At 43.2% G+C, this 68,650-nt stretch overlaps 1 protein-coding gene across 1 annotated transcript; it reads left to right on the top strand.

The window, feature by feature from the left end:
- Nucleotides 1-19,929: 19,929 nt before the first annotated feature.
- RILP (Rab interacting lysosomal protein) lies at nt 19,930-65,591 on the top strand. The gene is made up of 8 exons (XM_056558688.1): nt 19,930-20,254; nt 40,987-41,110; nt 46,466-46,587; nt 53,777-53,971; nt 57,527-57,687; nt 60,128-60,250; nt 60,640-60,720; nt 64,191-65,591. The coding sequence occupies exons 1-8, from the start codon at nt 19,955-19,957 to the stop codon at nt 64,300-64,302; spliced, it is 1,218 nt and encodes a 405-aa protein (XP_056414663.1). The 5' UTR covers nt 19,930-19,954; the 3' UTR covers nt 64,303-65,591.
- Nucleotides 65,592-68,650: the final 3,059 nt, after the last annotated feature.

The raw sequence follows: 68,650 nt of genomic DNA, 5'->3' as shown, positions 1-68,650 counted from the left end.
TTAGCTCCTCCCCATCCCAGTTACATGGAGCACTTTCCCAGTCATCATCTTCAAGGACCACAGCGCCAACCTGAGGTTACACCATCAAGGAGTAGGGAGATGGTCTTTTTCCTGCTTGTTCATAGGTAAACCTGTTCAATTAATACAAACAGCTAATCAGCCAATCACATGGCAGCATTGCATTTTGGCATGTAGACGTGATCAAGACAACTTACTTAAGGGATTGGCCACCTTTTCTACAGATATTTGATCATTCCTCCAGAGTGTAATAGGCGACTTACATTCAGCTTCCTTTTCTCTTTATGATGCAACTCTGCCTCCTGCTGGTCCCCCGGCCTTGTTGACAGCTCACAGTCCATACATTGCTCTCTGTGAAGAAGCATGTGACGATACGTGTTACTCTTCCTCTTCTGAAGCATCTGCGGTTGTGTGCACTGTATTGCTACAGTGCATTGCTACCCAAAAAAATATTATTTGTGTGGAAAAATTGAAAACAAAACCAAAGTTTTGCCCTTTTTGTGGTGGTTTGTTTTTTCGCTGTACACGTTACATTAAAACTGACATGTCGTCTTTATTCTGTGGTTCAATATGAATAAAATGATACTCATGGTTACATGCTTTTCTATTATTGTACTGTTTAAAAAAAATAAAAACTAACAAAGTTTGTTTTTCTGGATCGGCTCAATTTGGGGACACAGACCATGGATATATCCTGCTGCCACTAGGAGGCTTGACACTAGGCAACAAGAAAAGTTGGCTTATCTCAGCAGAATACACCCCGCCCACTGGAAGTGAGCTAATCAGTTTTAGCTTAGTGTCAGTAGGAGGCAGACACAGGTCTGGAACTCTCCAGACCTGGTTGCTTATTTTTGAGTTTGTATAGTTAGAATTTTCTTTCCCTTTTATTTCTCACTTTTTAGGTGGGGTCTCAGGAACATAGCGTTCACTGTTTCCCCATTCGGAAGAAGGGGCACAGGCATAGAGGTATGCACTGTCAACCCCTTCTCGCCACCAGTCAGCACCTGGGGTTGTACCTCTGGGTCCGGGTCCCTCTACCATCCCTGCTCATCTCGCTGTTTCAGCCCGGCATGATGTAAGTGTTTACTAGCTGACTGAAGACTTCATTAGGTAAGTTTTTATTTCACTCCCTTTCATTTCAGGTTTCTAGCTCTTCTCAGGATTCTTAACCTCTGTAGCCCCCCTATTTGGAGCCCACTCCTTTTTATTCACTCTGGGGACAGTCTCCTGCTTGGCCATTCTGAACATTGGGGACAGAAACAGGACAGGAGCAGGACATTTCTATATGTTTTTACATTATTAAGGGCATTTTCACAGCCCTGCCCAGCCCCCCCCCCCCCTCTCTACCTCTCCGCCCCCACCTGAAAATTCTTCTTGGGTGGGAGAGCGTTTGTCCCTTTTCCGGGACGTTTGGTCTGCCCACGTGCAAGACTCTTGGGTCAGAGATGTCGTTTCCAACAGCTATGGGATCAAGTTAATTTCTTTTCCAATGGATCGCTTTTTTCCTTCCCGTTCCACATGGCAGCGGCCTTTCAAGTCGCGCTTCGGACCCTTCTCGCTCAGGGAGTGATCGTCCCAGTTACTCCCCAAGGAGCGTTTTTCGGGCTTCTATTCAAACCTGTTTGTGGTTCCCAAGAAAGGGGGTTCCATCCGCCCGATCCTGGATCTGAAGCTCCTCAAGTCACCACCTCCTACGTCATTTCCGTATGGAGTCTCTCTGTTCTGTAGTGGAATCCATGGATCAAGGGGAGTTTCTATCCTCGGTGGATATTCGAGACGCCTACCTCCACATCCTCATTTTTCCAGCACATTAGCGATATCTTTGCCGGTTCCAGAGGGCCATTTTCAGTTTGTGGCCCTTCCCTTTGGACTGGCCATGGCTCCAAGGGTCTTCACCAAGGTCCTGGCGGCAGTGATCGCCATCCTGCGAGCACTGGGTGTGTCCGTAATTCCCTACTTGGACGACCTCCTGGTCAAGGCTCCAACCAGGGCCCAGAATCAAGAGTCTCCGTCTCACTCTCTAGACCTTGTCCCGTTTCGGCTGGGTGATCAATCAGGACAAGTCCAACCTGACTCCCACCCAGTCTCTAATCTTCCTGGGACTCCAGTTCGACACAGCGACCGCCCGGATTCTGCTTCAGCCGGACAAGTGCCTTTTATCAGGAGTTCGGATTCTCTGGCATCATGTTCAGTTTCCATTCTGTTCTGCATGGAAGTCCTGGGTCGGATGGTGGCGGCAATGAAAGCCGTTCCGGTCGCCCAGTTTCATTATCTCCCTCTTCACATTTCTCTTCTGTCCTGGTGGGACAAGTCTCCGCTATCCTTCGATCACAGGATCATTCTTCCTTCCAGGACTCTCCAGTCCCTTCTATGGTGGCTTCGGTCCCCTCTTCTTCATCAGGGGCGATCCTTTCTGCCCCTCCACTGGCAGGTCATCACGACAGATGCCAGTCTCTGCGGTTGAAGAGGAGTCTTCAGGGACCGGACAGTCCAGGGCCTTTTGGTCCTCACGGGAAGCTTTTCTCCCCATCAACATCCTGGAACTCAGGGCCATCTACCTTTGCCATTGGGAGCACCTTCTCCAGGACCGTCCTGTTCGTGTTCAGTCGGACAACTCCACAGCTGTGGAGTGGCACACGCAGCTCAGTGGCGATTGCCGAGGTCTCCAAGATCCTTCTTTGGGGGAGCTCGGAGTTCCCTCCATCTCGGTGATTCACATACCAGGGGTGAAAAATTGGGAGGCGGACATTCTCAGCCGCTCCTCAGCCGACCCCGGCAAGTGGTCTCTTCATCCAGAGGTGTTTACTGAAATCTGCAACCTCTGGGGCACCCCGGATGTGAACCTGTTTGCGTCCTGCCACAATCAGAAAGTTCCTCGCTTTGTGGCGAAGTCCCGGGATTCCTTGGTTGTAGCCGTGGACGCCTTGGTGATTCCCTGGTCGCACTTTGCCCTCCCCTATCTCTTCCCAGGGTCCTGAGGAAGCTCAAAGCGCAGGGCGTTCTTCCCCCCCCCCCCCCCCCCACATTCTCGTGGTTTCGGACTGGCCCAGGTGGGCATGCCACTGCGCCTCACAGTTCGTCCTTACCTGCTCTCTCAGGGTCCCTTCTGCCACCCCAATTTACAGTTGCGGCATTTGACTGCGTGGCAGTTGACACCACGGTTCTGAGGGCCAGGGGGTTCTCTCCCCATGTAGTTTGCAGTATGAGCAAAGCGCGCAGACCCTCCTCTGCAAAGATTTACCACCGTACTTGGCAGTCTTATTTTCGTTTGTGTGAATTCTCTAGTTATGGTCTCTCTCTCACGACTTTTCCTTTTTACAGTCGGGGCTGGAACAACGCTTGGCTCTCAGTTCCCTTAAGGGACAAGTTTAGTCTCTCTCCATTCTCTTTCAGCGTCCCCTGGTGTCTGATCCGCACATCCGGACTTTTCTACAAGGTGTGGCTCATGCGGCCCCGCCTTACAGATCCCCTACTGCCCCTTGGGATCTAAATCTGGTTCTCAGTGCCCTGCAGGCTACTCACTTTGAACCTCTCAGGGATATTTCTCTTCGTCTCCTTTCCTGTAAAGTGGCCTTCCTCATTGCGGTCACTTCTATTAGGAGGGTTTTGGAGCCGGCAGCACTCTCCTGCCGCTCTCCCTACCTGCTCTTACACCAGGACAAGGTTGTTTTTCGTCCGGCTCCATCATTTTTACCTAAGGTGCCTTTCACCTGAATAAGGACCTCGTCCTTCCATCTTTTTGTCCTGCTCCGTCTCATCCCAGGGAACGTTTGCGCCATGGGCTTGATGTGGTACAGGCTGTTCGGATTTCCTTTGTGTTTACGGAGGGTCATTGTGAGGGGGCTTCCTGCTTCTAAGGCAACCATTTCACGATGGATCCGTTCTGGTGTCTGTGAGCGGGTATTCTTGTTGCCTAGTGTCAAGCCTCCTTGTGGCAGCAGCCCACGGTCTAGGTCTCCCAATGAATCCTTCAAGAGAGATTTTACGGTAAGCATAAAAAAATCTACTTATAACTGCACTATTTTGAACCCTATAACTTTATTTTTCATTAAACAGGCCTGTTTGATTGCTCAGTTCAGGATCAATAACATTTTATTATAGAAATTCCACCATGCGACAAAAACATTTTTTTTTTACTTGTTTTTTTTCTCCTTAAAACCTTGGGGACCGAGCCCATTTTGACCCTAAGAACCAGAGCATTTTTTGCAATTCTGACCACTGTCACTTTAACCCCTTAAGGACCGGGGTTTTTTCCGTTTTTGCATTTTCGTTTTTTGCTCCTTGCCTTTAAAAAATCATAACTCTTTCAATTTTGCACCTAAAAATCCATATGATGGCTTATTTTTTGCGCCACCTTGTAATGACATCAGTCATTTTGCCCAAAAATCTACGGTGAAACGTAAAAAAAAAATCATTGTGCGACAAAATTGAAAAAAAAAAGCCATTTTGTAACTTTTGGGGGCTTCCGTTTCTACGTAGTACATTTTTCGGTAAAAATGACACCTTTATTTTGTAGGTCCATACGATTAAAATGATACCCTACTTATATAGGTTTGATTTTGTCGTACTTCTGGAAAAAATCATAACTACATGCAGGAAAATTAATACGTTTAAAATTGTCATCTTCTGACCCCTATAACTTTTTTTATTTTTCCGTGTATGGGGCGGTATGAGGGCTCATTTTTTGTGCCGTGATCTGAAGTTTTTAACGGTACCATTTTTGCATTGATAGGACTTATTGACTTTGATGCACTATTTTGGACTTTGGAATTTTTTTGCGCGCACGTCATTGACCGAACGGTTTAATTAATGATATATTTTTATAATTCAGACATTTCCGCACGCGGTGATACCATATGTTTGTTTTTATTTTTATTTACAGTTTTTTTTTTTTTTTTTATTGGAAAAGGGGGTGATTCAAACTTTTAATAGGGGAGGAGTTAAATGATCTTTATTCACTTTTTTTTTTTTTTTCACTTTTTTTTTTGCAGTGTTATAGGGACCTATAACACTGCACACACTGATCTTCATCATTGATCACTGGTTTCTCATAAGAAACCAGTGATCAACGATTCTGCTGCATGACTGCTCATGCCTGGATCTCAGGCACTGAGCAGTCATTCGGCAATTGGACAGCGAGGAGGCAGGTAGGGGCCCTCCCGCTGTCCTGTCAGCTGTTCGGGATGCCGCGATTAGCCGCGGCTATCCCGAACAGCCCGACTGAGCTAGCCGCCGGCCACTTTCGGTTTCGCTTTTAGCCGCGCGGCTCAGCTCTGAGCGCTCGGCTAAAGGGTTAATAGCTATTAGAGGCGGCTCCCGGCTTCACTATGACGCCGGGCCCGCCGTGATATGACGCGGGGTTACTGTGTAACCCCGCGTTATATCAGGAGAGCAGGACCAAGGGCGTACCTGTACGCCCTTGGTCCTTAATCGGTTAAACATTAATAGCTCTGGGATGCTTTGAATTTGATTCAGAGTTTTTTCGTGACATATTCTACTTGGTTAGTGGTAAATTTTTGTAGAAACTTGCATCATTTCTTGGTGAAAAATTCAAAAATGTCATGAAAAATTAGAAAATTTTGCATTTTTATAACTTTGAAGTTCTCTGCTTTTAAGGAAAATAGACGTACCAAATGATATATTGATTCACATATACAATATGTCTACTTTATGTGTTGGCATCATAAAGTCGACATGTTTTTACTTTTTGAAGACCTCAGAGGACTTCAAAGCTCAGCAGCAATTTTTCAAGTAAATTTCAAAATCCGAATTTTTCAGGGACCAGTTCAGTTTTGAAGTGAATTTGAAGGTCTTTGTTAGAAATACCCTATAATGGACCCCATTATGAAAACTGCACCCCTCAATGTATTCAAAATGACATTCAGAAAGTTTAACCCTTTAGGTGTTTCACAGGAATAGCAGCAAAGTGGAGGCGAAAATATTTTTTTATACTAACATGTTCTTGTAGACCCATATTTTTTATTTTTACAAGGGGTAAAAGGAGGGGAAAAAAACTCAAAATGTGTAACCCAATTTCTCTCGAGTAAGGAAATACCTCATATGTGGATGTAAAGTGCTTTGTGCGTCCACTAGAGGGCTCAGAAGAGAAGGAGTGAAAATGGGATTTTGGAGAGCGAATTTTGCTGAAATGGTTTTTGGGGGGCATGTCACATTTAGGAAGCCCCTACGGTGTCAGAACAGCAAAAAACACCCCACATGGCATACTATTTGGGAAACGACACCCCTCAAGGCACGTAACAAGGGGTCCAGTGAGCCTTAACACCTCTCAGTTGTTTGACGAATTTTCATTAAAGTTGGACTTGAAAATGAAAAATTTTATTTTTTTCACTAAAATGCTGTTACCCCTAATTTTTCATTTTCACAAGGCGTAATAGGTGAAAATGTCCCCCAAAATTTGAAACCCCATTTTTCTCGAGTAAGGAAATAACTCATATGTAGATGTAAAGTGATCTGCGGGAGCACTAGAGGGCTCAGAAGAGAAGGAAAGCGAATTTTGGTGAAATGGTTTTTGGAGGACATGTCACATTTAGGAAGCCCCCATGGTGCCAGAACAGCAAAAAAACACCCCACATGGCATACTATTTGGGAAACTACCCCCTCAAGGAACGTAACAAGGGGTGCAGTGAGCATTTACACCCCACTGGAATTTGACAGATCTTTGTAACAGTGGGCTGTGCAAATGAAAAATTATATTCTTTATTTTCACGGACCACTGTTTCAAAAATCTCAGTCACCTGTGGGATGTAAATGCTCACTGTATCCCTTATGTTCCGTGAGGGGTGTAGTTTCCAAAATGGGGTCACATGTGGGTATTTATTTTGTGTTTATGTCAGAACCGCTGTAACCAGCAGCCACCCCTGTGCAAATCGCCAGTTTAGGCCTCAAATGTACATGGAGCGCTCTCACTCCTGAGCCTTGTTGTGCTCCCGCAGAGCATTTTACGTCCACATATGGGGTATTTCCCTACTTGGGAGAAATTGTTACAAATTTTGGGAGTCTGTTTCTTCTTTTATGAAAATGAAAAGAATGGGAAAACACCAGCATGTTAGTGTAAAAAAAAAAAAATTTTTTTTACTCTAACATGCTCATGTAGACCCCAACTTTACCTTTTCATAAGGGGTAAAAGGAGAAAAAGCCCCCTAAAATTCGTAGCACAATTTCTCCCGAGTACGGAGATACCCCATATGTGGTCCTAAACTGTTGCCTTGAAATATGACAGGGCTCTAAAGTGAGAGAGCGCCATGCACATTTGAGGCCTAAATTAGGGATTTTCACACCCCCTCCCATAGACTTGCATTGAGGGGATGGGGCGTGATGTCACGAACTTCCGTTCCTGTGGATGGGACCCAGACCCTCCAGCGCTTCCGGACAAGAAACAGGTGGGTGCTGCATGCTATATTGGGGGGGGGGGGTCCCCAGCGATCAGACATCTTATCCCCTATCCTTTGGATAGGGGATAAGATGTCTAGGGGTGGAGTACTCCTTTAAAGGAGGAAGGTCTGAGATGTGGCACCTTAGACAAAAGTCTATCAAACACGATACCAATGGCAAGTTTGGTTGACTAAGGTGTATGGTGGCCTTCTGACCATCCATCTACAGATGATGTCAGAGGAGAAAAGGATCGGGCATGTTGGATTATTTCCACAAGAGTTGTTTAGCTCCTGTTTACCCCTCTGCTCACCATAGACAACACAAACATTTAGCTGTGCTGTGTAAATTTACTTAACCCCTAGATGGCATGCAACGTACATGCAGGGGCGTAACTAGACACCACAGGAACCTGGTGTGAAAAATTGCCCTCGGCCCCCCTACCCCAATCATGGAGGACCCCTTACTCGGCCGCACAAAGATATCAGTGACTACAGCACTGATGAGACACAGTCAGGAGAATACACAACGATATAAGTGACTAACAGGCAGGGCCCGACAGACAAAACATAGGCCCAGGCATTTAAGAATAAGCAGCCCATTTTTCTAGTGGGGGTCCAACTGTTGGGACCCCCACCAATCACCTTGGTTCCAGTTGCTCTCCAGCTGTTGTAAAGATATAACTCCCCTTATGTCTGGAAAGCCTCAGGCATTATGGGAGTTGTAGTTTTGCAACAGCTGGAGAGCCACAGATTAGGGTACGGCATCACTGCAGAACTTACAAGTGACTACATCTGTGATTGGACAGTAAAGAGAATACACAATGATATCAGTGACATCATCTCGGTTGTCTTTTCTTTTTTTTTTTTTTTCTCCATCTGGTTCAGACACCAGGACGTCTTCCAGCTCCATCTTCTCTGCAGTCTGACACCTGGACATCATAGGCTCCTCACTTTGTCAGTAGATCCTCATCCTCTGTATAAAGACAATAATCATTATAAACATGCCAAATACAGTACCCCCTGAATATAATACTGCCACCCACTGTACCCCCTGAATATAATACTACCATTTACTGTACCCCCTGAATATAATACTGCCACCCACTGTACCCCTGAATATAATACTGCCATGTACTGTACCCCCTGAATATAAAACTGCCACACACTGTACCCTGGAATATAATACTGCCACACTGTGCCCATGAACGTAATATTGCCACCCACTATACCCCTGAATATAATACTACTACATAATGTGCTCTTCAATATAAAGGTATATAGAAAAGCAAGGAGTCAGCTCACCATGTGTTGCAATCAATTCGTAGGAATGGGCCGGGTCCCAAGCAATGAATCTTAGCAGAAAAAATGGTGCATTCCCTTATGTCCTAACCAGCAGCACAAGTGGGGTGTTCTGCCCCTGTGAAGCTGGCAGGACGGTGGAATTTTTAATTCCGCCCAAGTAATTAAAGACTTAATTAGACCCCCATATAAGGCCTCCTCCCTTAGTCTACATTGCTTTTTTTCTGTCCTGTGCAGGACAGCAGGACGGTGCAGGCTCTGTTTTTTTTAGCAGAGCCTGCATGGAGTTTTCCCTTCCCCCTCTTTTATGTGGAGAAGGGTTTGTTTTTTTCTCAGGGTTGCAGCTTGCTGCCCCTTCTTTTCTGTCAGCCTGGGCGGCGTTTTTTTGGCGCTGCCCCAGCTGAGTTTTTTCAGACTCTGTATCTATGACCCGGGACTTCGGTCCGGGTTCGTAGATACAGTTTCTTTTCTTCTTGAAGATGTCTTCGTTCAGGGACCATTCCCCTTGGACCGGAAGCCCGCGACTTAGACGATCTGCCACTATGTTGAGATCCCCCTTGATGTGGACTGCAGAAAGGTGGGTTAGATTGAGCTCTGCTCAAGAGAGAATTAGTCCGGTCTCCTTGAGGAGCACTTGGGACTTTGTGCCACCCTGTCTGTTGATGTAAGCCACCACAGTGGTGTTGTCTGACCGAACTCATCGCTTTCCCTAGAATAAGGGGTGCGAAATGGAGAAGAGCTAGATGAACTGCTCTCAGTTCTCTCATGTTGGAGGAGAGAAGTCTCTCCTGAGGGTTCCAAGTACCCTGTACTGGATTCTCGTCCAGATGGGCTCCCCAGCCCAGAAGGGAGGCGTCCGTGGTTAAAGAGATCCACTGAGGTTGAATCAAGGACTTCCCATCTGTCAGATTCGTCCACCATCTGAGAGATGCACGGACTTCGGTCGACAGGTTGCACTTTTTGTCCAACCCTCTGGGGTTGCGATTCCAGACCTTCAAGACTTGATCTTGGAGAGGCTGGAGGTGCCATAGGGCCCAGGGGACTGCCTCTGCAGACGCTGACATATGACCCAACATCTTCATTAGAGTTCTGATGGGAACCTTGCGAGGGACCATCAAAAACTCGGCAGCTCTTATAACTCGATCTTTTCTTTCTGGAGTGAGGGATAGAGTCATCTGAGAGGAGTTCAGGACTAACCCCAGAAACTTCCTTGAGGTGGACGGGTTGATCTCTGATTTCTCCCAATTTATAAGCCAGCCCAAGCGCTGGAGAAAATCTAGAGCCAGATGAAGATGAGACTGTAGAACGTCTAGAGTAGCGGCTTTTAGAAGCCAGTTGTCTAGATAAGGAATGATCTCTAGACCTTTTAGTCTGAGAGCAGAGACCACTGGAGCCTTTGTAAAGGTGTGGGGGGGTGAAGTGATGCCGAAAGGCAGAACAGCGAACTGGAAATGCTTTACCATACCGTTTATGGTGACAGCAACCCTCAAATATTTCCTGTGAGCAGGAAAAATAGGAACATGCAGGTAAGCATCCTTCAAGTCGATGGTAACCATGAGATCTTGAGGGTCCAGGATACTGACTACTGAGCGAATGGTTTCCATCCTGAACCGCCTTTTCCTTATAAAACGGTTCAAAAAGCGAAGATCTATGATCATACGCCAGTCGCCCGATGGTTTCGGCACCAGAAATATTGGGGAATACACCCCTGACCCTCTTTGGTTGGGGGGAACTTCTTCTAGTGCATGTTTCCCCACGTACTGTAGGACAGAGTCCTCTAGAACAGCCTGTTTTGGCTGAGGAAGTAGCTTTGTTAAAAAAATTTCATTGGAGGATGGGAGATGAAATCTATTTTGTACCCCGACTGAATGACATCCAGAACCCAAGGATCCTGGATTTCTTGCATCCAGGTTGACAGAAACAAACTTAAACGTCCTCCGACCGGAGGGGGATTGGTAGATAGCTTCTCTACCTGAACTTCCCGAGGGAAAGGGAGAGGGGAAACGTTGGTGGACCTTAGGGTAGAGTCATAGCTCGGCCTTACGGTCTTTACCGCGGCCGCATCCTCCACCACGCTTTTAAGTAGACTGGCGTCTCTGGGATCTGGAAGGGCCCTGGAACTTCCCCCCCCCTGGATCTACCCTTGCCCCGAAAGGACTGTATAGGTAGACATTTAGCTTTTTTATCCGTAAAACCCTCCATGATTCGGTCTAACTCAGACCCAAAGAGCCAATTAGGCTCAAAGGGCATCCCACAGAGGTTGAACTTTGAGGTATTATCAGCTACCCAGGGATGCAACCACAGGGGGCGCCTGCTTGCGGATGAGAGCGCCTAAGGTGGGGTATGCCAGAGATAGATCTCATGGCAACTCGTCTGAACGCCAAGGTGAACAATTTTTGCTCTCTTTACAAAGAGGACAATCCAGTGGCGATAGACGTTCTGTCCATTCCATGGAGGTTCAGGCTGGCCTACATATTCCCTCCACTTTCCATGATACCAAGGGTATTGATGAAAGTCAGGCAAGACCAGACCTCAGTGATTGCCATCATACCATTCTGGCCCAAGAGGTCCTGGTTCACCCAACTCATGAGGATGAGTCAGGGGTGTTATTGGAGGCTTCCCACGTGCAGAACCTTGTGTCTCACAACACAGGCTCCTGCCTAGATCTGAGGAGACTCAATCTGACAGCCTGGAGATTGACAGGACCCTACTAAATAGTGGGCTTCCTGCGGAGGTCTTGAGAACTATTGCACACTCTAGAGCAGAGTCTACAAACAAGGTCTATTCTAGGATAAAGAAGATTTTCCTTCGATGGTGTGCTACGAAAGAGGTAGTAACCTCAGATCCTCCTCTTTCTGCAATTTTACGTTTCCTTCAGGATGGCCTTGACAAGGGTCTTAGCCCATCCACTTTGAGGGTTCAAGTTTCAGCGCTCTCTGCCTTTTTAGGCAGATCTTTATCACAAGAATCCCTAATCAGAAGATTCCTTAAGGGAGCTGAAAGACTTAAACTCAGACCCATTCCCAAATGGGATTTGACTATTGTTCTTAAGGGGTTATGCTCACACCCCTTTGAACCTCTGGAAGAAGTCGACTTTAGGTATTTGTCCCTTAAAGTCACCTTCTTATTGGCCATAACCTCAGCCAAAAGGATTGGCGAGCTTCAGGCCCTTTCGGCTTTCGAGCCTTATACACTTTTTCTCCAGGATAGAGTCCTGTTGAGATTTTTGCCCACCTTTGTTCCTAAGGTCCCGACGTTCTCCAACATCAATCAAGCTATATCCCTTCCAGTTCTGTGTCCTAATCCATCCTCTCCCGAGGAAGCTGCTGACCATACTCTGGACATTTCAAGAATCCTCAGAATTTACATCTTAATAACTGGAGAATTTAGAAGATCGGAGCACCTTCTTGTTTCCTTTTCTGGGAAGAACAAAGGTCTTAAAGCCTCTAAACCCTCTCTGAGTAGATGGATTAAAGAGGCAATCCGGGAGGCTTTTGTGGCCCAGGAATTAGCTCCTCCTGCCTTTGTCACTGCCCATTCCACTAGGGCAGTCTCCACTTCCTTTGCAGAAAGAAAAGCTGTTCCTCTAGAACAAATCTGCGCTGCTGCCTCCTGGAGCACGCATAATACATTTATTAGTCATTACAGGGTTAATGCCAAACGATCGGAAGAGTTGGCCTTCGGGCAATCAATCCTAAGTGCCACTCTGCCGTAGTCCGTCCCTATTTGTGTTGTTACTTGCTAAGTCCCCACTTGTGCTGCTGGTTAGGACGTAAGGGAAGCGTAAATTTTTAACGTAAATTTGTTTTCCCTTAGTCCTAACAGCAGCACACAAATTTTCCCGCCCAAATTGTTTTGTTTTACTTGTTATTAAGCAATGTGGCCTAAGGGAGGAGGCCTAATTAAGTCTTTAATTACTTGGGCGGAATTAAAAATTCCACCGTCCTGCCAGCTTCACAGGGGCAGAACACCCCACTTGTGCTGCTGTTAGGACTAAGGAAAAACAAATTTACGTTAAAAATTAATGCATCCAGCTTCCTAAAACTTCAATGTTTTATTAATCCATTAAAAATAGAACAAAAAAGTGAGGTGCAAGTTAAAAGCCAAATGAAACGCCGATGCGTTTCGGTTTAAAGAAAAACCTTATTCATAGCGATGTTAAGGAGAACGGGATGCGTTTTGGATCCTCCGTCTGGACACCAGATTTCCACAAGGATTGAACTATAAAAACGATCTTGCTTATATCTATTAGATCATTTGTTAAATGAATAGATATGTATTATGATTATGGGCAAGTCAAATTTATAAATTACTGCTTATCACTATGGTTGTATAACAGCTATATGAGCCGTACATGACACCTGTCCACTTTTGTATTAACGAATAGCAGGTAAGAGGTCTAACCACGCCCTCTGATAGGCGGACCTCACTCACTCTCATTCCCTGCTAGGATAAGGTATTAATAGCAGCATTTTATCTGTCCTCCTTAACATCGCTATGAATAAGGTTTTTCTTTAAACTGAAACGCGTCGGCGTTTCATTTGGCTTTTAACTTGCACCTCACTTTTTTGTTCTATTTTTAATGGATTAATAAAACATTGAAGTTTTAGGAAGCTGGATTGCACCATTTTTTCTCCTGAATATAAACCCTCAAAAATAACCATGCTATATGCTGTACCCTCCGAATATAACCCTGCCACACACTGTACCTTTTAAATATAATAATGCTAATACTGTTACACACTGTTTCTTCTCAGTTTAGCTGAATCACACCTGTCCTCCTCCAGACGCCTCTGTCCTCCAGACGCCTCTGTCCTCTAGACCCCTCTATCCTTCTTCTGGCTCCTCTGTTCCAACCCCCCTTTCCTGCCCAGACCCATAAGTCCTCCTAAATGCTCCTCTTCCCCCCCCTCCCTAGACCACTAAATCCTCTCCAGGCTCCTCTGCCCCCTCCCCAGACTCCCAAATTCCGCTCTAGGCTCCCCTGCCCAACTCTCCAGCCCCCAAAGTCCGACCCATACCCAATAACCTCCTGCCCCCCCACATTGATGAACAATATATGTATTTATGTATGATGTGTATGAGACTGGTGTATGTATTATATTTGTGTGTATGATGTATGTATGATACATTTTCACATCTATCATACATATACACATCTATCATACACACATCCATCATACATATACATCGTACATCCACCCATCATAGATACATCCATCTAGCATACATACAGTACAGACCAAAAGTTTGGACACCTTCTCATTCAGAGTTTTCTTTATTTTCATGACTATGAAAATTTTAGATTCACACTGAAGGCATCAAAACTATGAATAAACACATGTGGAATTATAGACATAACAAAAAAGTGTGAAACAACTGAAAATATGTCATATTCTAGGTTCTTCAAAGTAGCCACCTTTTGCTTTGATTACTGCTTTGCACACTCTTGACATTCTCTTGATGAGCTTCAAGAGGTAGTCACCTGAAATGGTCTTCCAACAGTCTTGAAGGAGTTCCCAGAGATGCTTAGCACTTGTTGGCCCTTTTGCCTTCATTGGGTTCAGGTCCGGTGACGGTGGAGTCCAGGTCATCTGGCGCAGCACCCCATCACTCTCCTTCTTAGTCAAATAGCCCTTACACAGCCTGGAGGTGTGTTTGGCGTCATTGTCCTGTTGAAAAATAAATGATGGTCCAACTAAACGCAAACCGGATGGAATAGCATGCTGCTGCAAGATGCTGTGGTAGACATGCTGGTTCAGTATGCCTTCAATTGTGAATAAATCCCCAACAGCGTCACCAGCAAAGCACCCCCGCTCCACTACACCTCCTCCTCCACACCAGCACACCTGTGAAGTGAAAACCATTTCAGGTGACTACCTCTTAAAGCTCAACAAGAGAATGCCAAGAGTGAGCAAAGCAGTAAGCAAAGCAAAAGGTGGCTACTTTGAAGAACCTAGAATATGACATATTTTCAGTTGTTTCACACTTTTTTGTTATGTCTATAATTCCATATGTTAATTCATAGTTTTGATGCCTTCAGTGTGAATCTACAATTTTCATAGTCATGAAATTAAAGAAAACTCTGAATGAGAAGGTGTGTCCAAACTTTTGGTCTGTACTGTACATAACATACACACATACACGTACACATCTATCTTATACACATCTATCAAACATACACACATTATACATACACACCTGGCGCCTCCGGTCCCCCCCCCCACACACACACACATACATGCATAATCCATACATACACACGCACATCATATATAAATCATACATAAACACATATCATACATCCACCCGCAGCCTCCAGATCCCCCCCGCATAATACATCTCCACACATCATACATACATCCTTTTAGCTTACACACATCTCCACACATCATACATACATCCTTTTAGCTTACACACATCTCCACACATCATACATACATCTTGCTTACACACATCTATCATTCATACACACACCATTGATACATACAGTACATACACACATCATTCTTACATCATACATACAGTACATACACACATCATACATAACACACGCCGCCTCCGCCCCCCTCCCACACATGCATGCATAATACATACATACATATACATCATACATAAACACATCATACATACATCATATATATACCTGCCGCCTCCATTTCCCTCCCGCATAATACATCTCCACACATCATACAGTGGGGATCAAAAGTTTGGGCACCCCAGGTAAAAATGTTTATTAATGTGCATAAAGAAGCCAAGGAAAGATGGAAAAATCTCCAAAAGGCATCAAATTACAGATGCGATATTTTTATAATATGTCAACAAAAGTTAATTTTATTTCCATCATTTACACTTTCAAAATAACAGAAAACAAAAAAATGGTGTCTGTAAAAGTTTGGGCACCCTGCAGAGTTAATATCTTGTACTGCCCCTTTGGCAAGTATCACAGCTTGTAAACGCTTTTTGTAGCCAGCCAAGAGTCTTTCAATTCTTGTTTGAGGTATCTTTGCCCATTCTTCCTTACAAAAGTCTTCCAGTTCTTTAAGATTTCTGGGCTGTCTGTCACGCACTGCTCTTTTAAGGTCTGTCCATAGATTTTCAATTATGTTGAGGTCAGGAGATTGTGAAGGCCATGGCAAAACCTTGGCAAAAACTTGATGTAATCCCCTGTGGATTTCGAGGTGTGTTTAGGATCATTATCCATTTGTAGAAGCCATCCTCTCTTTAACTTCAGCTTTTTCACAGATGGCATCAAGTTAGCATCCAAAATTTGCTGAAATTTTATTGAATCCATTTTTCCTTCTACTCGTGAGATGTTCCCTGTGCCACTGGCTGCAATACAACCCCAAAGCATTGATCCACCCCCATGCTTAACAGTTGGACAGAGGTTCTTTTCATTAAATTCTGTTCCCCTTCTTCTCCAAAGGTACCTTTGCTCATTCTGGCCAAAAAGTTCAATTTTAACCTCATCGGTCCACATAACTTGTTTCCAAAATGCATCAGGCTTATCTATATGTTCGTTTGCAAAGTTCAAACGCTGATTTTTGTGGTGAGGACATAAAAGAGGTTTTCTTCTGATGAATCTTCCATGAAGACCATATTTGTACAAGTATCTCTTTATAGTGGAATAGTGTACCACAACTCCAGTGTCTGCCAGATCTTTCTGGAGGGATTGTGCAGTCAAACATGGGTTTTGAGTTGTTTTTCTCACAATCCTGCGAGCTGTTCTGTCTGATATTTTTCTTGGTCTTCCAGATCCTTGCTTTAACTTCCACTGTTCCTGATGACTGCCATTTCTTAATTACATTCCGAACAGAGGATATTGACATCTGAAGATGTTTTGCTATCTTCTTGTAGACTTCTCCAGCTTTGTGAGCATCAACTATTTTCAGTTTCAGATTTCTAGACAACTGCTTAGAAGAACCCATGGTGCTGATTGTTGGGGCATGGTCAGATGAGTCTGGGCATTTAAAACCTTTGAGATTGACATCACCTGGTCTTCCCAAATGATGATTGAGAACAATCCATGACACTGGCAGGTCTCAGCTTTGCAAAGGGGGCAGTGCATGCTATAAATTCTGCAGGGTGCCCAAACTTTTGCAGACGCCATATTTTTTTTTTAGTTTTCTGTTATTTTGAAAGTGTAAATGATGGAAATAAAATCTAACTTTTGTTGACATATTATAAGAATGTCTAATCTGTAATTTGATGCCTTTTGGAGATTTTTCCATCTTTCCTTGGCTTCTTTATGCACATTAATACACATTTTTACCTGGGGTGCCCAAACTTTTGATCCCCACTGTACATCCTTCTAGCTTACACACATCTCTACAGATCATATATACATGTTGCTTACACACATCTATCATTCATACATACACACATCATTCATACACCATACATACAGTACATACACACATTATACATACACATGCCGCCCTCTGCCTCCCCCACATGCATAATACATACACATCATACATACACCGCCACCTCCAGATCCCCCACGTAATACATCTCCACACATCATACATACATCCTTCTAGCTTATACACATCTCCACACATCATACATACATACATGTTGCTTACACACATATCTATCATTTATACACACAAACATCATTCATATATCATACATACACACATCATACATACATACGTCTCCGCCCCCTCCACACAAGCATAATACATACATACACACACATACGTACACATCATACATATACATACATAAACACATCATACATACACCCCCCACCTCCAGATCCCGCATAATACATCTCCACACATCATACATACATCCTCGTAGCTTACACACATATCCACACATTATACATACATGTTGATTACACACATCATTCATACACACACACATCATTCATACATCATACATACAGTACATACACACATCATACATACACCATACGTACAGTACATACACACATCATACATACATCATACATACAGTACATACACACATCATACATACATCATACACACACATTAAACATACACCATACATACAGTACATACACACATCACACATTATACATACAGTACATACACACACATCATTCATACATCATACATACAGTACTTACACACATCACACACACATTATACATACAGTGCATACACACATCATACATACACCATACATACAGTACATACACACACATCATTCATACATCGTACATACACACATCATACATACACCATACATACAGTACATACACACATTATACATACAGTACATACACACACATCATACATACACCATACATACAGTACACACATCATACATACACCATACATACAGTACATACACACATTATACATACAGTACATACACACATCATACATACAGTACATACACACACCTCATACATACACACATCATACATACACCATACATATAGTACATACGCACACATCATACACACATCATACATACAGTACACACCATACATACAGTACATACACACACATCATTCATACATCGTACATACACACATCATACATACACCATACATACAGTACATACACACACATTATACATACAGTACATACACACACATCATACATACACCATACATACAGTACACACACACACATTATACATACAGTACATACACACACATCATACATACACCATACATACAGTACACACATCATACATACACCATAAATACAGTACATACACACATTATACATACACACATCATACATACCGTACATACACACACCTCATACATACACACATCATACATACACCATACATATAGTACATACACACATCATACATACACCATACATACAGTACATACACACACATCATACACACATCATACATACATACAGTACATACAGTACATACACACATACACCATGCATACAGTACATACACACATCAAACACACCATACAGTCAGTACATACACACATCATTCATACATCGTACATACACACATATCATAAATACACCATACATACAGTACATACACACCTCATACATACACCATACATACACACATTATACATACAGTACATACACACACATCATACATACACCATACATACAGTACATACACACATTATACATACAGTACATACACACACATCATACATACAGTACATACACACATCATACATACACCATACATACAGTGCATACACACACATTATTCATACATCCTACATACAGTACATACACACACATCATACATTAAAAAAACTGTAAATAAAAATAAACATATGTGGTATCGCCGCGTGAGAAAATGTATGAATTATAAAAATATATAATTAATTAAACCGCAAGGTCAATGGTGTACGCGCCAAAAAATTCCAAAGTCCAAAATAGCGTATTTTTGGCCACTTTTTATATTATATAAAAATGAATAATAAGCGATCAATAGGTCCGATCAATACAAAAATTATATCGCTAAAAACTTCAGATCACGGCGCAAAAAATTAGCCCTCATACCACCACAAACGCGGAAAAACAAAAAAGTTATAGGAGTCAGAAGATGACATTTTTAAACATATACATTTTCCTGCATGTAGTTATGATTTTTTCCAGAAGTATGACAAAATCAAACCTATATAAGTAGGGGATCATTTTAACCGTATGGACCTACAGAATAAAGACAAGGTGTCATTTTTACCAAAAAATACACTACGTAGAAATGGAAGCGCCTAAAAGTTACAAAATGGAATTTTTTATTCAATTATGTCGCACAGTGATTTTTTTTTTCCGTTTCGCCGTAGATTTTTGGGTAAAATGACTGACGTCATTACAAAATAGAATTGGTGGCGCAAAAAATAAGCCATAATATGGATTTTTAGGTGCAAAATTGAAAGGGTTATGATTTTTTTAAAGGTAAGGAGGAAACAACTAAAGTGAAAACACGGAAAACCCCTAAATCCTTAAGGGGTTAAAAAGGTTAATGTTTTTCCATATAAACAGATTTTGATTCCAAGGGGTTAAACAGTAATGATCTCTTGCTGTTTGCCTATACATATTTTACCATTGCGAACTGTATATGGGGGTATATTAGCGATGCTCGGTTCCCGGGAGTAGTAAATAGGTTACATTGGGGACGTGCAGCGCGCGCGGGGAGCTCTGGCGGAACGCGCCGAAGGTCAAGCAGTGGGCGGTGCCGAGAATGTGGGCGGGACCAGGAGCCGAACAGTGAGTGGGTGTCTTGTTGTTTGTGGGCGGGGCTACAGAGTCTGCCTTTTAAGTGGCATGACAGCTCCGGTGGCGGCGGACAGCGGCGATATGGAGCGAGTGTGGCTGAGGGCCCCGGACGCGCTGTCCCTGGAGGATGTGTACAGTATGGCCAAGAGCCTGGGCTCCGAGCTGCAGAAGCTGACCGAGCACTACGGCCCGGAGTCGGTGGCCGGGGTGGTCCCGCAGGTGGTGCGCGTATTGGAACTGCTGGAGGGCTTCGCGGCCACCGGGAGAGAACGGGGCCCGCCGGAACATGAACTGCTCATCCGGGCGGTACAGAACATGCATATGGGCAGAGAAGAGCGACCCGCCCCGGTAGGTGCTATCTTTATGTAATGCGTGATACTACAAGTACCAGCAGGCAAGAGTGCGAGCTGTTCTCAGGTGTCAGCTGACAGACTCTGGGGTCTTATAAGCCTCATGATCGTTGTACATTAGAGCAATGTTTCCCAACCAGTGTGCCTCCTGCTGTTGCAAAACTACAACTCCCAGCATGCCCAGACAGCCTTTGGCTGTCTGGGCATGCTGGGAGTTGTAGTTTTGCAACAGCTGAAGGCACCCTGGTTGGGAAACACTGGTGCATGAAGGAGGCAACTGCTACTAAATGTAGACAGCATCACATTGAGCTAGGACAACTCTGTGATCAACTTAGATTTTAAAGGGGTACTCCAGGGAACTGAACTTATGACACAATATATGGGATGTGACCTATTGTGGGGTTAAAGGGGTACTCCAATGGAAACTTTTTTTTTTTTTTTTTTTTTTTTTTTTTTTTTAAATCAAATACTGCCAGAAAGTTAAACAGATTTGTAAATTGTTTCTATAAAACAAATCTTAATCCTTCCAGTATTTATTAGCTGCTGAATACTACAGAGGAAATTCTTTTCTTTTTGGACCACAGAGCTCTCTGTTGACTTCATGACCACAGTGCTCTCTGCTGACATCTCTGTACATTTTAAGAACTGTCCAAAGTAGGAGAAAATCCCCATAGAAAACATATGCTGCTCTGGAGAGTTCCTAAAATTTGCAGAGATGTCAGCAGAGAGCACTGTGCTTGTGATGTTAGCCGAGAGCTCTGTGTTCCAAAAAGAAAAGAATTTCCTCTGTAGTATTCAGCAGCTAATAAGTACTGGATTAAGATTTTTTTAATAGAAGTAATTTACCAATCTGTTTAACTTTCTCGCACCAGTTGATTTAAAATAAAAAATAAATAAATAAAAAAAGTTTTCCACTGGAGTACCCCTTTAACATCTTTGCTTCTCGGTGACTGGCTGAGTGTGCGGTCACTTGCCCTTGCCCAGGAAGGTGTGGATGGGTAAGGCCCCTTTAACACTATAAAATTCATCCGATTTATATATCCCATAAGGCCGTTTAGAAAATCCCATTATAGTCTATGGGATTTTTACATTATCCATTTTAACCCGTTATAGCCCGTTATTAATAACGGACATTATTTTGTGACGGAAGATAGTAACAGGAGAGAGTGTGCATGCACTGTTTCTTCCGTTCATTCTCCCGTCATAAAATAACATCCTCCCACGATCTGCTGAACGCGGCCTGGCATTCTGCTGGAAGCAGTCGTTCTGACCCCCGCACAGAGCGCCGGCTGACACGCCCCCTCAATGTATCCCATAGAGATACATGGGGGGGTTGTCCTGCGGGGGTCGGAACGGCTACTTCCGGCAGAATGCAGGGGCCCATTCAGGAGATCACAGGGGGGGGGGGGGGGGTCCCAGCCGTCGGACCCCCTGCAATCTATAACTTATCCCCTTTGTTTTGGATAGGGGATAGGTTATTTTTTCACTGCACTACTCCTTTAAGACAGTCTTTAAATTTTGTGAAATGCAGAGTGTCCGTGGAGGATTTGCTGCCACAGAGATTCAACTGTGGGAATGGGACAGCGGAATCCAACTCAAGTAAATTTCAACAGAATTTCTGGTAGAATTCTTCCACAGAATTATTCCAATGTGTGAACATGTCCTTATAGGGCCCTTACTGTCCCTTTCACATGGGCAGATTACAGTGGTCCCTCAACATACGATGGTAATCCGTTCCAAATGGACCATGGTTTGTTGAGGGATCCGTGCAATGTAAAGTATAGGACGTTATACTCGCGTGTCCCCACCGCTCCGGACAGTCACCGCTGCCCTGGATGTCGCCCTCCATCGCTGTCACAGCGTCCCTGGGGTGTCCCTGACGCTCCGGAATGTCTCTGCTTCCCCGGGATCCTCGCTCTCAGTCACCGCCGTCACGTCTACGCACGCTGCTCCAATTGGATGACGGGACGGCGTGTGCAGTGACGTGATGACTACGATGGAGAGCGCCAGCGATGCAGGGGATCCCGAAAAGGACGATCCTGAGCTCCGAGGACAGGTAAGTGATCGTCAGCGGACCACACGGGGCACCGTAAATGACTATCCGGTGGCAGCTGAAGCAGTCTGCGCTGCCGGATAGCCGTTTATGCGATGGCCCCGACATACAAAAGCATCGTATGTTGATTCTGCCTCTGAGAGGCCATCGCATCTTGAAATTATCGTATGTCGGGGCCATCGTAGGTCGAGGGGGGGGGGGGGGGGGGGGGGTCACTGTATAGTCTTATTTCTCATTGACTATATACAAGTTGATTAAAACTCACTGAAAGACCCGTTTCCGGAGTTTGCTCTGTCAGGAATAAATAGCCACAAACCATCCCGTGTGATCCTCCTGTCTGCCGCACATTCCTAGATTTATATTCCTGTATAACAGTCACATGACTAGTAAACTCTTATATGGAGCGATGAGCGGGAACATATGGTCCTACGAGAATTCTATTAGCCGATAATCGCCCTGTGTAAAAGACAGGTAACCTGTCATAGCTTTCATGCTGCCTGATATACGAGTCATTGGGCAGCATTTACCGGCCCCTTTGGCCTTGATTTATCGCTAACTGTTTGGGCATAGGGCAAAATCTCAGTCAAGGCTGGCAGGGGGTACTTGCCAGGGACCAGTGATGACCAGTTCCCTTTAAAGTAGTGTTTTCCAAACAGTGTGTTTCCTGCAGCTGCAACAACAACAAATCCCATCATGTCCGGGCATGCTGGGAATTGTAGTTTTGCAACAGCTGGAGACACACTGTTTGGAAAACACTACTTTAAAGATAAAACTCTTTATGATATTTGTCTCTACATCCCGCCCAGGCCACACAAACAATCTGGTATTTATTGATCACATGTCATATTCTGCTGCGTATTTGCTGCTGTGTATTTTCTGACCCAAGTCAATAGGTAACAAAATTGGCTGCATATTCTGCTGCGCATTGACTTCATTGGATAGGAAAATACGCAGCAGCAAGATACGGCACATGTGATCCTACTCTAAAGGGGATCAGTTGCTGGATACAGACAGTTGATTCGTTGATCTTGTGCAGTTGAGCCCAGGAAATCGCTATTTTTAAAGTAGTATGCAAAGTAGGTGCAAGTACCCACAGGGGGGTTCTGAGTGCTGCGTGCACCAGGATTCCCATCCCCTCTTGCCACCTCCTTCTGCCTGTGCCTGGCAGCCTCTGCGCTGTCATTTCTGTGCCATCCTATTGTGAGGCGTCAATCACAGGCAGTAGGCAGCTGTGATGGGACACATGGGAATCCTGGGCACTTGTGGCATTTGAGACCACCCTGTAGGCACCCTTACCTAATTTTTATATTAAAGTATCAATGGTAAGACTGTGACGCTCCTTGTAAGCCCGGAGTCTGGATAATAAGCTCTGACAGATTTTCAAGGATATTTTGAGGCAGATTCCTGCATATTAAATGCCAATCATAGCAAAATTGTTAGTCATTTCATGGACCTAATAGAGATTACAATGCCCATACACACTAGATCAGTGGTCCCCAAACTGTGGCCCTCCAGATGATGCTAAACTACAATTCCCAGCATGCCTGGACAGCCGTTGGCTGTCCAGGCATGCTGGAAGTTGTAGTTTTGCAACATCTGGAGGGCCACAGTTTGGGGACCACTGCACTAGATGAATGCCATCTGAACCCACCTATTCAAGTAGAACCGGCTCCCATGTTTGTGTGAGGGCTTCCTGATCCTCTACTTGGCTATTGAGGGATTTGAGCTTAATGTTTTGACTTTATGCTGTGAATGAATGCGGATTTCATAGATTGCAGCGTCTATACGGAGCCTTTACATGAGCACGATTTCTGGATCGCTTAGTTCATGTGGCCCTTTGTTGCCATCAATTGTTGGCCCTGTGCCTTCCAATTACATTGATAAAGGTGCAGCTGATAATTAATAAAAAAAATGTTTCACCTGTTAAAATGACATGACCAACTAACAAGTGTTTGCTTGATCATTGATCGCTGGCAATATTGTCCCGTTTGGCTGATAATTGTCCTGTGTATTAGGACCCTTTAGTTCCTGTGGGAGATAAGATGCTGTCCCTCTCCCTATTAAAAAATGCATGCACGCTCAGCCACACCGCTATCTAGTCTTCGGGCACCTATAGTGATGAAAAGTTTATACGGGTCCACCAAATAAAGACAGGTATAAGATAATATCATCCTTTGACTTTTTTTCCCCACTAAACCGCTCTGCTAGTACATTATTATTTTATTTATTTATTTATTTTTATTTTTTTTCTCTCTCCAAAATGACTGGATTGAAAATTATATTCTAATAGTATATGGCTTAACATTTGAAAGGGGTACTCTGCCCCTAGACATGCTTTTCTTTTTCAAAGGATAGGAGATAACATGTCTGATCATGAGGGTCTGATCGCTGGAACCCCCCGAGATCTCTGGGCCAGCGCTGCGTTGTAACAGTCACAGAAGCCTGGTTCACGCCATGGATGGAGGGGGCCTGGCGACTGTGATCGCTAGTGGTCTGGCATGGAGCAGTGTTCACTCCGTGCACCAGATGACTGGGTGGGGTGCCCAGCAGAATGACCCCCCACTTCCCTGGCAATCAGACATGTTATCCCCTAACCTTTGGATAGGGAATAACATGTCTAGTGGTGGACTACGGCTTTAAGGGGGGCACCCGAAATGTATGGCTCTGCACTAGCTTAATAGCGGTTAAATTTCAGCAGGTGAGTTCTGGCTTTTATCAGCAGATGATCATTAACTCTATAGATGCCATGTTAAATGCAGATCACATCATCTATACTGAAAATGGATTTTGAGTGGGCTTGTTGGATCCCTGCAGTGCAATAGCAGGGGTCTGATGAGCACAAAAGGCTGCCAGAGGTCTCTTAGCAGCTTCTGGCATGCAGGATGGCAAATCATCTTGTGCAGCCTGCAGAGACAGGCTGTACCAGAAGATGGCCAATAGTACTGATCAATACTATGTAACAACATAGTATTGAACAGTATAAAGCAGCTAATGATTGCTATTAGAAGGCTGCTATGGGGACTTAAAAGTATAAAATTAATATTAAAAAATATTTCAAAATGGTACTGATTAAAAACTACAAATCATGGCGCAAAAAATGAGCCCTTATATGACTCGGCATAAAAATAAATAAATAAACAAGTTATAGGGGGTCTGAGTAGCACAATTTTTAACATGCTTATTTGGTACTACAGCTTTACCATAAAGTGCACTACGTAAAAACAAAAGTTGTAAAATTTGTGTTGCCATACATTTTATGGTGAAATTAAAGATGCCATTGCATCGCAGTACACTTGGCCCTGCAAAAAACAAGCCCTCATATTTGTTTGTGGATAAAACATTTTTAAGGGTTATGGCTCTTAAAAGGCGAGGATGGAAAAAACAAAAATGAAACCTGGTTGTGTCCTCAAGGCCAAAATGGTCTGTGTCCTTAATAGAAGAATAACCTCATACTGTATTACACACTGCAGTTAATTAGATTCTACAGCTTTATTAGGAAATTGTTTCCGTGATTTCCTAATATAAATTTCTCTTAATGGAATTGTTCTCTTCATGTGCAGAAATGATCTGATGATAAAGCCAAGCGACCTTATACACTATGCAATAGGCAGAATACTGGCCGCTTATTGACTAATAAATGTGAACCTGCATATTGAATAGAATATATATATATATATATATATATATATATATATATATATATATACACACACAAAAGAATGCAGCAGCATGGAGAGCTATACAGCTATGGTGTAATAGATGCAAATGTGAAACTATGAGATAGTGAGGCACTTAGCTCCAAATAGCTTGGACCGTCCCACCGCGATAAGGTGGCCTCATATTATATACACATATATGTGTGTATGTGTGTGTGTGTGTGTTTAGTCTAAGTAAATAAATCAGTCGGCGATCAGTATCTGCTCACATGACATTCCCGTCTAGTGGCCAGTAAGGAGGTCACAGATAAAAATAAACTGTGTGACGGAAATACGAGGAAGTGAACATAGTGCTGAACCAAACGTCTTGTGCGCTGTTATCCCATCAGGCCATATATCTGGCAGGACCATGTGCTCTTACTAATACTTAAGAAATGACCTATAAATATTTCATGCCAGTTTCCCACTGGAAGAGATTTGAGCAGGTGCCAGGCCTTTTAATCGGATGCCATCTGGAATACAGTAAGCTATGCATTCAGTAATGTAGTGTACACAGGACTTGCTCCAACAGGTGGGAAATGAGGCTGTAGTGTCCTTTGTCTCCATTTCTGTAGATGAGATCTGCTTCATTTACCTCAGACTTCGCTTCACCAAATCAGGGTATCACTTTTCCCTCCTACAGAGTACTGATTCTCTGGTCTAAGAATTGCATGAAGGGGTTGACTGGTTTATATTAAAGGTAAGCAGCTGACAGGGCTGTAAAATAACTATACAATACTCTGCCGGTCCGGTGTCCGTGCCTTGTTCTGCCTTTTGTTTACTTATCCGCTACAGCAGGATCAGAACGTCATCAGAAGAGGCAGGACAGTCATCAAAGTACGTAAACAAAAGCTTTGGGGCAGAATGGAGCGCAGACACTGGACCAGGATAGGTGAGTATGCCATAGTTATTCTATAGCCCTACTGCCAGCCACTTACGTTTAAAAAAAATTGGGCAACCCCTGTTTTAATTTATAAGTTCTCCTTTTGAGTGTGAGGGAATTGATAATAACCTGCAAGCATGGATATAAATGTGTAGGGAGATGGCACCTTACCTAGTCCTTGCAGTGGTTAGGGGTTGCATTGCTTCGCTGGCAGTATGTACCACTGCTAGTATGTATATGTGTTTATGACCGAAAGCCTAGGATAGGGAATAAGATGTTTGATTGCGGTGGGGGGGGGGGATCCGGCCACTGGGACCCTCCGCGATCTCCAGCCCAGCATCTTTATGTTGACGTCGTGCCTTGCTCCCTACATTCATGTGAATGCTCCCTTATGATTATTATTATTATTATTGTTAAAAGGAAAATATATATACTTTTTTTTATTTTTTTTTGTATGTACACTGTAGCAAAGTATTAGTACCTAGTAACTGCAACTGTTGACTACGATGTCATTCTTGTTATGTGTCACTATTTAGTCATGTAAATAAAGATTAACCACTGTAGAATAAACAGTTGCGTAACTTTGTTTCAATGAGTAACCATTTTCAAGATCTTCACCTTACAGTGGTCAAGCAGATCTACTACTATGGCTCTGTTCACATGAGCGATAAAAGCTTCCATGCAGATTTTGTTAAATTTAGAACAATAGAACAATAGCACTGCATGCGGTTATATATTTTATTTTTACATTTTTTTTTTACATTTTTTGTTTTTTTTACAATGGTCACGATATTGGCACAATCAAGTGATTCATGGATTGTAATTTAAAAAAAAGAAGAAAATTTTTATTTTTTTTTTTTTTTTTTACTTCACAGTCCATTATCCACAAATTATAGTTCACACAATCTTAAAGGGGTACTCCGCTGCTCAGCGGTTGGAACAAAATGTTCCGAATGCTTAGAGCCAGCACCGGGAGCTCGTGACGTCATAGCCCTGCCGCGTCATGCCCCCTCCCATAGACTTGCATTAAGGGGGCGGGGTGTGACATCATGAGGGGCGGGGCTGACATCACGAGCTCCCGGCTCTAAGCATTCGGAACATTTTGTTCCAAATGCTGAGCAGCGGAGTACCCCTTTAAGTCATATCACCCAAACTCTATATCTGTCACAATTTTTTTTGGCTGAAAACTCCCTCTTACGTATGGACGTCAGGGTTGGACCCTTTTTATAAGTCATTTGGGTCCTTTTGGACTCCATGTTGCAGTGTTGTGAATGTGATGTGGATTCTATTATAAACATAAGCCATAGGGCTGATGAAAACAGTCTTGATACTACTTCTATCTGATGGCTCTTACCTACACTGATTCATGGCAACATACTAAGACTTGAGTTCAGGACGAGAGAGATTTGTGCTCTCGGGGATAACTTACACCGATACCAAACTATGTGTGGGCAGCACTAGGTCACGGTATGTTCAGCATCTGAATGGAAGTACTACCCAAGACCAAGAAGCAGAGATCACTATGAGGAATTGAAACCCCAAATATTGACTTTAATACAAGTATCTTAAAGGGATTAAGTTCTATTTAAAGAAGTAAAGACAACTTTAAGCTAAAATCCTTATACCTACAATGAGATATATTGGGGAGATTTATCAAAATGTCACTGCAAATTCACAGATATACAGATGTATGCGGAGCCAATGGACAAAAATTCACAGAAGAGTAAGATTAGCTCACTAAAACTTAGCATTTAATAATAACAGCATAAAATAGTAGTCCTCAAGAAAAAATTTATCAACACCAAAAATACACATTGGGTGTAATGCCAGGGCCATTAGCCAATGGCCCCAGTCAAATAGCGCGTTTCCTATAATGACAATAAGTGTCACCAGATAAGACACAAATAATGCAGTAATCAATCCCGACGCGTTTCCCCCCCCTCCTATATGGATTTTTAGGAGCAATGCGGGGTTCATCAGGAGAATGGATAGGAAACCAAAGAAATACTTGATACTCTGGCAATAAGTCTGTAAGTGCCAGCTATATAAATGATAAACCGGTCCGATAGGGACCACTCACTCAGACCCACGGAAAGTAGTCCTCCTAGCCAAGACCCGGTATGGAGGTCCCAATTAGCGATGCACGGTATAGGTAGCCAGTGACCAGATGCAGATCCCTCCTGGTCGGTGAATACATGTGATTCCCTCTGGACAGTAACAGCCAGGAGGACTACTTTCCTTTGGGTCTGAGTGGTCACTATCGGACCGGTTTATCATTTATATAGCTGGCACATACAGACTTATTGCCAGAGTATAAAGTATTTCTTTGGTTTCCTATCCATTCCCCTGATGAACCCCGCATTGCTCCTAAATATCCATATAGGAGGGGGGGAAACGCGTCGGGATTGATTACTGCATTATTTGTGTCTTATCTGGTGACACTTATTATTATTATAGGAAACGCGCTATTTGACTGGGTCCATTGGCTAATGGCCCTGGCATTACACCCAATGTGTATTTTTGGTGTTGATTGATATTTTCTTGAGGACTACTATTTTATGCTGTTATTATTAAATGCTAAGTTTTAGTGAGCTAATCTTACTCTTTTGGAGATTTATCAAAACCTGTCTAGAGAAGTTGCCCATAGCAACCAATCATAAATTCTTTCATTTTTAACAAGGCCTCTGCAAAATGAAAGAAGCAATGTGATTGGTTGCTATGGGCAACTCAGCAACTCTTCCTCTGGCCAGGTTTTGATAAATCTCCCCAACAATGACCACATTATGGTGATGTGTAGTGCCAAAGTTCAGAAAGCTACATCACCTTCTATATCTCCATTCTAGTGAATGGGTGACTACCTAATGGTGTTCTAAGGCAGGCCAAACTGTTGCAAAAATACAACTCCCAGCATGCCCAGACAGGCTGTCTGGGCATGCTAAGATTTGCAAAGCATGTCGGGATTTGTATTTTTGCCACAGCTTGGACATCACTGTGCTAAGGCCAGAAGCCACACTTTTTAGGAGATCTCTGTTATAATTGAAGGGGACATCCTACTTTGGCAACCATAAGGGTACGTTCAGACAAGCAGATCCACAGCATATTTTACGCTGTGGATCCACCACCAAAGGATGTGCCTGCTCGGTGCGGCAATACGTGAGCAGACACACTGTGGGAGAACACTTGGGACGACTGACGTGGAAAAGGACTTGGGAGTCTTAGTTAAAGGGTACCTCTCATCAATAAAACTTTTGATATATTATAGATTAATGTATGCAGAATAACTTTACAATTGCATGTTATTAAAAAAAATATGCTTCTTTCTATTTAATTTTTCACTTTGAAGAAATGACCACTAGGGGTCATTTTCTTCCCCATGTGCAATACCTTACATTTATCAGTGTTGAACCTCATCTGCCACTTCCCAGCCGAAACATCCAACCTATCCAGATCCATTTATAACAGTGCACTGTCCTCTATTATGTTTACCACTTTACAGAGTTTAGTATCATCTGCAAAGATTGATACTTTACTATTCAACCCCTCTACAAGGTCATTAATGAATATATTAAATAGAAAAGGACCCAAGACTGACCCCTGTGGTACCCCACTAGTAACAGTCACCCAATCAGAATAAGTACCATTAATAACCACCCTCTGAGCCAGTTATCCACTTGCACACATTCTCCCCCAGCCCAATTCTTCTCATTGTATGCACCAACCTTTTATGTGGCACCGTATCAAATTATTTGGAAAAATCCAGATATACGACATCCAGCGATTGCCCCATGTCTGGAGCTCACCTCCTCATAAAAGCTGATCAGGTTAGTTTGACAGGATCGATCCCTCATAAATCCATGATATGGGGTCATATATTTATTTTTATCAAGATACTCCAAAATAGCATCTCTTAGAAAATCCTTAAACAATTTACATACAACAGGTTAAACTAACAGGTCTATAATTCCCAGGGTTGATTTTTCACCCCTTTTTAAATATTGGCACAACATTTGCCATGTGCCAGTCCTGGGGAACAGTCCCTGTCACTATAGAGTCCTTGAATATTAAGAAATAGGGGTCTGTCTATTACATTACTTAATTCCTTTAGAACACGGGAGTGAATGCCATCTGGGCCTGGTGATTTGTCTATTTTTATTTTATTTTTTTTGTAGGCGGCACTGTACTTCTTCCTGGGTTAGACAGGTGACCTGTACTGGGGAGTTTACCTTATCTCGCTGTATTTCACCTGGCATTTCACTTTCCTCGGTGAATACAGTGGAGAAGAATTTGTTTAATATATTTGCTTTTTCCTGATCCCCTTCTATAATTTCTTCCACATCATTTTTTAAAGGGTCAACACTCATTTTTAACCTTTTTGTTATTTATATAGTTAGTCACATGATGTTTACTAACCCAAGATTGTTGGTCAAATGTCATGCATTTTCCTACTCTGCATGAAGGATTTTCTTCTTCAATGTACTTTATGATCTTTTACGACCCAATGACAGTATGTAGATACCAAATGTGCCAAATGGCTCAAAGTTCAGTGGATAAATAAATAAAAAAAACAAAACGGGATAATACCCTCCCTGGTGAGTACGTACATATATTACAAGGTGTCCAGAGATTTAAAAAATAAAACTCTAAACTGGAAAATGTAGCAGAATTCACACCTGACTGAGGCTCCTCTTGCCAGTTTACACTAGGTATCCTATTTTATTTAAGAACCTAACACCAGGGATATTTTCTATTTCTGCATACAAAGCTTTGTCTGATCTTTATTTCACATCTGAAATGCTGTGCCTATTCCTTATGGTCCTTATATAGGTTACACAGTACATTCCTTTGACTTCCCCCACCATCATAGTATTCACTTACCTCACAACGTGTCAACAGTGTTGCCCAACATACATGTCTGTTTTTCTGTGTCATATTTTCCTCCGTAAATAACTTATCGTAAAATAGAGAATATTTAGTTGCAGCGTCTTAAATCGGTGGTCTCCAAACTGTGCCTAACTACAACTCCCAGAATGCCCAACATCTGCTGCAACATCTGAAGGTCAACAGTTTGGAGATCCCTGCCCCAAACCCTTGACTGAAACCTGCTCTTTATCAGCCAAAATGTGTATCTGACCTAATGCTTCATGAACAGCCATAAATAAGGGTTCATGAGGAAGTGGTCACATTACCCTTTGCTTACCCTGAGCTCAGTGCTTCCTGATGAGCACTTTATTATCGGCAATTTGTCAGGTGTGTGCCCTTTAACTGCCCTTTTTACCCAAATTATTGTAATGTCTCCCCACAGCTTTATGTATTTTCTTTCAATATTGTGCAGCCAAGACTATGCACTGCTATTTTTTTTTATGTACCCTGGAAGAATTGTCGAGTGTTCTCATAATTTTGCGCCCAGGAGGCATGAGAAGTGGATGCACTTGTATAAACGTGGCACATTGTAAAGTCTCGCGCGGAAGTTTTCCCTGCATTAAAAAAATATGAGGCTTCAATCTGACAAGCTACGTATCCCAAACGTTTGTCAAAAACCAGGCTAGATCTTATTTTGGACATGATCACAAGACCTTCTCCCTATTGCTTCTTGTGGAAGTGGAATGATAGAAAACCAAAGATATCACTGAAACCCATCAGATCAGTACTGCTGTCTGTAGAAGGGCTTACAAATTGGGAACATCACCACAGAAAGGTTAACTCCAGCTATGTTAAATATAACTTTACTTTTATCTAATTTAAAAAAATGTCTGAAACAAATAGAAGGGATTCACATGGAATCAACCATTGTGACACATTTTTGTTTGTGACCATTTAATGATGAAACTGTAAATGGTAGACAGGGTTTAGGCAAAATGTATGAATGCCGTACTAGTACGAAGAGTTTACCTTACCCAAAACACATGGAATATCCATGATTCTGTTTCAGGTATCCTTTTAAATGGAATCTGACTGCAGTGTCGCCCTCACTAAGTATGTTAGTGTGAGAAACGCTGATCAAAATGGTGTTTACCCTATTTTTTTTAGGTGCTGTCATTCCTGATATTTCCCAAAAAAAAAAAAAAAAAACTACTACTCCTTTAACAGAGGTGTATGGGTGGAGACTCGGGAGGCCGCCATATACCTTACTCAGGCATCTGAACCCATTTGCGGATTTTGCTGACTTTAGTATAAAGTGCATGGGCAGCTTTACTGGTTAAAAAAGGCCAACATGTGCTGGGCTCTAGAGGGGAATGCCCAGTTGGCTCTAAAGCCTGATTTGCATGCAATGAACTATTGAGTTATGTACAGATTCTCTGTCAAAAAGCTCTGTACAGTCATGCCATTACTCTTTAAAGGGGTATTCCAGGGAAAAACTTTATATATATATATATATATATATATATATATATATATATATATATATATATTAGAATTATATCTCTATCTAATCGATCTATCTATATCAACTGGCTCCAGAAAGTTAAACAGATTTGTAAATTACTTCTATTAATAAATCTTAATCCTTTTCAGTACTTATGAGCTTCTGAAGTTAAAGCATACCTCTCATCAAAAAAACTTTTGATATATTATAGATTAATGTATGCAGAATAACTTTACAATTGCATGTTATTAAAAAAATATGCTTCTTTCTATTTAATTTTCCACTTTGAAGAAATGACCACTAGGGGTCTCCCTACCAGTCCTGGCAGCAAGCATTTCAGACTCATGCTGGAGTCCAGCATGAGTCAGAAATGCTTGCTGCCAGGACTGATCGGGAAAAATACAATAGAAAGAAGCATATTTTTCATTAACATGCTATTGGAAAGTTATTCAACATTCATTAATCTAAAATATATCAAAAGTTTATTTGATGAGAGGTACCCTTTAAGGTTGTTCTTTTCTGTCTAAATCCTCTCTGACACCTGTCTCGGGAAACGCCCAGTTTAGAAGCAAATCCCCATAGCAAACCTCTTCTAAACTGGGCGTTTCCCGAGACAGGTGTCATCAGAGAGGATTTAGACAGAAAAGAACAACCTTAACTTCAGAAGCTCATAAGTACTGAAAGGATTAAGATTTTTTAATAGAAGTAATTTACAAATCTGTTTATATATAAAAAGTTTTTTCCTGGAATACCCCTTTAAGTCCTAACTTTCCCCCAAAATACTTTTGTGAATACTGTTGTGAATGTGAGACATTTAAAAATGGGGAGAATGGTTTTCACTGGTGTTTTCCTTGTTCCCTTTCTAGAATGTATTCTTGTTTTTGTCTTTGGTGAAAATAGAAAAGATAGGAAAATGTATTTCTGAAATAAGTTGTCATATGTACAGAAGTGAGGGGGAAACCCCACAATCTCCTCCCTTCTTTACTTAAAGGAGATTTACACTGGGGATTTTCCTGAAAAGAATCATGTGATATCATTGTAACAGGTTCTTCAAAAAGGTGAAGCACATTAATCTGTTATACTGAATTAGAGTGTCAACCCTGTTTAGAAGAGACTCTGCTGTCAGCATAGTTGTATAGTTTGTAAGGCTGAAAAAGAAAAGAAAAACCCATATGTCCAGCCTGTTACCCTTTAGCTTAGGTCTACAAACCGTGGACCTTCAGTTATTGCAAAGCCATTGGCTGTCTGTGCATGCTAGGAATTGCAGTTTTGCAAAACCTGGTATCTTCAGTTTAGAGACGACTATCCTGTAGAACAGTACTTTCCAAACTGTGTGTCTTTTGTCTTCAGAGGTGTCGCAGGACCATCCCATCCTGCAGCAGTAGCTGCTGGTCATGGTTCCTAAGTGATAGCAGCCTGTGCTGCCTGATTTTAAACTGCCGCTGCAGCCACTTTAAATCAGTGAGCAGTTTTGGCTGCCAGGACAAATGAGTGGTGCCCCTGACGTCACGAAAAAGTAGCGGAGCACAAGGACATCACTCATCAGGAAAAGAGTGGGAGCCACCGAGCCTGCACCTGGGCCTACCGGTGTTGGACAAAGAGAAACAGACAGGTTTAAAATTTAAGGGTGTTAAAGGAGAAATGCGGCACTAAACTTTTAACTTTCCCTGTGCCTGGGCTGCAAAACTAAAAAAAATAAAAAAATAAAAAAAAACTTTAACACACCTTCCTACATTTCTCCCACTGCGGCGGTATCTGCGTCCTGTTCCTCCAGTGCTGCTCGGCTCCATGTTTCTTAGGCTCGGAACGTAGCACTGCGGTCAGCATATCGCCAGCAGCAGCGATGTCCCGCCTTGGCCGGTGATGGGCTGAGCGCAGTGTCATGTAAGGAGCCGGTCTGAGCTCTTTACATGAAAGTGCGCTCAGCCCATCACCAGCCGAGGTGGAACATCGCTGCTGCTGGCGATATGCTGACCTCAGTGTAATGCTCCAAGGCTAAGAAGCACGGAGCCGAGCAGCACTGGAGGAACAGGACGCAGACTCTGGCACAATGAGGGAACATAGGAAGGTGAGTTAGTTATTTTTATTTATTTTTTTTGTTTTGTATCCCGGACACAGGGAAAGTTAAGTCTAGTGCTGCATTTTTCCTTTAAGGAAATTGCACAGGGGGTGATGAAGAGGGTAATGGAATGGTACAGGGGTAGCAGCACAAATCTAATTCAGATACTGGATATTGGTTGTTGTGCGTCATAGGACGATCAACGTGATGCATGAAATTGTTGGTACAGCGAAGAGTGTGTCACTAAATTATGTATGTCTAAAGGGGTGTAACCAACATTAAAAGTTTGTAACGCTCTGCTATAGAAGGTGGCAAAAAAAAACTAAAGAGGTAGAAGCCAGTCTCTCTCATTTTAGAGAGGAAACTCCTTCCCTGGATCAACAACCCCCAGAATCTAGTGACTATGGGGGAGATTCATCAAAACTTGTGCAGAGGAGAAGTTGACCAGTTGCCCATAACAACCAGTCTTATCGCTTCTTTCATTTTTGAAAAGGCCTCCTGAGCACAGGTCTTGATGAATCTCCCCTATGACCTGTAATAATATATCCGGGCCCCTTTTACGGAATCCACTATAATGACACATTGCTTGGCACATGCCCTGGAGTATATGTGCTGGTATAGGTCTTCAGGTCTCTTCCCACACTATGAAAACATGCTGCGTGGGGATCTGTGACGGTGACTGGTGAGAATGGCTTGTACATTTTTATTATATTAGATTTATTTTAATTGCACATAAAAATAACACAGTATTTCCTGAAACTGTAATACATGATTAATTCTAATAGCCCTGGGCTGAAATTCCAGATATGATCATATAATGTATAAAAGTATTTTGGCATGACCCTTGTCTGTGAAGCAGCTCTCTAATACAGGGGTCTCAAACTTAACTGATCTGGGGGCCACTGGAAGTATCGGCTGGGGGAGGCTGGGCCGCATTCGCCCCTCACATTGAATGCCCCATCATGTTCTGAATTTAACCCTGCCACACACTTCGTCCTATAAATATAATACTGTCACACACTGCGCCCTCTGAATTTATACCCATTACAATCCTTCACACCTTCTCCCCCCTTCCCCTCCATTACTGTTCCTTATGCCTGCACCCCCTCTTCCTATCCAATAATGTTCCTCATGCCTGCACCCCCTCTTCCTATCCAGTACTGTTCCTCATGTCTGCACCCCCTCTTCCTATCCAGTACTGTTCCTCATGTCTGCACCCCCTCTTCCTATCCAGTACTGTTCCTCATGTCTGCACCCCCTCTTCCTATCCAGTACTGTTCATGCCTGCACACCTTCTTCCTATCCAGTACTGTTCCTCATGCCTGCACCCCCTCTTCCCCTCCATTACTGTGCCTTCTGCCTGCACCTCTTTCATAACTGTACCTCATGCCTGCTTCCCCTCTTCCTCTCAATTACAGTTCCTCAATCTTGCACTGCCTTCACACCCTTTCACTGTGCCTTATTCCTGCACTCCGTCACCCCCTTCTCTTTATTTCTATTCCCCATGCCACATCCACCCTAAACCAACCTCTATGTATTGTACAGAGTGGTCTTCCTTCGGGACGTCGGCACCCTCCTTCGGCAGCTAGACTCCGCCCACCGACGTACAAGCATACACGGTCTACGTCTGAGGTCACACCCCTACAAGCTCTATTAACACCACTCGCGACCGCGGTCAGTGTTCTGTGACCGTGGTCGCAACTGAAGATGCAGTGCAAGCACCTGGCAGCCTATGCAGCAGGCCTCTGGGCCTATTTTAACGTAGGGGCCTGGAGCTGTAGCTACATCTGGCCCTGTGCAGCGGGCCGCAAAATTTCTTACCGAGAGTTTGAGACCCCTGCTCTAATATGTAGCTGCTTGCTGTTATCTTTATATTTTGGCTGCTTAATGGCTTTTTCAGTCACTCCCATCGCACATACAGTTTGGTGCATTAGTCACCCTTTAATGTTCTTTATTTTTCTTCCTTTATAGCAGTTTCACTTTCCTTTCTCTGCAGCCAATTGATGAGAGATCTCTCCTAGTAGCATGAAAGTTAAATACACTGCTCAAAAAAATAAAGGGAACAACACAATGTAACTCCAAGTCAATCACACTTCTGTGAAATCACACTGTCCACTCAGGAAGCAACATGGATTGACAATCAATTTCACATGCTGTTGTGCAAATGGAACAGACAACCGGTGGAAATTATATGCAATTAGCAAGACATCCCGATAAAGGAGTGGTTCTGCAGGTGCTGACCACAGACCACTTCTCAGTTCCTATGCTTCCTGGCTGATGCTGGCGGTGCTTTCACTCTAGTGGTAGCATGAGACTGAGTCTACAACCCACACAAGTGGCTCAGGTGGTGCAGCTCATCCAGGATGGCACATCAATGCGAGCTGTGGCCAGAAGGTTTTCTGTTTCAGCGTAGTGTCCAGAGGCGCTATCAGGAGACGTGGAGGAGGCTGTAGGAGGGCAACAACCCAGCAGTAGGACCGCTACTCCTTTGTCCAAGGAGCACTGCCAGAGCCCTGCAAAATGACCTCCAGCAGGCCACAAATGTGCATGTGTCCACTCAAATGGTCAGAAACAGACTCCATGAGGATGGCTTGAGGGTCCGACATCCAAAGGTGGGGGTTGAGCTTACAACCCAACACCGTGCAGGACGTTTGGCATTTGCCAGAGAACACAAAGATTGGCAAATTTTCCACTGGCGCCCTGTGCTCTTCACAGATGCAAGCAGGTTCACACTGCGCACATGTAACAGACGAGACATGAGTCTGGAGACGCCATGGAGGACGTTCTGCTGCCTGCAACATCCTCCAACATGACCTGTTTGGCGGTGGGTCAGTAATGGTGTGGAATGGCATTTCTTTGGGGGGGCCGCATAGCCCTCCATGTGCTTGCCAGAGGTAGCCTGACTGCCCTTAGGTACCGAGATGAGATCCTCAGACCCCTTGTGAGACCATATGCCGGTGCGGTTGGCCCTGGGTTCCTCCTATTGCAAGACAATGCTAGACCTAGTGTGGCTGGAGTGTCAACAGTTCCTGCAAGAGGAAGGCATCGAGCACATCTGGGACATCATGTCTCGCTCCATCCACCAACGCCATGTTGCACCACAGGCTGTCCAGGAGTTGGTGGATGCTTTAGTCCAGGTCTGGGAGGACATCCCTCAGGAGACCATCCGCCACCTCATCAGGATCATGCCCAGGCATTGTAGGGAGGTCATACGGGCACGTGGAGGCCACACACACTACTGAGCCTCATTTTAACTTGTTTTAAGGACATTCCATCAATGTTGGATCAGCCTGTCGTGTGGTTTTCCACTTTGATTTTGAGTGCGACTCCATATCCAGACCTCCATGGGTTGATAAATTTGATTTCCATTGATAATTTTTGTGTGATTTTGTTGTCCACACATTCAACTATGTAAAGACAAAAGATTTCATACGATTAGTTCATTCATTCAGATCTAGGATGTGTTATCTTAGTTTTCCCTTTATTTTTTTCAGCAGTGTATTTTATGGGTTGATCACATGAGGCATAACCAGAAATACTTAGAAGTGCAGAGTCTCATAGACTGCAACGCATTACTGAGTGAAATTCACAAAAGGAATAGACAAGACAAGAGTATTCCTTTTTCAGACGCTGGAGTTGGGATTTCCGCAGCAGAAACCTCTGCCTCGGAAATGCCACGAATGCGTACACTGCAGCAGAGTTAAAAAAAAATTTTTTTATCTTTAAACACCACACAAAGGTGATTTCATATGTGTGTCCTATAAAGTATGGCGAAGATTCCTTTTTCACATGGATTCCAACAAGGATTTTGTCTTCATGATCTATAAAAAAGTGGATAAAACCTTTGTGCGACCCTGATAGTTAAAGTGCCCTGTTATGTCTCTGAGACGTGTCAAAGGTTTTGATTGTTTTTTGGATCAGATGAGGATCACTGGGATCTGAATAGAGAAGCACACAGCCGCGTTCTACTCCCAGACTAACTGGTGCCCCAAGAGGTTCATTCACACTGGATATTTCGCTGGTGCCCGCGACATCATAAACAGTAGGATTGTGCGAACGTGCGCCGTTTTATAGACTACAATGAAGTCCTGCAGAATTATTTGGGAAGAATGAACATGTTCATTATTTGGGCAGACATCCATTCCGCCTTGAAACTTCCACTGCGGCGATTCTCCAGTTTGCACAGAGCTGCAGAATGCCTTCGAAAGCAATGGGACTCTGCTGCAAGCAATATTCTTCCAATGGAATGTCAGCAGTGTGGACAGGCCTTTATAATGTCCTGTGTGTTCTTCAGTACAGCACAGTATACAGCTGACAGCGAGTTACTTTCTGTTTTTAGGACTCTGTTCCACAACTTAACTTGTTATAAAATCTGGCACTTTATAGAACACGTGAGTTAGATTTGGGGTCTTCTTAAAATGTTAGAAATTTTGTTCCATTAGTTTTGATACACACAGTATACTATTGAATGCAGTGTGTGGGTGTGTTTAAAAAAAATATATATATTTTATTATTTATTTTTTGAATTTGTCCGGTTAGGATTTCATCATCTGACAGTTAATGAACTCTTCTATTAGATCCAGCTCTTAATGTACATAATCTCTTTTACTGGGGATTATCAGATTCTCAGTATTCTCCATCTGATCTGGTTACATTCTAGATCACCTTCTGGTGGCATTTATGTGCTGCAAGATCAAATATTATCTGCTCATTGGTAACCATAAAACCACCCTCCTAACATTGTGCAGGTTGCCTTCTTGATGCCCTAACATCACTGACCTATTGAGGCATGCACTCTGTAAGACCACTAAAGGTGATCAGCATTAACACTTTCATCACCACAGCTCTTCTGTGGGATTGGACCCCTCCTGTTCTTTAGTAGTCACAGCAGGCCCATTCCTTGTTTCTTCAGTAGTCTCAGCAGAACTCCCCCAGCCTTAGGCTTCCTTGTTGCACTCTGATGGCAGATGCTACATATGATCGGCCATTTGCAAGCTGCTGTGTGTAGAGATGGATGGAGGAGACTCTGATACCAGTCCTTGTGGTCTATAGCCGCATCTGCTGAAGGAGTAACCTTTATATTTTCTAGTAGTCATATATAATACCTTTTTGTAAATGGCTATCCATACTGGATGGAAGACATTACCTAAAGTAGAACACAGTTCTTTATGATAACAGCCGCCATTTCCCGGGAAAATATTTTTATTTATCTAGTATTTCTTTATAGTACGAGTCATTGTAATGTAAAGGAACAACTTGCGCTCTGCACATCTGCGTTGGCGCTGGGAAATCCTAGAATTCTCGTCCTCATAAAATGTATTTATGCTTCAGTGTTTACTTGCATATTTTTGTTTACTTGCAAAGAAGTTTCCATTACATTACACAGATAACAAGCTTGGGTGATTTTTTTTTTTTTTTTTTATAGCATTGATTTTAAAAATGTTTATACTTAAGCACCTGTCCTTACGGTCATTGGTCTTCATTTTTTTTTACCTAAAGAATTCTGTGCAGCGTCAATGAGCGATTTCATCTGCCTACACATTGGGATTCTTGCTATGGTGTTTACATGGTATTTGAATACATTACGTGCATCCATATCTACATACACGCTGCTGTTTACTGCCAATAATTTTTTATGATCTATAAACTTTGGTTTCCCTCTGTGCTTTTACATAGGATCTAGAGCAAAAGTTGCTTGAAGCTCAAAGAAAAGAACACGACCTTCAGAACCAGTTGTCACAACTTACAGAAGAGAACCAGAAACTCTTGGTACAGCTGACCGAGACAAAATCCCAGGGAGGTAGGAGCCGAGTATCAACTCTGGTATCTTTAAATCTACAATAAGACACAGTGCAATATATTTTCATTATAATGTTAATTTTAATAAACCCAATATGTTTGATATAAATTTGAAATGAGTTCATGAAAACAAAGAGAGATTCATGAGCGCCTACACAAACCACATTTATACATCAAATAAAGAAAAAAGGAAAGCGGAGCAAAAAATTGGAAAAAGAAAGATGGGCATGAGTACAGTGACCCCCCCCCCCTGACCTACGATGGCCCCCGACATACGATCGGATAAACTGCTATCCGGCAGCGCAGACTGCTTCAGCTGCCACCGGATAGCCGTTTACGGTGCCCTGTGTGGTCCGCTGACGATCACTTACCTGTCCTCAGGGCTCCGGCGCGTCCTCTTCAGGATCCCCTGCATCGTCGGCGCTCTCCATCGTCGTCATCACGTCGCTGCGTAAGCCGTCCCGTCTTCCAATAGGAGCGGCGTGCGTAGCGACGTGATGGCGGTGACGGAGAGCGAGGATGCCGGGGAAGCAGAGGACTTGCCGTAACGTCGGGGACACCCCGGGGACGCGGCAACAGCGATGGAAGGCGACATCCAGGGCAGTGGTGGTGGTCCGGAGCGGCGGGGACATGTGAGTATAACCTCCAATACCAGTGGTCTACAACATGCGGACCTCCAGATGTTGCAAAACCACAACTCCCAGCATGCCCGGACAGCAGTTGGCTGTCCGGGCATGCTGGGTGTTGTAGTTTTGCAACATCTGGAGGTCCGCAGGTTGTAGACCACTGTCCTATACTTTACATTGCACGGATCCCTCAACATATGATGGTTTCAACAAACGATGGTCCATTTGGAACGGATTACCATCGTATGTTGAGGGACCACTGTATTAGGAATGAAAAGAGAGGAACGAGAGGATTAAGATGGGAAGTTACATGTTAATGTTCTGGGATACAGGAGAGATATTACGGTATCAAAGAGCAAGTTCCTCAGAAAGTTGGCAGCAGTTTTGGCACAAATACCAGTTTTGTCAACAGCTACATGTTGGCACTTCCCCGCTACGAGTTTATTTATTTTTTCTTTTTTTTTCTTTGTCAAATATTTTTATCTGTACCTGCATGGAGAAACCAAACTCTTTAGTAAGGATATACTTTCTTTGGGTGACCAGAGCACCAGGGCCAGACACAAGTGACGTTAAAGCAAGTTTTTTTGCATATCCCTTTTTAAAATGCTTTTCTAAAAGGCCATATTTCCTGCACATGTACCATAGTCATATATGTATCATATATTGTTCGCTTGTATTTGTACTTGCTTGTTCTTTTGCTCTCTCATTCGCTTTATGCCTACTTTTTGTCTTGCCCGCCCATTTGCTGTCCATCCTATCACCCACTTGCCTAATTGCCCGTTCCTCCACCTTTTTCTTGACCACTTGCCCTTCTCTTTGCCTCTTTGACCATTTGCTTTCTTTTTTGCCACCCTGTTGCCCAAACCCCTCTCTTTTTTTCACTAGTCTTATTGCCAAAGTGCCTTCTCCTTCCCATGGCCTATTGCCTGACCACACACTCTCCTGCAAGCAAGAAAACACTCTTAACCCCTTCACGACGAGCGACGTACATGTACGGCACGCGGCGACGTACATGTACGTCGCGGGGTTCCGGGAGCGCCGCGTCACCGGTAGCGGTGATCGGGCCGGGATGACTGCTGTTATCTAACAGCAGGCATCCCGGCACATCGCCGAGGGGGATCCTGAGACCCCCCCCATGACCGCGATGCGCGCAAATCGCAGGTCAATTCAGACCTGCGATTCCGGGTCATACGGGTCACTGGTGACCCGGAAAATAAGAGGGATCGTAGGTGTCCGAGACACCCTCGATCCCCCTAAAGGGATAGGAGTTTGGTGGCAGGGTTGCCACCCCTCCTATCCCTGCTATTGGTCGGCCGAGCGACCGACCGATAGCAGACCGGGGGAGGGGGGGTTAAAGTTCCGTTCCCCCGCTTTGCCCACCTATCGGTGTTCGGGCAATACGGGGGAACCGTCCAGGGAGGGTCGGCGCCGAAGGTCCCTACCTGGATCCCGGATCGCGATCCTCCATGCGGGGATCCCCCACGTGCGGCGGCGGCGGCTTCCGGGTCCTGCTAGGTGAGTTGTTGCCTAGCAACATCCGGAGGGCCACAGTTTAGTTGTCTGGGCATGCTGAGAGTTGTAGTTTTGCAACATCTGGAGGGCCACAGTTTTGAGACCACTGGACAGTGATTTAGAACTTGAACCCCTCTAAATCTTGCAAAACTACAACTCCCAGCATTCAGGAACAGCATAAGGCTGTCTTGGCATGCTGGGAGTTGTACTTGCGTGCTTCCAGCCATTGCATAACTACATCTCCCAGCATGCCCTTCCGCAATCAGTACATGCTGGGAGTTGCAGTTTTGCAACAGCTGGAGGCACACTGGTTGGAAAATACTGAGTTAGGTCATAGAACCTAACTCAGGGTTTTCCAGCCAGTGTGCCTCCAGCTGTTGCAAAACTACAACTCCCAGCATGCATGGTCTGTCAGTGCATGCTGGGAGTTGTAGTTTTGACCCCCCTCCCGTGTGAATGTACAGGCTACATTCACACTGGCGGCAGATTACAGTGAGTTCCCCGCGGCAAATTTTCCGCCGCAGCTCAAACTCCTAGCGGGAGACTCAGTGTAATCTGCTGCCAGTGTGAATGTAACCTAAAAACACTACACTACACTAACATAAAATAAAGAGTAAAACACTACATATACACACGTACACTGCCCCCCCCCCCCCCCCACCCCCTTCTCCAATAAAAATGAAAAACGTATTGTATGGCAGTGTTTCTAAGATGGAGCCTCCAGCTGTTGCAAAACAAAAACTCCCAGCATTTCTGGACAGCAATTGACTGTCCAAGCATGCTGGGAGTTTAGCAACAGCTGGAGGCACCCTGTTTGGGAATCACTGGCATAGAATACCCCTATGTCCACCCCTATGCAAGTCCCTAATTCAGGCCTCAAATGCACATGGCGCTCTCACTTTGGAGCCCTGTCGTATTTCAAGGCAACAGAATAGGGTCACATATGGGGTATCACCATACTCGGGAGAAATTGCCTAACAAATTTTCAGGGGCTTTTTCTCCTTTTACACCTTATGAAAAGGAACAGTCGGGGTCTACACCAGCATGTTAGTGTGAAAAAATAAAAAATGTTACACTAACATGCTGGTGTTGCCCTATACTTTTCATTTTCACAAGAGGTAAAAGGGAAAAACGCCCCCCAAAATTTGTAACACAATTTCTCCCGAGTACGGAGATACTCCATATGTGGGCGCAAAGTGCTCTGGGGGCGCACAACAAGGCCCAGAAGGGAGAATGCGCCATGTACATTTGAGGTGATTTGCACAGAGGTGGCTGATTGTTACAGCGGTTCTGACAAACGCAAAAAAAAACAACACACCCACATGTGACCCCATTTTGAAAACTACACCCCTCACGGAATGTAATAAGGGGTACAGTGAGAATTTACACACCACAGGTGTCTGACGGATCTTTGGAACAGTAGTCCGTGAAAATGAAAAATTTTGCACAGCCCACTGTTCCAAAGATCTGTCAGACACCAGTGGGGAGTAAATGCTCACTGTACCCCTCATTACATTCTGTGAGGGGTCTAGTTTCCAAAATGGTATGCCATGTGGGGGTTATTTTACTGTTCTGGCACCATAGGGGCTTCCTAAATGCGACATGCCCCCTGAGCAAAATTTGCTCTCAAAAAGCCAAATATGACGCCTTCCCTTCTGAGCATTGTAGTTCGCCCGTAGTGCACTTCAGGTCCACTTATGGGGTACCTCCATACTCAGAAGAGATGGGGTTACAAATTTTGGGGGGTCTTTTCTGCTATTAACCCTTGCAAAAATGTGAAATTTGGGGGGAAACCCACATTTTAGTGAATTTTATTTATTTATTTATTTATTTATTTATTTTTTTTTTTTTTACATATGCAAAAGTCGTGAAACACCTGTGGGGTATTAAGGCTCACTTTATTCCTTGTTATGTTCCTCAAGGGGTCTAGTTTCCAAAATGGTATGGCATGTGTTTTTTTTTTTTCTTTGCTGTTCTGGCACCATAGGTGCTTCCTAAAGGTGACATGCCCCCCAAAAACCATTTCAGAAAAACGTACTCTCTAAAATCCCCTTGTCGCTCCTTTGCTTCTGAGCCCTCTACTGCGCCCGCCGAACACTTTACATAGACATATGAGGTATGTGCTTACTCGAGAGAAATTGGGCTACAAATATAAGTATACATTTTCTCCTTTTACCCCTTGTAAAAATTCAAAAATTGGGTCTACAAGAACATTCGAGTGTAAAAAATGAAGATTTTGAATTTTCTCCATCACTTTGCTGCTTTTCCTGTGAAACACCTAAATGGGTAAAACATTTACTGAATGTCATTTTGAATACTTTGGGGGGTGCAGTTTTTATAATGGGGTCATTTATGGGGTATTTCTAATATGAAGACCCTTCAAATCCACTTCAAACCTGAACTGGTCCGTGAAAAATTGGGAGTTTGAAAATTTTGTGAAAAATTGGAAAATTGCTGCTGAACTTTGAAGCCCTCTGGTGTCTTCCAAAAGTAAAAACTCGTCAATTTTATGATGCAAACATAAAGTAGACATATTGTATATGTGAATCCAAAAAAAAATTATTTGGAATATCCATTTTCCTTACAAGCAGAGAGCTTCAAAGTGAGAAAAATGCAAAATTTAAACTTTTTTCATCAAATTTTGGGATTTTTCACCAAGAAAGGATGCAAGTTACGACAAAAATTTACCACTATGTTAAAGTAGAATATGTCACGAAAAAACAATCTCAGAATCAGAATGATAACTAAAAGCATTCCAGAGTTATTAATGTTTAAAGTGACAGTGGTCAGATTTGCAAAAAAGGGCTTCGTCCTAGAGGTGAAAATGGGCTCCGTCCTTAAGGGGTTAAAGGCTCAGAACAACTTGTACTATTGGTTCCTACCCTAAGGTGTAACAGTAGATTAGGGTATATAGTTTGGTCATCAGTACTGTAAGCCATTGGTAATGGAGTACTGTATAAGGCTGGAGGGTTATGTACTAGGGGTGTTTTGCATTTCATCAAACATGATAGAAAGAGAAACCATCTCGATCATGGTCAGATCAGACTTAACATAGTGGGGTAGTGATAAACCCTTCAAAAACTTCTGTTGGGAAGAAACTTCAACACCTACTGATAAGTTTTCATTTCTAGGATCTATATTCGGCTATAATTCTTTGTTTATTTTTGTCCCTGTCAATCTTGGCTACATTGAATTGTACTTTGTGTCCCCTTACTAAGAATGTGCAGCAAGGGAAGAGCGAGATCTGATGCTGAAGTTGAAGGTAGTTGTGGACAAACAGAGGGACGAAATCCGATCCTTGACACATGAGATCCAGCAGAAGAATAGGGACACAGAAGCGGTAAGAGCCTTTCTCATCTTCCCATTATTGACCCCTTTGTAAGTGTACTCCTTTTTGGCCCTATGGCTAATTGTCAGTCTGCACTATAGCTTTGTAGTGGCATACGCCTGCAATGAAGTGACATAAGTCTGCAGTGACATAAGTCATCATGGAATTCATTTATCCTGCTAATAAGCCATTATTTGTCATAATGAATGTGTGTGTAAAAAAAAGTTCTAATAAGCTGTCATTTAGGGTCTAGTTAACTGCAAGTGCAAATTATCTAAAGATTGGCTAAGATGAGAGGGATTCTGATGGGCTGGAAACATTTGATGTGTAGTCTGTAAATTGTGTAGATCATAGGATAAGTAGACCTGTTCATCCTTGCAGACAGTATTAAGATAAGTAGTGTATACATTGCTCAAAAGAATAAAGGGAACACTAAGATAACACATCCTATATCTGAATGAATGAACTAATCGTATGAAATACTTTAGTCTTTACATAGTTGAATGTGCTGACAACAAAATCACACAAAAATTATCAATGGAAACCAAATTTATCAACCCATGGAGGTCTGGATATGGAGTCACACTCAAAATCACAGTGAAAACCACACTACAGGCTGATCCAACTATGATGTTATGTCCTTTAAAACAAGTCAAAATGAGGCTCAGTAGTGTGTGTGGCCTCCACGTGCCCATATGACCTCCCTACAATACCTGCGGGAGGTCATTTTGCAGGGCTCTGGCAGTGCTCCTCCTTGCACAAAGGCAGAGGTAGCGGTCCTGCTGCTGGGTTGTTGCCCTCCTACGGCCCCCTCCACGTCTCCTGATGTACTGGCCTGTCTCCTGGTAGCACCTCCATGCTCTGGACACTACGCTGACAGACACAGCAAACCTTCTTGCCACAGCTTGCATTGATTTGTCATCCTGGATGAGCTGCACTACCTGAGCCACTCGTGTGGGTTGTAGACTCCGTCTCATTCTACCACTAGAGTGAAAGCCCCGCCAGCATTCAAAAGTGACCAAAGCATCATCCAGGAAGCATAGGAACTGAAGTGGTCTGTGGTCATCACCTGCAGAACCACTCCTTTATTGGGGGGGTGTCTTGCTAATTGCCTATAATTTCCACCTGTTGTCTGTTCCATGTGAAATTGATTGTTAATCAGTGTTGCTTCCTGAGTGGACAGTGTGATTTCACAGAAGTGTGATTGACTTGGAGTTACATTGTGTTGTTTAAGTGTTCCCTTTATTGTTTTGAGCAGTGTATTTGAGGCCGTGGTAGATAGTTTACAAGCTACAGCTTTATTGTTCAGAGATCTAAATGGCCAAGCAAAGCATTCATGTTTATTTCAGTGGGAAGAAAGAAATAAGGTGCACATAGACTTTCTGGCAGCAGCCTGATCACTGCAGGAACAATAGATAAAGAAAGCTAAAATATTTCTTGCCTGATCCACTTTCCCCAAGACCAGTTTTTTGGCGACAAGTCAGGATCATGGGGGTAGGGGGGTCTCCTGACTAACTGGAAAATGTGGCTAATTGGAAAGACTTGCTCATGATACATACCATTTTGAGATTACTGCGAGCCACTTTGTGACCATTGAAAAGAATCCGGCAGTTAGAGGCAGTGTGTGTGTGTGTTAAAATGGTTAAAGGAGATGTCATAGTGGAAAACGTATCCACTATTAGAGCTGGGAGTTGTAGTTTTCCAACAGCTGGAGGCACACTAGTTGGGGAAACAGCGTTTTACTGTATACTCCCCACTGTTGTCTATCACAGCTCTGCACCACAGGGGATGAGGAGTCAGGGCAGCGAAAATCTCTCCATTCACCCCATCCTGTCCCTCATTCCATTAACCCCCCTGCTTCCATTACCCCCCTGCACCCATTAACCCCCCTGATCCTTTCATTTATCCTATCCTGCACCTTATTCCATTACCCCCTCTGCCTCCATTAACCCCCCCTCCTCCTCACCTGTGCGCTGATGCGGCTGCTGGGAAGTGCCCCTGTCATCAGTGCAGTAAGGTGGGCACTTCCCACCCGGACAGAGGATCCTCTCTGGCGGAAGCGTTCAGCGCACGATGCTGACGCTTCCGCCAGGAGGGAATTTGAAATTTTGATCTAAAGTGCCCACTGCGCTATTATGCGCCACGGCCACTTTAGAACAGTGAGCAGCAGCGGCGCAGCTCACGTGCGTTGTGTGAGGGGTAACGCCGCTCTTTCAAAGATCTGCAGGCCCCCTCACAGGCGGTCTGTCGGCCCCTGAAGCGCTCGCTCCCCTCGGTCCTGCGGCGTGCACTAGAGGCCTCAGGAGCGGGCGCCGGAACTAGAAGAAATGCGACGCAATGCTCTGCCTTACGCCGCAGGACCAAGGGGAGTGGGCGCTTGTTATGAACACTCCCTGAAGTAGGCGAAGAGAGGGGAGAGGTGGACTGGAGCAGGGAGCCGGCTCAGGGCTTTGGGAAATATCAGAGCTAGGGGATGTAGTTTCTGCGCTTTCCCCTGGCTCTGATTGCAGAGAGGAGCCGGCCTGAAACTGCAGAGGGAGCGGGGATAAGGAGTCTCATCCTGCTCTCCCCTGACAGAGCGGAGCCGTGGGCTCTGTAATTCATTCATGGGCGGGGGGAGGGGCCCACCGGTATAGCGGTATGGGGCAAAATTCATACCGTCAGAGAAAAAAAAAAAACTATATTCGGTAGAACGCCCAGCCCTATCCCCTATCCTGCTGATCGGGGATAAGTTTTTGAACAGGGGCCTGACTGATGGGGAACTCCTCCCCCCCCCCCCCATGATCTCCACCTGACGCCACATCCATATAGTTCTACGGGAGAGCCGTTCAGCTCTCCCATTGTGGTATATGAAGGGGGCATGGAGGCCCCTGCTTTGGGCGGAGGTCCTGACATGCCGCTCCTGGGCAGAGCCGGAGCCCCATACAGGAGATTGCGGTCGGACCCCATCAGACTGTTTAGTTGTATACAAAGAATACAGATTTGGTATACAGCAGTAGACACAAACTTTGTGCACATAGGGAAGCCACTATAAATTTGATTAAATAAATTAAAGGGTTTATCTACTTTAGGGTGAGTGAATCCAAACTTTCAAGTGCAACCAAACTGCAAAGGGGCAGTAATGCTGGAGACACAGTAAGTTATGAGGTGATAAATAATGCAAGGAAGAGAGAGGCGGAAATAACATTTAAACCTGTGGAGATCCCAGTCTTGGGTGAAGTCACAGGCTACACACACTTCCCAGAATGCTGATCACTATGTCAAAAATGCATTAAAAAAAACTCTATGTAAACACACACTTGGCGTTACCTTAAGAAACCTTGGTAAAGGAAAACAGTTTTGCTCCTTAATTCTTTTATATCTGCCCAAATAACTTCTCATGTCAGAATACTGGTCACAGGCAGACACACGATCCTTACACTAACCATTTGACTTCCTTTTTTTTATTTTTTTATTTTTATTTTTTATAGCACTAAAGCTTAGGTTGGATTCATATCATTTTTTTTTCCAGTTCTGTTCCTCAGATCCTAAAGTCTGAGAAACTGAAATGAATGGATCCCATTCATCTCAATGGTTGATTACTATATATATATATATATATATATAAATATATATAAATATATATATATATATATATATATATTATAATATTCTCAACAGAAGAATGCAGGAGCACACTGCCAGCGCAAGGATATAGGTGAAACATGAATATGCAGTTAAAACATGGAGAGCTATACAGCTATGGTGTAATAGATGCAAATGTGAAACTATGAAATAGTGAGGCACTTAGCTCGCAAATTTGTCTCTGCCGGCGGTCAAATAGCTTGGACCGTCCCACCGCGATAAGGTGGCCTCATTTATATATAATATATTACTATAATTTTTTTTTTTTGTATTAAAAAACTAAAGTTATAATGGAATAATTATAATTGCACCCACTCCTGATTTGGGCTAAAAAATAAAGGGATGTCAAATATGTACAAATACAGATTGCAGTCATCATTTTACGAGTGAAGGTTACACAGTGAGAAGTAGCCGTAAACCTTGCCTTTTATTTTATTTTTTTATTTGGACTGTATACATCATATGACTAAGTGGCAGTAAACTAATCCTGTACACTTTTTAGTGTGTGCATGTCAGACAGGGTGAGACAGCTGAGGCTCCGCCAGAAGAAGCTTCCTGTATGTAAGCACTAGTATGGCCGATCTATATTAATCATCCGCGTTATTTCTGACCCTAAGAGCCGTAGACTTGGATTGTGTTTTTTTTTTTTTTTTGTAGCTGCTCATTGAACATTCTGATCTTAAAAAGAACCCTTCACTTATTTACCGTATTTATCGGGGTATACCACGCACCGGCCTATAACACGCACCCTCATTTTACTAAGGATATTTGGGTAAAAAAAGTTTTTTACCCAAATATCCATGGTAAAATGAGGGTGCGTGTGTGCGCGTGTATACCCCGATATACCCCCAGGAAAGGCAGGGGGAGAGAAGCAGTCACTGCCCGCTTCTCTCCCCCTGCCTTTCCTGGGGTCTAGAGCGCTGCTGTCGGCCCTTCTCACCCCCTGGCTATCGGCGCCACTGCCCGTTCTGTCCCCCTGACTATCGGTGCCAGCGCCGATAGCCAGGGGGAGAGAAGCGGCGCCGACAGCCAGGGGGAGAGAAGGGGCAGCGGCACCCATTGCCGGCGCCGCTGCCCCGTTGCCTCCCCCCATCCCCGGTGGCATAATTAACTGAGTCGGGTCCGCCCTGCTGCAGGCCTCCGGTGTGCGTCCCCGGCGTCGTTGCTATGCGCTGAACGGCGTGGCTCATGACGTCAGTGTGCCGCGCCGTGCATAGCAACGACGCAGGGGACACACGCCGGAGGCCTGCAGCAGCGCGGACTCGACTCAGGTAATTATGCCACCGGGGATGGGGGGAGGCAACGGGGCAGCGGCGCCGGCAATGGGTGCCGCTGCCCCTTCTCTCCCCCTGGCTGTCGGCGCCGCTTCTCTCCCCCTGGCTATCGGCGCCGGCACCGATAGTCAGGGGGACAGAACGGGCAGTGGCGCCGATAGCCAGGGGGTGAGAAGGGCCGACAGCAGCGCTCTAGACCCCAGGAAAGGCAGGGGGAGAGAAGCGGGCAGTGACGGCCTCTCTCCCCCTGCCTTTCCTGTGGGGGTATCGGCGTATAACACGCACACAGACTTTAGGCTAAAAATTTTTGCCTAAAAAGTGCGTGTTATACGCCGATAAATACGGTATGTACTGTATTTTTAATCTTTATCTGTTAAATAATAATCTAAGCTTCGTATAGTGGGGGCTGCCATTTTCGTGCCCAATTAGCCACTTTTCTTCCACTGTGTCACAAGGTTTCAGGTGTGAGTGGGGGAGCAGGTATTATAAGCTTGGTGTTATCGCTCTCACGCTCTATAATATTGTTTGCAATTATGCTATGTTAAACTTCTGGTAAAGAACTCTGAGAATCAGAAAAAAAAGGATTGTTGCTCTACATAAAGATGGCCTAGGCTATAATAAGATTGCCAAGACCCTGAAATCGAGCTGCAGCACGGGGGGGAAAGACCATACAGCGGTTTCACAAGACAGGTTCCACTTAGAACAGGCCTCTCCATGGTCCACCAAAGTGCAAGTGCTCAGCGTCATATCCAGGGGTTATCTTTGGGGAAATGCACGCATGAATGTATCAGCATTGCGGATGAGGTTAAGGGGATGGTGGTCAGCCTCTCAAATTGGCCTGCATGGCTGTCGTCCCAGAAATAAGCCTTTTGTAAAGATGAAGTACAAAAAAGCCTGCAAACAGTTTGCTTAAGACAAGCAGACTAAGGACATGGATTACTGGAACCCTGGCCTAAGGTCTATGTGGTCTAATGATATCAAACAGTATTCCATGTTCAAGGTAAACTTATTTGGTTAAGATGGTGTTAAGCGTGTGATTTATCATCACAGAACTGGCATCTCCTTTGAAAACTCCGAGCAGCCATACACATCTGATAAAGAGGAGAGTAGCCATCTCAAAATGCATTGTTTATTGGCGACAATGAAACTTTTCAGCCATCCTTTCATGTCATGTTGGTGGATCTGGCCGTGTGTGTGTGTGTGTGTGTGTATATGTATATATAATATATATATATATATATATATATATATATATATATATATATATATATATATATATATATATATATATATATATATATATATATATATATATATATATATATATATATAATATATATTATAGAGAGAGAGAGATAAATATATATATATTATAGAGAGAGAGAGATAAATATATATATATTATATAGAGAGAGAGAGAGATAAAAATATATATATATATAATCTCAATATAGCGTTCTTCGAGATCCAGAGGCTGCACCACTTTACCATCACCTTGCTCAAACTGCCGTGCATGTACACCTCATAGGAAACGGTGAGCATACACAATTACCAAAGAATGTATGCCACGGTTTTCAGTTCGGTCACAAAACTGGATACGGGGCAAAAATGAGCCAACCGGAGTCACTATCTGACTCCGGTCCGCTCATTCAAATAAATGAGATGCTGGCCGGGTCAGGCTGGGAAAGGGGGTTTGCCTGGTTTTCACATCTCCCTGCCAGATCTTGTCACTGTATTGAACAATTGTGGTGTGAATGCACCCTTAGATGTTGTTTTTTTGTGATGGACATCTAAGGCTGGGTTCACTTATGTATGGCTCATGGACCCGGAACCCAGCATCAGTTGTTTAGGATCTGGTGTTTATTAATTGTGCATGCCGGACAGGGTAACACGGCAAGATGTGCTGACCTATCCAGCGCCCATGCAACATTTTCCACTGCCCGGCGTCCAACTTGAGACACCGCATGACTGTAACCTGTCCAATTTTTAAATAAATGGAATCAGTTCTGCAATCAGTCTCCCTCCAGTGCTTTGCTTTTTTTTGCTTTAAATACAGTGCTAGATGGAAACTCCGCCGGACAACGCACATATGTAAAGGGGGGGCCTAACCACAAATGCATTTTTTTATAATATTAGATGTTGCATTTTCATACAGAGAGGTGTACATTCTCATTCCTTTTTTATAGTAAGAGAAGGAAGAAGGCTGGATGTTTCTTCTCCATTTTTATTATTATTTTTTCTTATGGTTAAACTGTGTCCACATTGTGTAAATAGCTGACATTTGTTTTCCCCGCACTTTACAGCTACAGGAGCAGTTGACCCGTTTCATGAATATGAATGAAGACTTACGACGCAAAGTGTCTGTTGTCCACGCTCAACTTAAAAGCTCCCTGCAGAGGAAAACTGACTTGGAGAACCTGCTCCAGGAAAAACAGAAGGAGATGGAGTCCATGTTACAGAGAACCTCTGTATCCCAAGCGGTCCCTGATAAAAATATGGTATGTACTGGTGGTAATGCGAAAGCTTGGCGTAAATCACAAGGTTTAATAGCAAATTTATACTTGGTAGGTTCTCTTACTTGTTTCCAAGATCTCTCGGATACAATAAATCATGTGGATAGGAGATACGTATTTTCCCGGGACGTTTTGATTTTATCTTTCGTGTCACTAAAACATGTCAGAATCTATGGAGATAAATCAAGTAGACTATTCTCATGGAAACCCTAAAGGAGTTGTCTGGGCAGAGTGTATTTTGATATATATTTATAACTTTTTTACCTTCCTCGCTCCCACTCCGCTGCCGGTATCACAGAACTCTGGTCCCTGCTTAGTCTCCCTTTCGAGTTCAGCCGCTCAGCCAATCAGCTGCTGGGATGGAACATGGCTGCTGATCGGCCGTGACGTCATGTCCCCAAACTCAGAAGCACGTCAAGGAAGGAAAGTGTGGGTTCCTTAATATAAAATACATTCTGCCCAGACAACCCTTTTTCAGATGTACATTCAGTGATGGCTCGGGCGGCAGATTACATGCTTATATTTTCATGCCTCAGACTTGCGCAAGACTACATGCATTTAATCTGTGGATTTTGCCGGAAGTCTCATACAGTTCTCACTGTATGTACGCCTTAAAGCGTACCTGTCATAGTGCAAAAAAGTGATATGTTACTCAGGACCCAATCCTGATCATGTGCATATAATATTTGTGTCTCGGACCTATATATCCAGAGATATAAGCATTTATCTGCTGGTGAGTTACTTTTTCATTGTGCAGGCTGGAGGGGGCGTGTCAGTCTGTCTCCCTCACAGGAGCAAGCCTGTGCAGTGAGCCAATCAGTACTCTCTACTCTGTAACCCTTTCCTCTCTGGTTTTATGCTGTGTCATGTGTCAGAGGAAGATACCTGGAGCTTGCCTGCAGTAATCAGAAGATATTATGGTGAATTCATAACAGGATAAAATTTTAAATATAAGAATAGATCTTTATAAAATTAGTGCAAGGATTTTTTAGATAAAAGTACAGCATTTTTATGAATACATGTTCTATCTGTTTTATCTTCTCCTAGTAAAGCTGGATGGTAATCAGCATAGCTGTCACTGTGTGTCATTCATCTTTCAGACTCCTGAATGTCTGATCAACTTCTTTGTCATTCAGGAGTCCGAGAAAGCTTTGACTATTTCAGCATGCTGGGAGTTGTAGTTTAGTAACAACTGAAGCAGCAATGTTTGTAAATAACTGTGTTAGAGCAGTGTTGCCTCCAGCTGTTGTAAAACTACCGCTCCCAGCATGTCCACACATCCTTTATCTGTAGTTTTGTATACACTCAATAGAAATCTCCTATACTTGATACCGGTATGCTATACTTTATCCAGTATGCTGTAAAATCTAGACTAGTCTGTCTGGCTAAAAGACAGGCGACCCCTAGTGGCGGCTATTTTGAGCTTGAATTTCAGGTGAAAATTAAAAAAAAATGTTAACAGGTGAATATTGTGAAATGTCATATTATGAGTCCTGCAATATATGAAAAGTTTTTAACAATGACAGTGCCTCTTTAAGGTAAAACACCCATCATTATTGTGACTTATGGGGTCATCTGCACACTGGTTCCCACTGCTGGCACGATCTGATTAGGACCCTATTACATTGGGTGATTACTGGCCAAACGGGCTTACATCGCCCTGTATATTAGTCGGCTACTGGTTTGACCTGTCAAACAAATCATTGCTCTGTACACGAGCACCAGTCTACAGGTAGGGCCCTTAGATAATAAACTAAACTCTCCTGTGTTCTTGGCAGCAAAGCTTTTTACGTGCCTATTTCCTTATCACCTCAAGAGTCATGGACTAACGAAGTTGAGGTATGTGCACTTACTGCTTCAAGCTTCTGTCTTGTTGATCTGCTCTAATGTATCCACATTACTGTGACTCATTACATAATAAACTGATCTAATTACACAAGTAATGACATAATTCCAGCTTTATGCCCTCAATTAAGACCTGCAGAGGTTAATGTTATGGAGCTGTGAGTGCTGGATACAGTGTCCTACTTTATTCTGCTCCTGGGTACTAATGAATGATTCTCTAGTGACACCTACTGGTCAAAAAGAAAAATGGAACACGCACGAAGGGAAAGAAGCTGGCATTCCATAAATATTACTTGCAGTATATTTCTTCTTTAAAGAAGCACTCCAGAAATGTTATAAAAATAAATTAACTCTCTACCAATTTTCCTGCACTGTAATTTGTTTCACTCCCACTCAGTTGCAACCAAACAAACTGAGCCCTTTCTTGCAGCTGGGCCATGTGATTGTCACGAAGACCAGCAGAAAACGACAGGTTTCCTTACAGCCCAGACTCCTATCCTCCCTGCCCAGCCAGGTGTAAAACTCCACTGTCTCTTCTGTGGAAAGATTTTCTATTGTGTCCTATGAGATTTAATCTGACACTGATCCTCTGCTTTATAAGAGCTGACAGGGAGAATCCCTAACATGCTGCATCTCATATGATACTGTGAGTTAGGAGACATACCGTATATACTCGAGTATAAGCCAAGTTTTTCAGTACGATTTTTCGTGCTGAAAACTCCCCCCTCGGCTTATACTTGAGTGAACTCTCCGCCTGTCAATCCCTTCTCAGTGGTCTTCAACCTTTTGGACCTCCAGATGTTGCAAAACTGCAACTCCCAGCATGCCCGGACAGCCATCGGCTGTCCGGGTATGCTGGGTGTTGTAGTTTTGAAACCTCTGGAGGTCCGCAGGTTGAAGACCACTGCGGCCTTCGTCATCATCCAGCCCCCACCTCTTTTGCTTTGTACTCTCCTCACCTCGGCGGGAAGTTAGGGTGAGCTGGTCCGGGCCATCTATGCTGCAGGGACCGTCCGGTGGGGAGGATTAGCCGTTCTGGGCTGTCCATTTTCACCAGGGGGGCCTCTTCTCCGCGCTTCAGGCCCGGCCCCGGACTAGTGACGTTGCCTTGACTACGACGCACAGGGACGTTCATGTAGTTTTGCAACATCTGGAGGTCCGTAGGTTGAAGACCACTGATGAAGGGATTGACAGGCAGTGATGATGAAGGGGGGGGGGGTGATGACAGGGGTCTGTATGATTACATGGGGGGGAGGATGTATTTCCCACCCTAGGCTTATAGTCGAGTCAATAACTTTTCCTGGGTTTTTGGGGTAAAATTAGGGGCCTCGGCTTATATTCGGGTCGGCTTATACTCTAGTATATACGGTAAGTCATGTGTCACTGATCTATCATTGCTGCACTTAAGACTTAGCAGTCTACATTAGAAAACCATATCAGATTGGGGGGAAAATCAAGTTAATGACCATCCGTAAATGACACTTTAGCTAAAGTAGGTATACACAAGACCCTACGTTATTCTCTAACAATATCCTGTTCTGCACTTTACAAGGGGAAAAAAAGTAATAAAGGTGGTCTTCTTTAATAATATGTATATTTCTTCTATATTCCACCACAAACTAGTTTCTGTATGTTTTATTCCTATCCTTATTCATAGTTTTCATGGCCCGTCTTTACACCATATTACTTTTTCAGAATACATCTGAATGTAAGTCTCTGGAAGAAGATGGAAGCGATAAAACTCCATTGAACCAACTATGTTTCACCAAGGAAGATGTGAAGCATATTATACAGGAGAGGAATGAGCTGAAGACGAACCTGTTCCTGATAAATGAGGAGCTGCAGTATTATCAAAGGTGAGTTATTTCAGGACCTTTATACCAAATGTCTCAAAAGTCCAAATGTTGGATTAAAGGGGTATTCCGGGGAGAAGATGTCTGATCGCAGGGGGCCTGCTGTGGAGACCCCCCCCCCCCCCCCCCCGCGATCTCCCTGCAGCACCCGCTTTCTATGCAGGTGCTGAATCTCCAGTTTTGGAAACCTCAGTGTTTCCGGGACTGGGGACGTGACTTCACGCCACGCCTCCTCCTTTCATGTCTATGGGAGGGGGCATGACTCCCCCTTCCCATAGACGTGAATGGAGGGGGTGTCACGTCACGTCCCCAGTCCGGGAAACCTGGAGGTTTTCAAAACTGGAGATTCAGCACCTGCATAGAAAGCGGGTGCTGCAGGGAGATCTCCGCAGTGGGCCCCCTGCGATCAGACATCTTATCCCCTATCCTTTGTGCCTGGGATACCCCTTTAATACAGTCCTAGTCATAGAGGAGGGTCTACTGCTCCTTACATCTTTTTTGTGTGCAAGCTGCTATGTAAGAGTGGACCCCAGCCTGTTTGTGTATTGCATGGTTAGCTAGTCATTTAAATGACTGTAATAAGTTTCCCGTACGATGGTCTCTAAATCGGAAATGTATAGCCACTTGCAGCTTAAAGGGGTACTCCGGCCCTAAGACATCTTATACCCTATCCAAAGGATAGGGGGATAAGATATCTGATCACGGGGGGCCCGCCTCTGGGGACCCACGCAATCTCTCATGTAGCACCCACCGCACTGGAGGCTCAGTCTGAAGCGCCTCACGACTACAGGACCGGAGTATCGTGACGTCATGACTCCGCCCGTGTGATGTAGTCATGTCCCGCCCCCTCAATGCAAGTCTATGGGCGTGATGCCCCCTCCCATAGAATTACATTGAGGGGGTGGGGCGTGACGTCACATGGGGTGGAGTTGTGGTGTCACGATACTCCGGTCCTGTAGTCGTGAGGATTCAGACCTTTTTTTTTTTTACGCAACAGTAAGAAAAGTATGTTATCACGGGTATCATTTTAATCGTATTGACCCAAAACATAAACACATGTCATTTTTACCATAAATTGTACTGCGTGAAAACAAAACCTTCCAAAATTAGCAAAATTGCGGTTTTCTTTTTAATTTCACCACACAAATAGTATTTTTTTGGTTGCGCCATAGATTTTATGGTAAAGTAAGTGATAGCATTACAACAAAAAAACGGTCGCACAAAAAACAAGCCCTCATACTAGTCTGTGTATGAAAATATGAGTTATGATTTTTTTGAAGGCGAGGAGGAGAAAACGAAAACGCAAAAACTAAATTGTCTGCGTCATTAAGGACCAAATGGGCTGCGTCCTTAAGGGGTTAATGCTGGTGGTGTTTAAAGTCAGACATGAATGTGTATACTGACATTGCTATTTCAGAGAAGTAATATTTGTTGTTTATAACACAGTGGTACCTCAAGTTACAATATTAATTGGTTCCAGGACGTTGAAACCATGTATGTATGTTGAAACCATTGTATGTTGAGACCATAACTCTATGGAAACCTGGTAATTGGTTCTGAAGCCACCAAAAATGTCATCCAAAAAATAGGAAAAAGGGAGCAAAAATAAGTAGATAACTAATACAGATAAAGCAAATCCTTACATATAAAAGAAAGATCTGCTGGGAGCTGTAAATCACTGTCTATGTCAGTGTTTCCCTACCAGGGTGCCTCCAGCTGTTGCAAAACTACAACTCCCAGCATGCCCGGACAGCCGTTGGCTGTCCGGGCATGCTGGGAGTTGTAGTTTTGCAACAGCTGGAGGCACCCTGGTTGGGAAACAATGGTTTATGTAGAGGACAGGAGCTTCTTCAGGGTCCTATACAGTACACACAGTATCCCGAATGGAGCCGCCCTCCTGTCCAAAGGAGCAGCTAACCCTGGCACAGGTAAGGAGTAGTACAGAACTTGTAGTTCCTCCCTGTACTGTAGGGAGGCGCTACCAGACAGGAATTCAGTGCATGCACTTCAGTAATAGAGGTGATTTACCAGTAAAATGCCCATTCTGATTGGTCAGTTCCTCCAGTTGTGACACGTTTCAATGTCCATAACATTGTATGTTGAGTCTGGTTTCAAGTTACAATGGTCCAGAAAAGACTATTGTATGTTGAGGCCATTGTAAGTTGAGGGATCACTATATATCATTTAGACATGTTGGCTATGGTTATATGGTATAAATAGACATTGAAAGAAGGCTGGTAATGTGGTTACGGGGAATGTGGTTACGGGGAATGTGGTTACGGGTAATGTGTTTACGGGTAATGTGTTTACGGGTAATGTGTTTACGGGTAATGTGTTTACGGGTAATGTGTTTACGGGTAATGTGTTTACGGGTAATGTGTTTACGGGTAATGTGTTTACAGGTAATGTCTTAACATAGATTTCATATATTTTCTTTCCTAAGGGAGCTGATGAATGATGAGAGGATCCCCACCCTTTTGTTGTGTGGGATTAAATCTGCCATCAGGAAGCAGAGGAAGAAAATAAAAGCCAAAATGCTGGGAATTATGGAATCCCCTTCTAGCAGGTCACCTATACTATTATATGCATTCAGGTCCTATACAATTATGTATTGTAGGTTAGGAGCTGTAGGGGGTTGAGGGTTTCCGGATTGTGGGAAATTCTATACAGTTGACAGTCCACACACATATACTTTATTTTTTATTTTTTTTTGCAAGAAGACCCCCTTCCCCTGCACATATGGCCGCCTTATTTTAATTCATAAGTGTTTATGGCTAAACACTCCACTGGGCCTCAGGGCCAAAAACAACATACTCAACTATTTATAAACCGGTATGGGCTGTATACAGGGGTCTACAGTACTATCATGGGCCTGTAGCTTTTTTTTTTCCATTAACCTTGACCCACTTTCAGCTATGTAATATTGTAGTATTTCTATTCCTATACAACTTGCAGTGATGACGAGAACACATGGACACAGACAACAGCTGCAGACTGTGTGGACGCCAAGCCTCCAGACTCCAAAATCAAGAGTCTGTAAGTTTCTTACTATTCTTACCATACAAATTATGTCTAAAGTTAAGTTCAATAGGAAACTGTTCTTCAGACCAATGAGAAAGAAGTCCTGGCTAGAAGAGCCTTACAGTACTAGCCATTCCATACATGCAACTGGGAGCAGGTTTAAAGGGGTATTCCAGACAAAAACTTTTTTATATATATATATATATATATATATATATATATATATATATATATATATATATATATATATATATATATATATATATATATATATATCTCAACAGGCTCCAGAAAGTTAAACAGATTTGTAAATTACTTCTATTTAAAAATCTTAATCCCTTCAGTACTTTTGAGCTTCTGAAGTTAAGGTTGTTCTTTTCTGTCGAAATCCTCTCTGATGACACCTGTCTCGGGAAACGCCCAGTTTAGAAGCAAATCCCCATAGCAAACCTCTTCTAAACTGGGCGTTTCCCGAGACAGGTGTCATCAGAGAGCTCTTAGACGGAAAAGAACAACCTTAACTTCAGAAGCTCATAAGTACTGAAAGGATTAAGATTTTTTAATAGAAGTAATTTACAAATCTGTTTAACTTTCTGGAGCCAGTTGAGATATATAAAAGTTTTTGCCTGGAATACCCCTTTAATACTTCATTTGCAGGTTGTCGCCTTCTTTTCCCCATACATCAATAAAGAGAAGGAACGTAGTTGTCCATATAGCCTATTACATAATCTATACTCTCACTGGCCACTTTATTAGGTACACCTGTTCAACTGCTCGTTTACACAAATAGCTAATCAGCCAATCGCATGGCAGAAACTCAATGCATTTAGAGGTGGTCTAAACAACTTGCTGAAGTTCAAACAAAGCATCAGAATGGAGAAGAAAGGGGCGTCATGTAAGTGACTTTCAATGTGGCATGTTATTTGGTATATTTCAGAAACTGCTGATCTACTAGGGTTTTCAAACACAACCATTTCTAGGATTTACAGGGAATGGTCTGAAAAAGAGAAAATATTCAGTGAGCGTTAGTTGTGTGGACGAAAATGCCTTGTTGAGGTTAGAGGAGAATGGGCGGACTGGTTTAAGATGACAGGCAACAGTAACTCAAATAGCTTGTTACAACCAAGTTATGCAGAATACCATCTCTGAACACACAACACATCCAACCTACAGCAGCAGAAGACTACACGGAGTGCCACTTCTGTCAGCTAAGAACAGAAAACCAAGTCTACACCTTGCACAGGCTCATCAAAATTGGGCAATGGAAGACTGGAAGAACATTGCCTGGTCTGATGAGTTTTGATTCTAGTTGGGAAATTCAGATGGCAGTGAGAGAATTTGGTGTAAACTACATGAAAGCATGGATCCGTCCTGCCTTGTATCATCAGTTCAGGCTGGTGGTGGTCATTTTCTTGATACACTTTTGGCACCTTTAGTACCAATTGAACATAATTTAAATGCGACAGCATACCTGAGTATTGTTGCTGACAATGTCCATCCCTGTATGACCAGTGTTCCCATCTTCTAATGGCCACTTCCAGCAGGATAATGCACCATGTCACAAAACTCCCATCTCACACTGGTTTCTCTGAACATGACGATGAGCTCACTGGACTCCAATGGCCTCCACGGTGACCAGATCTCAATCCTATAGAGCATGTGTAGGATGTGGTAGAACGGGTGATCCGCATTATTGATGTGCAGACAAATCTGCAGCAACTGCGTTATGCCATCATGTCTGTATAGACCTGGTACTAGCAACTGTATCTAATAAAGTGACCCGTGTGTGTATGTAATATATATTTTTATATATTGAACATCTAAAATTACATTGATTGCAAAATGAGGAACAACATGGATTTACTTCAGGGAGATCATGTCAAACTAATATATATTTATATTATAATACAATTTTTCTTGGGTGACTGAAATAATAGATGGGGGAGGTGCAGTAGACCTCACTTATCTAGATTTTAGTTAATTACTAACAAGTCAACAAAAGTTAGATTTTATTTTTCATCTTTTACACTTTCAAAATAACAAAACAAAAAAATGGCATCTGCAAAAGTTTGGGCACCCTGCAGAGTTAATATCTTGTACTGCCCCCTTTAGCAAGTATCACAGCTTGTAAACGCTTTTTGTAGCCAGCCAAGAGTCTTTAAATTCTTGTTTGAGGTATCTTTGCCCATTCGTCCTTACAAAAGTCTTCCAGTTCTTTGAGATTTCTGGGCTGTCTGTCACGCACTGCTCTTTTTAAGGTCTATCCATAGATTTTCAATTATGTTGAGGTCAGGAGATTGTGAAGGCCATGGAAAACCTTTTAGTTTACACCTCTTGATGTAATCCCTCTTGGATTTCAAGGTGTGTTTAGGATCATTATCCATTTGTAGAAGCCATCCTCTCTTTAACTTCAGCTTTTTCACAGATGGCATAAAGTTAGCATCCAAAATGTGCTGAAATTTTATTGAATTCATATTTCCTTCTACTCGTGAGATGTTCCCTGTGCCACTGGCTGCAATACAACCCCAAAGCATGATTGATTTCCCCTCCATGCTTAACAGTTGGACAGAGGTTTGTTTAATAAAATTTGGTGCCAGAAAGTTAATCAGATTTGTAAATTACTTCTATTAAAAAATCTTATTCCTTCCTGTACTTATTAGCTGCTGAATACTACAGAGGAAATGGTTTTCTTTTTGGAACGCAGAGCTCTCTGCTGACATCTGTCGATTTTAGGAACTGTCCAGAGCAGCATATGTTTGCTATGGGGATTTTCTCCTACTCTACTACAGTTCTTAAAATGGACAGAGATGTCAGCAGAGAGCACTGTGGTCATGATGTTAGCAGAGAGCTCTGTGTTCCAAAAAGGAAAACCATTTCCTCTGTAGTATTTAGCAGCTAATGAGTACTGGAAGGATTAAGATTTTTTAATAGAAGTAATTTACAAATCTGTTTAACTTTCTGGCACCAGTTGATTTAAAAAAATAAATAAAAATTTCCACGGGAGTACCTCTTTAACGTATATATAAAAAATGTTTTTCTTTTCAAGTGAATAAAACGTATACATTGGACGTATACAAAAACATAGTGTGAACTCAACATAACAGCAGTGTGGATGAAAAGACTCTGCATATAGGAGTTGTAAAGCTGGTTGGAAAAAGACTGTTGTCTATTTTTGTCAGCTGCCAGAGGGGGGAAGGAGACTTATTCTGTCCAGTACCCACCCCCAGCAGCAGAGATAAGCAGCACCACCAAAGTTGATACATGGAAGCTAAAGGGGGCGATTATGAGCTGCAGTAGGACTCCCGCACCTTGACTGACGTGCAGGGCTTATTGCTAAGAGCCAAGCATCAATCAGTCAATGGAGGGCGGAAGAGTGCAGCTCGGCATCGCCCCCTTGACTCTTGAGCTCGGAGTATGATATAGAGCTGACAAATTTAGTTTAATACTTGACTGCAAACTAATGTTACAATATTTTACATTTATAGGTTTGGGATGTGGTATGGGAAACAGGAAGCTGAACCAGGCCCCTGGGAAATCATCAATGTTAAAGAAATTAACATGACGGAAAAGGAAGGCAGCAGTGCTGACAGTGTCTGAACCAGATGTCTTGTAGTAATCTCCGGTTCCCTAGCACATTGTATGCCTGACCAGCCTTGTGAAGGGACACTACGATCATATCTGCTGCGTGGCATAGCCGGCTCTACACCCTGTGTAATATGTATATTACTTGTCCCATGAAAGGGAACACAATATATTTTTCTAACACTATTTTTATTGGAAATTCATTTTTACAATAGAATGCAATTTTTAAATGTGTATGTATACAGAGTATTTTTTTTGTTTGTTTATTCAGCTGTAAATTCTGTATAATGTATATCTGGATATTTCTAGTGTTCACTAATTTAAGAACCGGAAAATAAATATTTCTTTGTAATATTTAATAGATGCCTCACATGTCAAGCAGTGAAATGATTTCATATTAGACAATTCATATAAAGTGCTACGTCAACTCAAACCCACACGACACCCACCCTGCAAAACCTTGTTTGTATTCTGGCATGCCGGACATGTGGTCTGCCCAGATTTTTCTAGAGGGCCTAGAGTTTTCTGCATTTTTCTGAATATTTATGAAAGCTGCAGCAACACAATTTTGTACATGTAGGTGGCCAGATTTTGTAAATTGCGACCAACAGAAAAAGTACAGAAAAAACTACAGTGAAAAAAAATTGGCACCGGCAACTGAACGACATATATATATGTCCAGGTGGAGAAGCCCAGCGTGGATCACTAATGGTGCATCACGTATCAAGATACAAATAGACAAAGGAACATAGAAAGAAATAGAAGCGGAGCACCCACACGATCGCTGGTCTTGAATTCAAGCTGTATTAACGGAGGTTCCGATACCGGTGACTTCTGCAGGGAGGTGAAGGTGGATTAGGGGGGAGCTCAGACGGCGGCCACGGTCCATATCGCGCCAATGGACGCTTCGCCACAATTATGAGCCCAGCGCTGCGCTGTCCCCATCGGGTTACTAGTCATATATTACCCGCAAGCGCTGCCTCCCTTGTCTTCCTGTTTGTTGCGGCCGCCGGCACTGACACTCTATACTGTACGCTGTATCCCTATGCCCGGGCTGCAAAAGATAAACTAAACTTTAACTCTCCTTCCCCGTCGGTCCGGATCTGCTTCCTGGGGACTGGAACGTCTGAGAGCCGCCCGGGCATAGGGATACAGTATAGAGTGTCAGCGCCGGCGGCCGCAACAAACAGGACGAGGGAGGCAGCGCTTGCAAGTGACGTGAGTAGTACCCTGATGGGGACAGCGCAGCGCCAGGCTGATAATTAATTGGGGGGGGGGCAGAACAGTGCTCACAGGTCACATGATTTGTTGGGGGGGGGGGGGGAGAAATACCATTATATACCGTGGAACCGCCATAAGTTACAAAGATACCGTGATACACACATTTGGTCATACCGCCCAGCTCTACTATACACATGCATCAAATACGCAGCGTATACGCTATGTGTGACGCAACCCTAAAGAGAATAAATTATTGAATCAAAATGTATTTATTTTTTAATGTAAATAGTTTATTTTCTAAAGTTATTGCTTCTAATTCTACAATAGTTTGAACACATGAACAATATTATATGTTGATACCTGATTAATAAATGCAATAATAAACTAAAAAACAAATGTTGAATTTGCTGTGTTTTACATGACATAATACATACTATTCATACCCTTATATTGGAGAAATTAGCAGTTCTGAAAATGAGGTTGAATAAAGAGTATAAAAGATTAACCAGTTCATTATGGAGGCTTTTTGGACATAACGGGGGAGATTTATCAATACCTGTCCAGAGAAAGTTTCCCAGTTGCCCATAGTAACCAATCAGATGGCTTCTTTCATTTTTAACAAGTCCTCTTCAAATTGAAAAAAGCAATCTGATTGGTTGCTATGGGCAACTTGTCCTTTACACAAGGTTTTGATAAATCTCTCCCAACATGCTTGTGGGCCTTACTACATGTAAGGAAAAGTCTTTTCCCTGTCATAAATAAAACAAACCCTTTTGACATGTCTAGATTTTCTGGCCTCCACCTGTCTTATGTAACCTTGTAGACATGTATATCAGGAACTTTTCCAGCGTAGACGCTAAACATCACAAATGTACGGGGAACCTGACTTAAATGGATTTGGTAAATGGTTCTTGTATCTGGGTTTGGTATTGGCATTGTTACTGAGGGTGTATAGACAAAGCGATCTACAGGCCCAAACACCCTCCATTTTACTGCACCTTTTCTGTTTTTCATTTTCTTAAGAGAAACAGGAAGATATTCCTCACACGAGGGCAGATAAATCTCCTTTGCTGACACATTTTCCTCTTCATTAATCTGAAGGGGAAACAACTGCAGTCAAGAGACTTCTACGGTTAATTTTGCCTCCTGCCACAAGATGGTGCTGTAGACAATGAAATCTAGGTCGGGTACCTGTGACAGTCATAGCGCAGTATGAACCAAGCATTGGTGCGGGTCCGCTTATCCAGGTCTACCATCAAGTGAAGGTCCGAGCTGAATGCTAAAGCCCGGTTCACACTTAGTGGCTGCACTGCCAAGCAAGAAAGAGGTGCTGCCTGTTGCAGAACATTCTTATGTTTACAGGGTAAAATGAGCAACTGATGTTAGAAGGATGTAAATCTACAGTTCCTAGAATAACCTAAATACTGCCACCCACTGTGCACCTGAATATTATACTGCTATGCACTGTACCTTGAATACAATACTGTGCACCCACAATACAATGGCCCTCAACTTTGGCTTCAGGTTACAATATTTTCAACATATTTCTGAACCATCATAACTTGAAACCAGACTCAACATACAATGCTACAGACAGTCCAGATCAGTGAAACTTATCAATGGCTGGAAGAACTGACCAATCAGAATGGACATTTCACTCGGAAGATACCTGTATTCCTGAAGTGCATGCACTGACTGGCTGCCTGCTAGCACCTCCCTACAATATAGGGAGATACTACATGTTCTGTACTACTTTCTACCTTGTACAAGGGTTAGCTGCTCCTTTGGACACCAGATGAGGGCAGATCCATGTTATTTTTTTTGGGACATTGTGTGTACTGTAAAGGACCCTGAAGAAGTTCCTGCCCTCTACATAGACCAGTGATTACAGCTCCCAGCAGCTCTTTCTTTTATATGTAAGGACTTGCTTTATCTGTATTAGTTCTCTATTTGTTTTTCTTTAATTCTCACTTTTTCCTATATTTGGATAATATTTTGGGGTCTTCAAAACTAATTTCCCAGTTTCCAAAGAGTTATAATCTTAACATACATTGGTCATCCTGGAACCAATCAATATTGTAACTTGAGGGATCGCTGTATAATATTGCCATACACTGCCCTGAACTGAATAATTTTGCCACTGCGCCTCCTCAAATAATGATGCAACTGCTCCCTTAATAAACTGTGACCCCTAATCCACTGTGTCCGTTTCCCTACCTGTGACTCTCCAGCTATTGCATGTTGCATCTCTGCTCTGGCCTCTGCACCATTGGTGAAGCCTGATCAGAGCAATTATACAGCCTATTGAATTAGCACATGTTTGATCTAAACTCTATATGACATTGATTTCACACAGTTGTAAATTGGTCACATTCTATGGTCTGTATTACTGCCACAGCAACCAATACCACTGCAGTTAGAAAGTAAAAAAAAAAAAAAGACTGAGAACCCTATAATGCTGTGTTTCCCAACCAGGGTGACTCCAGGTCTTGCAACATTACAACTCCCAGAATGCCTGGACAGCCAAAGGCTGTCCAGGCATGCTGGGAGTTGTAGTTTTGCAACATCTGGAGGCACCCTGGTTGGGAAACACTGCTATAATGAGCCAAGTTCAATTTAGTGTGGTGTCCCAGTACAGGACCTGGTCCTGTCCCTTTGTCTAAAGTCCCCTCAGCCAGAGTCCCTCCATGCCAATAGGGCTCTCCTGTAGGACTAACCCCTAGTCGCCTCATATAAATGGTATTTAATGTGCATATATATATATATATATATATATATATATATATTTGATATGTTATATAGGAATACCTCTGTATAGGACCTTAGAGGTCATGTGCCTTTAATTTAATTGTACTATGGTTTAAGGACCTTTGGGTCATGTGATACCCAGAGTTCACTGGGTCAGGATTTACAGGTCTGCTGACCAATGAGCTTTGTCCCACCCCCTTAATATATAAGGGGCTGCAGCCAATAAATTCTCTCTTTTACTCTCTTGAGACCTGTACATGAAAGCAAGCACATCTAATCATCTCATCAGCATCAATTCAAGCAAGGCCTGAAGCCTAATACCTAGCAGCCACAAAACTTTGAGTTACCAAAGCTCAATCTACTGAATCCTGTGTGACTACTACAAATCCCATTC

This window comes from Hyla sarda, chromosome 2 (assembly GCF_029499605.1).
Source record: "Hyla sarda isolate aHylSar1 chromosome 2, aHylSar1.hap1, whole genome shotgun sequence".
NCBI classification, from domain to species: Eukaryota; Metazoa; Chordata; class Amphibia; order Anura; family Hylidae; genus Hyla; species Hyla sarda.
This window is presented reverse-complemented; position numbering and strand designations above follow the sequence as displayed.

Excerpts from the sequence above, each read along its gene's own strand:
- RILP (XM_056558688.1), top strand. The coding sequence starts at position 19,955 with ATGACAGCTCCGGTGGCGGCGGACAGCGGCGATATGGAGCGAGTGTGG. Across the intron at positions 20,255-40,986 it reads GAGAAGAGCGACCCGCCCCG|GATCTAGAGCAAAAGTTGCT; the intron begins GTAGGTGCTATC and ends GCTTTTACATAG. Across the intron at positions 57,688-60,127 it reads GAGCTGCAGTATTATCAAAG|GGAGCTGATGAATGATGAGA; the intron begins GTGAGTTATTTC and ends TTCTTTCCTAAG.